Below are 64,320 nucleotides of genomic sequence, written 5' to 3' on the forward strand. Positions count from 1 at the left end.
ATTGAAAATATCCAATCCAAATTTATTAAAGACCTATCGTATCGCTTTAGCGATCATCGGTTTGACCCTACCGCTTTATATAAGCACAGAAAAATTTCTGATGCCCTATTCTTATAAAAAATCGTGAACAGTCTTGTTGATTCATCATATCTGCTAGAAAAGATTGCATTTCGTTGCCCTGAACACAACACCAGATCGAACGACTTATTTAGAACACCACACTGTAAAGCCAAATATGCGCAAAACTATTTAATAGGACGTTTCTGTAAAACTCACAATGCCTCTAGAGATGTAGACATTTTCAAGTGTAACTTGAAAACATATAAAATGCAACTTACTAAACTGTTAACTTAATTTTTTATTTTGTGTAATAATCCTATCATCTTAGTTTATTTTATTGTTTTTATTATAATCATGCGAAAACTGTATTACTAGTAACTGTTTTTAATTGTTTTTATAACATTTTGTCTTTCCTTATAATGTTTATTCTTTATATTTCTTTGTCATTTATAAATAAATTGTACAGGTACAAATATTGAATCAACGACTGGAATTAATGGAAAATTATTGGTCTAATATTATAAATAATTGCTGTTTATGCTAAATATATAAATGAGTGTTTGTTTCCTAAATAAAAAAATTAAAAAGAAATAAATAAATAATCATATCAGTAAGAAATGAAAATAAAATGTGATGAAGTACTCGAAAACTTTTATAATTTTCTATAACAGGAATTCAAGAATACACAGATAGTCTAATGAACTGCTTAAATGGGAATACGCTGTGGAACAACTGTTATTATTAATTTCAACAAGACAAAATGAATTTGACATTCAGAATTTGAAGAAGGTTATTTTAACCTCTTTCTACCTTGTGTTTGCATTATTTATTTTATTGTAATGAACTTTTTTTTTCATCACTTTATATTTATGTAAACAACTTAGGTGTTTCGTAGGCGATGAAATAGGTCATCTTTAATCCCTGAATGAATACTGTAATAATTAATTTAAGTCTTTCGATTACAGACAAAACAATATAAAATTCTGGAGGCAAATAAGCATAAATTACATGATAAGTTGTTTCAACGATGTAGAAGTTCTGCTCTTTGCTGATGACATCAAATTAAATAAATATACATCCAATATTAGCGACTACCTAATTTTACAGTCAAAATATCGAAAAAAATACCCATTTGGTGTATCGCTAACAACTTATCCCTCAACGTCGATAAATGTAAGACACTAATATTTTGTCGAAAAAAGATCTCATTATCATTTCACCACGCAATCGCTGCCTCCATCGTGGAAGTAATTACTTTACTAGATTTTGTACAGAATGTTTTATTGATATGCGAAGTCCTCGTTTACGTATTTTATTAAGTCATTAGGTGACGCCATGAACAAGTATGCGTCCTGTCCGCGAAATATTCTAAAACATTTGAAATTAACATTCAAATTTTTCTTGCTTTTGCAATACTACTTACTGGCTGTCGGAGTAGTCTCAGAATACTGCAAGCATTCCTTCTTTACATCCTGGTGGTCGAAATCTATAACCGTATACGGCATTTCACTTCCATCCTCTTCCTGGGTCCCTGGTTCCACTTTGATGAAAGCGCTCTCTGGGTCGGGAAGATCCATTGTTTCCTGTTAAAGCGTTCTGTTATATAACGGACATTGAACCCAGTTCAATATAAATATGTACTGAAACAACGATTGAAAACATTGAAATTCGTTTTGAGAGAACCTTTTATTTGGAACATAGAGTTATTCTGACGGATATATATATAAAGAATATTAAGGATTACATTTGACAGGATTCGTATGAGCAACCAACAAAAAACTTGTTGACAGCGCTATAAGGTTGCAAATTCACATCAGCCGAGCTGTAAGGGGGTGAGAGCAGATTACGTCATAACTCCATATTGCTCGCCATACAATCCCATACAGGCCTGTCACACATAAGTGTGGACGTAGCGAGGATATACGCCGTGATCTGCTAGCCAGGCTTTATTTTAAAATAATGCGACCCCCTCTCCTACCAACCGCATGAGAAGGGGCCTGAAAAAGTAACGAAGAGCCGTAATTACAAAGTGACAGCTCCCATACATGAAATGACATTCCGCGGCAGTCCCCTAATTGATTTGACATACTTTCCTAAGGAAGATTTTAGCGTAATGTATCAGCACAACATATAATACGTCCATGCCACGCCCAATGTATGCGCACATAATGTGTCTCAGACCTTATGAGCAGCTAAAAACGTGCCATAAGTGTAGAAATGTCAAAATAATGTGGACTTAGTTTACTTGGGTCGAACCAGTTGTGAATAATACAACAACCTCTCGGTGTATTATATTGACATTTGGTAATCGCAACAAAAACTATGCTATAATAATGGAATCATTATATGAATGTAAGTATTTCGTTTCGTGAAATTATTTTAATGAAGTGGAAATATAAATAAAAGATATAAACGTTTAATATGTACCTACTTATTATTTAAAAAACACATTTTTGTTAGTTAGATTATACCAAAAAGTAAGTTTTTCAGTTCCTGGAATTGAATTTTAATAGATATTTGGTTAAAATTAAAATCGGCTGTTCGCTAGGCGGCCATTGATAATGATGTGAAAGTTTTAGGGTTAGTTTTTTACCTCCCTTATTTAAATCAAAATAAATACCTATGATCCTGAAATAGGTTCTTAGTTTGAGTTCTAAAAACTTGGGTAAAAAAGGAATATTAATATGTCAAAAGATGGCTTGAGGAAAAGACGTCAAAGAATTCGTTTTTTACGAAATAGCTAATGAAATGCAGTATTTCATATTTCTGCAAGCTATAACACTTACTCTGATTATTATCTAACTGATACAAAGTAATTTTTAAATCATAAAGTGCATATAAAGCGTATCGCTATATAAATTTACATTATCTACAATGAGCAAACAAAAATGTACTATCGTCCGTAGCGTGTAATCATGATTAGTGTTGATATATCTGTAAATTATTTCTCGAATGTTGTACAAGATTACGGATTAAAAAGTTTAATGTGACATATTCTGACAACAAACTGGCATCTTAAAAGATCTCAGGTCTAATTTAGTTACTTTAACCTACTTACGTAAGACGAAGCGCTGCGGACAGTTCAAATGTGTTGAAGAAACGTCTGTAGAATGTAGAAAAGTAGATGAACCAACTTCAATTTATGATTTAATAAATAAAGTCACAATAATAATATGTTTATTGAAATAACCACCCTAAATGCACCATTACTGAATATTAACCGTCGAACAAAAATATTGTCGTGCGAAAGCACGTGAATCATTAGATTGACTTAACCATAGACAATGCACAACAGACAAGTTTTTTTTAATTAGCCTATTACGGTACCTACTTGCAACTGTGATAATAAAAATGTTCAAAAGGGTTCCATGATAACTCAACACTGTGACAATTCAACACACTTTTAAAAAGTAATATAAAGTCATTAGAAACGATGAAAGAAATAAAATTTTTACCTAACCTTACCTATTCTACTTAAACAAGTAAATAAAGTTTTTGTTTCATCACTTTCCATGACTTGAAATAACTTTTTAAAGATGAGATGAATTATCATCGTGATGATTTATCCGGTCACCGTTCAAAAGATAAAAATCAATGACGTTACAATGTTAATGTTCATGAACAAATCGGTAATATCAAAAATTGTGAATGGAACTTAACTGGTTTATTTTATACTCAACATCTTAAATGCAAAATTAATTCACCTGGATATTTACTAAATATAATTAAAATAAAATAATAATAAACCAATATTTCCAAAACCCTAGGTACAGTAATTTCTAAGTAATAAGAAGGCAAGCCGAAGGTATTTTAGAACTGAGAGGAAAACACCTTATGGGCCGTTTTCGCAAGATTTTGGTCGCTAGAGACGCTATTGTTCTACCGGTCCAATTTTTTGTGTTTAACTGTCATTTTTTAGACCGTTTGACGCAATTTAGTGTTTTTTAAATATTACAATAATGCCTGTTGTAGTGTTCCTATGTGTAGACATAGAGGTGTTTCGCAAAGATAGAGACTTAAAAGGGATTCATTCCATCAGACGTCTAAAATGGGCACCGACTCCTACATCTGTAAAGCTCAGTTCAGATTATGTAGTCAATGATATTAACCATAACACTAAGTACATTTAATTAATATCTTACCATAATTCAATATAATATAAAGGTATAGTATAATGAACAAGTAAAGAAACATTATATTTAGCCTTCTTTCGCAGTTGACATTATTTAACAAACAGTAACCGTAAATATAAGTGTAGTCAATCACAACTAACTTTCATAATTATGGTAGACATAATATCTTATTTCCTTTTTTTAAATTAACCATATTTTTAATTAATGCAATAATTTTATTACACGGTTATCAAACTGTCTGGCACGAGATTTCTGGGCGGCTGATTCTTCATTGTTGGCAATATAATTTACTTTGCATTTCTCGTCCAATGTCTGTGTATCTCGTAATTGTAATTTAATTTTCAGTAGGAGTGTTTTAGGAAAAAAGATCAAATTGTTATTATTTCTTAACCCTTTCCTTACCAGAGTTCTTCTGGAGGAACACGAAGGAAAAAAATATTTCTCTTGATTTTACGAACCAAATAGCCCCGTATTTTGCATATCGCTTGAGGAAGATATTGCTTATAAGGAATAGAACAAATGTCGTACTGGAAACACATAATATTACTGTTATTTCGAATTAAATTTAACGGTTTGACATTTCTCGGATTTCAACATTATTTTAAAGGTAAGATATCGCATATTTCTGTTGAAAATAATTATTATATTGTATATACATATCTAATCTGATATGTAAATATGATTTCCATTCAAAAACATTGGTTTTTTATTTGGTTTTCGGTAATAACATTCATGTTCCTGAGCTGGCACTTTGGTCGTTCGTGGATGTTTTTCATAGAAATCTTTCTTTGGCCTTTAATATTGTTTTACTTGTTTTTATTTGATTCTTTCAAGATATATTAATTTATTTTATTTTTTTCCGGTAGACTTTGACTTATTTTATTCATTTTTATAGATGGAGCATCGTGGTTTGACACATGAGGAGATCACCGTGATGCTGGAAGGAGATATTTCCGACGTGGAGTTGGAGTTGGAAGATGAAGATGAAGAGGGCTAGTCAGTTGAATATTTCCAGGATGCTGCAGAGGAAACCAATGTGGAAGCATTGAGCCAAGCTCTTGGAATGGATGTGGAAGTCCATGTAAGTACTTTTGTCATTATTTATTATTGTTATATTACAGTGATTATTGCGTTTGAAGTAGATTTAAGTATGAACAAATTTGGGTTTTAAATTTTTTTTATTTTTTTTTTTTTATTGTTTAACTTATAACATTGTTACATTGTACATAAAATTAGGTAATAATAAGTAATAGTGTAAAACATATGTTGTTGAATTTCTACTCCAATGAAGAGCTAGCTCTTGAGCTTGGCGTAGGAGTTATTTGACAATTATTTCATGTTTATATCAGTAATTAACATTATTACAGTACAATAAATATAAACTTAAAAGAGGATTGTGACGTTAATTTTGGTTGTAACATGAATTGAAGTTATAACATTTGATAGGTGATATTAATTTTTTTTAAAGATAAATTTGACCTTCTTTTTGAATAAAATAAAATCTGGTATTTTTTTTACTTCTTCGGGAAGACTATTAAAATATTTTATTCCTTTGTAAATGTAGTTATTGTGCATTTGTTGTGTTGAAAATAGAGGAATTTGGATGTTAAAATTATGCATTAAGGATGAGTTAAATTTAAGTTTTTTTACTACAGTTTCTTTATATATTTGTAATATTGCATCTTTTTTATAGAGGTCTTCAATTTTTGGTATTTCGAAAATTTTGAAATGAAATAAATGAAACCATAAAGTATATATTTTTAATTAGAGACTTTGGAAGAGAGGCAGCAGCCAGTGGAAGACGAGCCAGAGTCCTGCACCGTGCCGCAAGGACAGCCCAGTGAATATAATAATATTTTTTAAATATACGTAAATATATCGTAAAATTTATAAATTTTAAATTTTGTTACAATATTTTGTAAATATATCGTATATTTATATTTATAATATAGTAATATTTTTATTACATGGGTGACATTCATATCACTGCAGTGGAAAGAGCTCAACCTTTGGACATCAACTGATTTTAGAGACAAATACCCTAACACGAGTGATTGACGGCACGGAATGTCTAATTAAACGGCCAACACTACCGACTGCCCAGCAAGCAACCTCTTCTACCTATAAAAACAGAAATATTGTTAAAGTACTATTACACTACACTACTCCTAGTGGCCTCATAAATTATGTGTCTCCAAGCTGTGCAGGCTCTGCCAGTGATCGCCAGATCATTGAAAAAAGCAACCTTTTATCCCTGTGTGATGTTGGTGATTCTATTATGGCTGACAAAGGTTTTAATGTCCAGGACACCTTCGCACCATATGGTGTCACCACAAAAACAAACAGAATCACTAGGAGTGTTTTAGAAAAGTTGCTAGCAAAAGGGTGCACATAGAAAGAGTAATAGGACTTTTAAAAACATATAAAATTTTGAAATCCCAACTATACCGAGACAATACTTTCATCGGATATAATATTTATATGTTTCATGTTGTGTAATTTTAGATCAAGTATAATAGATAAAGATGCTTAATAAATTGTATGTAAAAAAATGAGTGTGCTTTAGACCACACGAGTGAAGTAAAACTTCACTAACTTATGCCGGGTACACGCTGTATATAATGCTAAAATACGGTAGTACTCGTTAGCTAGCTCTAGATCCTTCTCCCGCCTCCGATCACTGTTTGCATCGATTAAGACCCTCCTCCGATCACCGTTGGCATGTGATTTTTCGTTACGCTTTTCGTAAGGCACCAGTTTAACCCCCAAGTGTCGAGCGTGCGTAAAGAAGTTTTACTTCAAAAACTGTTAATGTAAATATTTTTCAAATTTTACATTATATATTTTAGATAACTTCCCGAAGAGCTCATCCATCAGCGCGCACGATTTCTAACTTAACCCTTCTTTGAAGTTCCTTTTGTTATATGTATTCAACAAATATACAGGGTGTTAAGGGACGTACTTGACTTACTTTAACCAGTAATTCCTGACATTATTTAGAATAAAAACCGTTTCTTTTAATTTAAAAAATTCTTTTTTTTCTCGAGGTCAATATGAAAAGAACAAGATTACAGACATATAATAAATGTGTCGTAAAACATTTACAAACATTATACACATAGAAGAACATATCAGTACAACAAATAATTAACATTATACATAAATTATTTATTGTTTTGGCATTTATTTTATTTTTTTTACATCCTAATATTATATAGTTGTTGTAGCATTGGTCAACGCGTGAGCAACTTTGTGAACAGTCAACCTGTTAAAATAAAGATAATAAGATTAGCAAATTAAATATGCAACTAGTGCAGAATAAAAACATAAATAAGTAAGTTTGTCAAATCAATGCCTTCAGAAGGCGAAACAGCTGCCATGCATAGTAATAGATACACTTAGTAAAACATTTTAAATCCTATTTTATTTAAAATAATTATATTAAAAATAATACAAGATATTATTTTTCCAATAATAATTTTGGATGACATCTATTTATATGACTACTTATTTACATTCTGTACAGTCATTGGAGGTTGTCCACCACTTACCCGCCCTGGTATAAGTAACATAAGGTAGAACTACAAATACGTGCTTGCAATGTGCATAGCCGGCTGCACACTCACATTGGCATTCCAATATAGTGTTACAATTATAGTGTATATAGACAGCATAAGAAAGATGTTTCCTTTCCTAAAATATAGGTTGTGCCATTTTCATGTGCACTTCGAACACTCGGCAAATATTGTTCAGAATACATACTTAACGCTTTGTCGGTGTTCTTCAAACTGAAACACCTAATTTATGTAGTTCTTCCCGCGTCAGTGCTGGAATATTGGAGGCCATTGAAATTATGAAGTTTATCATAGTCTTCGAGTCTTAAATAAAACGCATTATGATAAAAACTATTGATAAATTAGAAAAGAAATTATCGTAGGCAATATAAATAAGAAATAGTGGTGTATTTACTAACCTTTAACAGTTTTGACATTACGTCCTTTCAATTCTTCCTTCAATTGGAAAATAGTCCACTGACCGTAATTTCTGTGCATTTTACTTACAAATCGAACAAACTAGGTTTGTTCGAGGAAAACAAATAGCTATCGAAATGACAGATCCTTGGAAGACAGAATAGGCGATAGGAGGACCGGTAAACACCATCTCTTGGATATATTTTGAAATCACTCAGAAAACGGCCCATTAGAAACATGGGCCGTGCAGTGTTTTAGAATCGTTTTTCTATGGAATTATTGTATGTCATTAAGCCTGATGCACAGAACGTACTGATACTAACTACTGATTTTCGTTGTAATATGATTTAAATACTGCTTAGCATTGTTTTATTCTCAAATTATGCATTCCAGGAGGTGGCAGTACATCGATATTATATAATAGTTCAATATGCATACAAATCAATTCAAAAGTTTGTCATACAAGATGGCTGCCGGGCAATTTTCTCATCCTCGATTTGGCTTCAATCCCACTCATACAAAATCCCACTAATGCTCTATCAAGGTGTTTTTAGGCCCATTATTTAATTATTAAGGTTTTTACGTGCATTGTTGTTTATCAATTGTATAAAGTTTGGCGGTAAGACATTTCACGATTTGACAAATAGCAACATTTCGATGTTTTGCGTATTTCTATGGCATAACCTCAAATACTTCTACGACTGACGTTTCGACAAGCGACTTATTGACTTTCAATTCATTAGACATTTCATAAGATTATTCAATAAACTTGTCGAATTCCGTTGCTCGCTTATTACTCAAAATAATTAAATGCACTTGTTTCAACTTAATTAATACAACAAATACTTAACTATTTACGTTTTGGGAGATGGTAAAATAAACATTACAGTTCCATTTTTTCACAATCAAAGTTAAGTTTGAAGGTGAGGAAATGTGCATAAATTCATAAAATACCCCAAACTTACAATCTGAAACCTATTTTGTGCATATTTACTTAAACCCCCGACTTAAATAGTTATCTCCTTTCGATATTTAAGTTGAAAGCAAGTGTTGTGTTTCTTAATAGCTTGCAGCATGCATCGGAATTCTACAAGCTTGTAGAATTTCGTGTACAGAAATGTGCTCCGAAAAAATGCCAATGGTAAGTTATCTTTATTTTTAACACGTTGAACTTACGAATGTGACTTATAAACATGAAAACATGATGAATTCATTATTTTTTAACAGTTATCGCAGCACGGAATCCATGAACCAACAATATCTGTGAAAACAGAAGAACTATGCTATAACGAATCAACAGTAAGTCATTTTTTTTTATTTTGGACGCGTTTAAAATACAAACATTGCTTATAAATAAACATGAAACACGGTGAATTAATCAGAATTATTGTTTTTTTATAGTTATTACATCAGCACAAGATCGGTGAACCACTAAAATCTATAAAAACGGAAGAATTTAGCTTTCACGAAACAATGGTACGTTACCTTTATATTGCATCGTTTAACCTTTCCCTTACTTACTGTGCTAAAAAAATCCACGCGTTCCGGTGCTGTGTAGTCAATACACATCTCAAAATAAGCGATTTAATATCGGAAAAATATTAATATTTATAATATATATATATGAAATCAAAATACAACTGCGGACGTGTCGATTTCTCATGTTCCCACTTAGCGAACTAAAGCAGGACATCAATAGCGTGTCACTTCCTCGCACACTCTTCGCGTAGCAGTATCACACGGTTGATTGTATTAGTGTATTTGTTTCCGACTTTCAACAAAAATCTCTGATTTTTAATTGAATTTGAAAACTATGAAAAATATTATTTTTTTAATTCTGTTCATAAATGTATAACGGAGAAATACCTAAAATCTGAACCCAGAATTTATTATATTTATAGAGTTGTTAAAGTTATTAGAAGCAATGTGTAGTAAATACACACCACAGATAAGGAAAGGTTTTAACATAAATTTACTAGAAATCAATTCGTAAAAAAACAAGTGACTAATTTGATAAATAAATGTTTATAAAAATATACATTTTTTTGGTTTGACTGAAAATTGACTCCTGAACTAGGGACTGCCTCTTGTCTTCTTAACAGCTGTTAACATTTAAAATGTCTTTTAAAAATCGTTCATATGAAGCAGATTCTTTGTGAGGTGACTTCTGATAAGGTGTGTGTGCGTTTACCACCAAACTAAAATAAAATGCACTGTCATCGACAACACGTCTAACTGTCAAGTTTCATCTCCATCGGATGTCGGAAAGTGGATTAATTTCCGCCTCCAAGATTTACAATCATGTCCGAAACCAATAGTGATTTTCAAATAGATATATTTAAAAAGACATGAAACACAGTGAATGAATCAAAATTTTTAAATCGTTTGTTTACAGTTATTGCACCGGCATAGGATCGGTGAGCCACCAAAATCCATAAAAACTGAAAAAATATGCTCTCACGAAACAAAGGTATTTTTGCTTTATTTTTGACACATTAAATTCAAACATTACTTGTGGACATTAACACAGTGTTATTTTTTTATAGATATTACACCAGCACTGGATCCGTGAAGAACCAACACTCGAAACCCCAGAAGAAATATACTATGACAAAAAAATGGTACTTTTTCGTTATTTGTTTGATGTTAAATGAACCTTAGTTATGAAAACCTTTTGAATTAATTCAATGAATTAATTTTTTTAATATATTATGTGAGCATGGGATTTGTGAAGATCCAGTACCTAAAACCATAGAAAAAATACATGACAAAACAATGGTATTTTTTCTTTATTTGTAAAAATTTTATATTTATTTTTAATTATATTCCTTTATCTTCGCTGATTAACAATCAAGTTGTGTGGTTAGGTTCATATCTATTCCTTATGAAGCGATGTTTTTCGGTCTCGCTGTTGGCCGATAAATTAAAAATATTTTATATCAAATAGATATTATGTATGAGGGGGCTGATCAATTGTTATTAGATATCGATTATCGTTATGTAATCTTTCTACACAATGGTTCAGTTGTGATTATTTATACATTATATCCATTTATTTTCCCTGGCTGTAGACATTTAAATTAATTCATTTTGTATTGCAGAAATCGGCGAGTAATGATGGAGAATTCAAACGAAACTTTACAACTGTGGGGGACAAAAAAATTAAAGATATATTTGAAGAAAATGTAAATCCATGTGCTTCTACCTCGGAGGAAGTTATAGTTGGGAGGGCTGCTACTCCTCCAGTATTGTCTTTTACAAAACGAGGTACGGAAAGGAAAAAGAAAATTAAAACACTGTCGGCAAGTGATAAAAAATCTCTGGCAAAACAAAAGAAAATTCTTAAACATCCTCTACGTTTACCCTGCACGGTGAAAATTTGCAGAAAGAATTGTATATCGAAAATTGTTGAGACTAGAAGAAAAGCAATTCACAATCAGTTTGTTAACATGTCCTGGTCAGAACAACATTCATTTATGTCGGAGAATACTAAATGTCTTAAAACCAAGAAATCAATCACCTTAGAGGCAAGGAAAGCTCTTACAACAAAATATTTTCTTCCGAACGAAGAAAACATCAAGCAACTAGTTTGCAAATTCTTCTTCCTTACTACTCTGGGGTTCCATGGAAAGAATGACTCCGTTATGTATAAAATACAAAAAAGAAGAAACAAAGATTCCACGGAACCATTTGAAGACAGACGAGGAAAAAAACCATCTGTTAATAAAATTAATACAACATTAATTATTGATCATATTGAATCCTTTCATCCAACTACATCACATTACTACTGGCCGGAACATGCCCCTGTTATTAAATATTTACCCAGTAATGTGACGGTGAGGAAGATGCACAATGATTTAATGGTAAAAAATCCACTATTGAAGTGCTCGTATGAAGCGTACCGGAACATCGTGAAAAATCAAAATATCCGCTTCACAAAAATGTGCTCTAACGAAAGAATGGTACGTCTTCTTTATTTTGGACAGTTTTAAGATTCAAACTTTACTTATGGAAATGAAAACACAGTAAATTAATTCAATGTATTATTTTTTTACATATGTTATACCAGCATGAAGAACCAATACCCAAATCTATGGAAGACTCGTGGTATGAAAATACAATGATGGTAGGTTGTCTGATAAATACACGGGTATCTAATATAGAAAAAAACACTCTGTAGTAGTTAGATCAGGAGCGAGAAACCTTTTTTGCCATCAGTGGCCATTTGGATGTGTTTACTATTAACCGCGGGTTGCACTCAGATTTTAGTATCACATCTGAAAATAATTCTTCGGATAAAAAAAATGGAAAATGCGTGACCAAATGACTATACCTATTAACTGCAAATTTTATAACAGCACTCTGAACGCGAGAATGGTTTCCATTGAATTGCGTATTCAGATGAATCCGCAAATCGCATTCAAAACACAAGACTGGTTTAAGCTTGGTAAAGCCCATCTCTGAGTTATATAATAATAATTAAGTATTTGAAATGGAAAATAATACATTTTAATAGTTTTTTCATTAAAATTAAAATTGATTTGGTGGCATTTGTTACTGATGCGAATGTTTTGAGGTTAGTTTTTTTCTGCTCTTATTTAACCCGAAATTTCAACCTATGATTTCAAAAAAGGTTCTTTGTTTGGGTTTATTTTAGAAATAAAAACTAGATTAAAAAACTGTTTTGATATTATTATGTCAAAACATAGCGTGATGAAAAGACGTCAAATTAGAATTTTTTATCTAACTGATAAATAGTGTTACTATTTTCTGTATATTTACCGGTCATGTTTATTTGTAAATGTTTTGAATTTTATACTTTACTTATGGACATCGTGAATTATTTAAATGTATTAATTTTTGACAGATGTTACACCAGCAAGGGAACATTGAAGAACCAATACCAGAAACCACACAAGAAATGATATTCTATGACAAAACAATGGTTCGTTATTGTAATTGGAAAAAGGTTTAAAATACCAACATTAACACTTATATGAAAACACATTAAAATAATTCAATGTATAATTTTTTACAGATATTACGCGAGCACGCGATTTGTGAAGAACCAATTCCTGAAACTGCGGAAGAAATATACTTTGACAAAACAATGGTATATTTTCTTTATTTGTAAAACATTTAACATGCAATTGTTATTTTTAACGCACCCAATTAAAGTATTGGGGTGGAATTATCGGGCTAGCGCCTTATCGCAGATGCTATGTCAAGTGATTATTAATATCACGGGAGAATAATGCTTACTGCTAAGTATGCATTTTAAATGAAACGATTATATTTTTCATAAGATTAACATTATTCAACACAAAAATATTACAAAGGGTTTTATCAAAAGGTTTCGGCGATCACAAACAAATATACGTGTTGCACTCCAAGACGCTCGAGACAGAATAAAATTCCTATTAGAATTTTCGAGATTCACTGGAAGGTTTGCTGTAACGCGCATGCGTCCACGTGTGGCGATTATAGAAATTGCCAGTGTTTAAAATGAATATTTCCTTCACCGTGTTCTCTGTTAGCTCAAACGATATACTGTTCCGTGTTTTATCAACTAAAAACTTCGAATGCGATTATCTCAGAATCCAATTTTAGCGATTATTCCTTTTTTCTACTCAATGCTTCAATTGTTGTACTTAATTTAGGAACATAATTTTCCTTTATCTTTCCTACTTGTAGAAATTTAAACTTATTAATTTTTTATTGCAGAAATCAGCGAGTAATGATGGAGAATCCAAACGGAACTTCATAACTGCGGAGGACATGAAAATTAAAGAGATATTTGAAGAAAACGTACTTCTATGTGCATCTACCTCGAAGGAAGTTATAGCTGGAAGGGCTGCTACTCCTCCAGTATTGTCTTTTACAAAACGAGGTACGGAAAGGAAACGAAAAATAAAAACACATTCGGCAAGTGATAAAAAATCTCTCGCAAAACAAAAGAAAATTCTTAAACATCCCCTACGTTTACCCTGCACGGTGAAGATTTGCAAAAAGAATTGTGTATCGAAAATTGTTGAGACTAGAAGAAAAACAATTCACGATCAGTTTGTTAACATGTCCTGGTCGGAACAACATACATTTATGTCGGAGAATACTAGATGTCTAAAAACCAAGAAATCAATCACCTTAGAGGCAAGGAAAGCTCTTACAACAAAATATTTTCTTCCGAACGAAGAAAACATCAAGCAACTAGTTTGCAAATTCTTTTTCCTAACTACTCTGGGGTTCCATGGAAAGAATGACTCCGTTATATATAAAATACAAAAAAGAAGAAACAAAAATTCCACGGAACCATTTGAAGACAGACGAGGAAAAAAACCGTCTGTTAATAAAATTAATACAACATTAATTGCTGATCATATTGAATCATTTCAACCAACATCACATTATTTAAGGCGGGAACATGCCCCCCTTGTTAAATATTTACCTATTGATGTGACAGTTAGGTTGATGCACAACGATTTTATGGTAAAAAATCCACTATTTAAGTGTTCATACGAAGCATACCGTAATGCTGTCAAGAATGATAATATCCGCCTCACAAAGTCGGGGCACGAGATATGTGAACAGTGTGAACACTTCAGGCATCACGATCCAGAACACGTTCAAACTAATTCCGAGAACTGCGAAGTATGTGTTGAAAACCAAATACACATTAAAAAGTCGTCTGACTCTCGCGAAGCTTATAAAAAAGACGAGGAAGCCTCACATTCAGATGCACTCTGTGTTTCGGCTGATCTGCAGAAGATCATTATGTTGCCAAGGATTGATGCATTCAAAACGGTGTTGTCCACGCAACGAATCATAGCGTACCATGAGAGCTTTGTTCCCGTGTGGAATAACCAGAAAAAAATCAAGCCATTTGCTGCCATCTGGCATGAAGCAACGTCAGGGAGAAGTGACGAAGAACTCATCAGTACATTCTATGCTTTTCTTTTAGCTAATCGCGATGCTAAACATATCACAATTTGGCTGGACAATTATGCAGCTCAAAATAAGAATTGGACCCTGTTTTCATTCTTAGTATACATAATCAATTCACATCAAATAGCGGCGCAAGTAATCACTTTAAAGTACTTCGAGTCAGGGCATACTTTTATGTCGGCAAACAGCTTTCATCATTCCGTGGAAAAAAAGTTAAAGGAACAAGAAAATACGTACGATTTTAGTGACTTCCAAGAAGCCGTGTCAAAGGCAAATTCAGGAAATGTCTCCACAAAAGAGATGAAATTTGCAGATTTTTACAATTGGAAAGACCTTTTCTCTGGTTGCAAAATTAGCAACAAAAAATTTAACCAACGAATGCCTTGTGTGAAGGACATCGTAAGAATAAAAGCTATTAGAGGGCGTAAATCACTAATTTATAATATTTCTTACGCTAGCGACGCTACAGAATTTGAAATGAATTTCTTAACGAAAGCGTCCCTATTAAATGTGCCGGAGCCTGTTCCTTACGTTGCTCCCTGCGGAATTAGTGAGGACAAGAAAAATTCCATTTTGACCAAACTAGGTAAAGTAATTCCAGCAAATAGATTACTATTTTGGCAAAACTTGCCTACTAACTAATCTATTTAACCACATAGAGAACAGTGTCTGTCTCTGGTGGACATTGGGCGTGGATTCTATGAGGACAGTCACTGTTACACTACCCCATCACCTTTTCCCATTCCTTGGCAAAAAGGCCCACGGGGCTTTAATATAAAGAACATTTTTTTACACAAAGGGTAGTAATAAACAGGGGTTGAATTTACTTTGTAATTGCATTAATCCCCTGCATACCTAATTTTTACCGATTTATAACAAGTTTCTTGTTAACTCTTTAGGTTTTTAAGTTCCAAAAAATATATACGTTATTTTTTAAGATAATATCTAAACATTTGTTACGCCGAAACGTAAATTATATAAAATTCCCTCGGTAGAAAAAAAAATCACAAAGTAAGCTCCGAAAATTATTAAACACACGTTTTGTTCTGTTATTTTATGTTATATTTTATACATGCGGGTTTTTTTTTCAAACGAGGCACACATTGTTTCTTGACATTTTAAATAAATGAAATGAAAATACTTGGTTTTAAGTCACTCTTGATAAATTTTATTGTCTACCGGTTTCGGTACCTCTGTACCATCATCAAGACTGTTATAAAAATTTTGCTATTAAATACAGAAGTACACATATATATTGCGAACTTTGAAGTTCACGGAACATTTAATTAATGAATTATGACCATACATATAACCGTGATATAGGAATTAAAGTCCTACATAAAAATTGAATAGTTTTAAGACTAAACAATTTAGAATCTTTGGAAATAAAAAAATCAATAAATTAAAAGTTTGAAATCATTAATAACCAATTAAATTTACATGTCAGCCCAATTCTAAGTATTTTCCCCATTACTTCGCTTATCCCACGCTCCCCTCCCCCACCTCTCTCAAACAACTGACGCACTCTCCCACTCTGATAGACTGTCTCTTTCTTTATTGATAATATGTGTATATATATGAGTACTTCTGTTTTTAATTGCATAATTTTTATAACTGTCCTGAAGATGTTACGGAGGTACCGAAACAGGAAAGACAATATTTTTTTTCGATAAAGTGACCAAAAAGCAATTAATTTCATTTATTTATATTTACTGCGTATCTTTAAATGCAACTAAAGCATTTCTCGACAGATTCTTGTTCTATTTCACACATTAAATATTATCATTTTTTTATTAGCGCACTCCCTCTAACATTCGTATTTTCAAATCTCCCTTTCAAACCATCTTTGAACGCTTACTACGGGGCCTTAAACAAATATAAACATAATCAAAAACCTTTAGAAACAATATTTTGACTCGAAAAAATCGTTAAGGTACGTTTTAAAATATAGAATTAGCTATGAAAAATGTCGATGTAATTTGTGTATTCGCTAAACTAAGTGGACAAATAAAATTTTCAACATCGCAAGTGAATTGAAATTTTTAATGGTTCCCATCAAAATCCTAAATTTTTAATGCAATGTGCTTTTTTTAATATGCTTATAACTTCCATGAGGTTATATTTGGATGTTTTTTGTATCTCTCGTGGGCCGCACATACATTTTAAAGATGGGTGGGGGTTCAAATTCCCTGATATATAATTATAACCTTTATTTTACCAAGTACTTACCGATTTCTTAAATTTTTCATTTATATCCACACCTGAAAAGAATTTTTCGAAAATCATTATTCACAAATGTGTCAACTAGATATTTATTATTACATTTGGAACGCGAGAATGGTTTCCCTTGAATTGCGTCAACAAGTTCGCAACTATAATTTAAAAGTTACGTTCAGAACACAAGACTGGTTGTAACTTGAGACTGATTCTGCAGGAATCCTCGATGATGGTTACATGCGCAACAAGCAAATGGTTTTCTTAAGAATATTGCAGTATGTGGTGCGTAACTGGAATTTTAAACTTCACTTGGAACATGGGAATGGTTTCCTTCGAAATGCGTCAGAAAATGAATCCACAACTGGTATTTTATTGTTACATTCTGAACGCAAACTGGTTTGAACTTTAAGAGTGTATTTGTAACTAAGTCGCCAGCTTAAGTAAATGTTACACGCGGAACAAGAAAATGTTTTTTGTTCCAAATTTGACAGCATATGGTATGCGACTAAAATTTTATCTATCCACCTCTCCTACCTTCGAAATGCGCAAGAAGACGAATCCGCAACTGGAATTTTATCACTGCCATCGGAACTGGTCTTAACTTGAGAGTGAGTCTGCACAAGAGTCCACAATCTTAAATAATGGTTACACTCGGAATAAACAAACGATTTCCTCCAAATTTTGCAGTAATAAGGTGTGCAATTCGAATTCTAAACTTCAGTCAGAACATAAGAATGGTTTTCTTTGAAATTCGTCCACAGATTTTGTTTTACATTAGCTCCATAGGCCTATGTCATCTTTGGGATGGTTTGTGGGGATTTTCTAAATAAAGGAAGTACTGGGAAGGAAAATGGTATATAAGAAAGGTAGCAATCCGAAGTTCGGTGTGTCAAGGAGTGACGGACGTACGAATCCATCCTTCCCACTACCGTGCAAAGCGAAAGGTCGAGAGAGTCCTGCTGAAGAGGTAAAAAGGTCTCCTTCGATCAGTCTCTCAAGTCATGAATCAATTTCTGGAGTATTATTGTTACTTAAAATTATGTAACGATAATACACCGTTGTATTTAAATTAATTTAATTTGAATGTTAGTATTTGCTGTATAGTTGTTTTTTCCAATCACAGGAAAGCAGATTTCCCATTGTATCCCTCTACCAAAGCAATTTCGGAAGAATAACGATGCTATTGACTTTATGGTTATTTAGGACATTTTTGATTTAATGCTTTAGGCCTGCAAACAATGAGATATGTAATTTCATGATGTGTCCTATTTACAAGAGTGAAACATGAAACCATGGAGACACTGGAAGAAGATTATCGCACTCATGAGAATATTCATTCAAATCTCACACCATAAACATCACACTCAAACTCTTTACAATCTAAGAAAAGCCTAATTATGCCGCCACTGCAGCTATTCTTGTTAATTTAATTCACATTTAAAGGGACACTTTCTTGATCATACTGAAGAAAAACCACTTACATGTTTGGAATGCGGTTTTTCGTGTTCACGAAAGTCATCCTTACGGGTTCATTTTTTAACTCACAGTCAAGATAAACCATTAACATGTTTGAAATGTACCTATTCGTGTTCCCCGAAAACACAATTATGTAACCATGTTATGACTCAAACTGGTGCTAAACCATTTGTTTGTTCCAAGTGCAACTACTCATCTTTATACAAGCCAGATTTAAGACGACTCCTTCTGGCTCATTCTGGAATAAAACCATTTTCCTGCTATGAATAACTATTCATGTACTATGAAACCATCTTTACGAACTCACTCGCGGATTCACAGTAAAGAGAAACCCTTCTCATGTTCAGATTGCAACTTTTTATGTGTGAGGAAATTAACATGAAAAGTTTTACAATAACACAATATCACTCATTCTAGAATAAAACCATTTTCCTGTGCCTAATGTATCTATTCGTGTTTATTAAAGTCTTGAAATATCACCTATACACTCATTTTAGAATAAAGCTGTTCTCCTGTGCCCCTGCAATTATTCAGGTTCATTGGGATCTAATCAAGGCATTTATTGACTCATAATGTACCAAAGTAAACGCAATTCAACCCGTAACTTTAATTAGCTGTAGTATTATTACCGCCCTATTATTAAATTTGGACAAGTCAAATCAATCATAAGAATTACCCGACTTATTTTATAATAAATTTAATTAATTAATAATTTCAGACGTTAGATTCTGACTAATGATGGTGGTAAACCATAATTTTAACGTAATTTGTTTGTTTAGAGTGGTTAAGATATCGGTCGGTAGTTAATTAAATTAATTATAATGTAAAATATTTTTTTGCTAAGTTAGTTCCGATATTGGAGAATAATTTTTTGAAATGGTCCGATATTTTTTCAGGGTCAGAGTTGTCGTGTATTGTTTGACCTTCGATATTAATCTTAACAATGGGTGAGTTGGTTTTTATTAATATTGGCAAAATCTTTAATGATATTCCAATGTTTTTGTAATAAGAAGCTTCACTGATTTGTTTTTGGTTGCATTTCATTTTAACGCTGTCAATTATTTTTTTTTATAGTTGTTTCTATGGCGTTTGTAGAATAATAGAGATGCATAATCGTTGGGAGTTTTTCTACAGACGCTGTGAATCTTATCACGCTTTCTGATACAGTGAAGAATATCAGCAGTGACCCTTGTTTTCAGTTTAGCGTTGGATCGTTTTTATTAGTTTTGATGTAGGATTTGGCATCGGCCAAGTGGTCATGTAAAATATTAATAAAAGCATCACATGCAGAGGTCGCATCGGTATAAGAATATGTAAGTTCCCAGTTTTCTTTAGAGACATTGTTTAGGAGAGCGTTGTAGGAGATCTTTTTTTGGGTGAGGGTATTTTGTGGCGATTTGTAGATTGTTTGGGTGAGGAAAGTTATGATTACATAGTGATCTGTGACACATTTTAATGTTGACATTAACGCCATCGCTTTTAGTTTAGTTATATAGTGTATTGTAGTGATTGTAATTTTCTTATAGTTTTAGGGATGACATTTTTTTAAATTCACCATTCGCTCAAAACAATTACATTGAAATCTGCGCCTAGGTCAGTGAGAAGAATTAAGAGTTCATCAAAACTTCTTATGTTCATAGGGAATATCTTAAGGGTAGAATTCGGAAGAAACAGTTGACGTACTATTACGGAATCATTAGTAGATGTCCATGAGATTGGTATTTTGTTATCTATTAAGTCTGTTTTGTCTTCCTTTTTTGGTTTTTTGATATTCATTAATTATAGCCAAGGTAATAAGATTTTTTCCTCGTGTCCCAGTACTGTTTACTGTAATGGTATGTCGTTTGCATCCTTAATTCGTATTATAGGGGAGTCGTCGCCCTTTCTTAAAAAAAATTGTCCGTCCTTCGTCCATACATATTTGTATCCCAAAGCTTTTGTCGTCTTTGCCAACCACATGAGCTGCTTATTTTGTGGGGTTAGTTTGTCATTGATGAAGGTTTTCTGAGTTGACTCCGAGTATCTTTATTTCCTTAGGGGTGAGAATTCCTTAATTTTTTTTGTGTATTATTCTTTTCCTTTGCTTCTTTTGAATTGAATTAGATTGAAATAATTTGCTTGGCCGGATTGTTGTAGAAAGTTATGAAAGAATTATTATTTAGTAGGTCGTTGCAGTCTAGGGCTGACTTCAGTATTTAAATTAATTTTCGTACTTTATCATTTTGCTTCACTTGGATTTCTTGATTTTCGGTAGAATTTTCAAGTACGCTTTGTTGGATATGATTAACAGATTGTTTGATTTTGATGTTTCGCCTCGTTTTTTTTTGGGTGGTCGTTTGTTTTTTAAATTTCTTTTTAAATCATCAATTTACTTAATCAGAATTTAGTTTTTAAATCAGAATTCTACGCTCTTTAATAGGTCTTGTTTATCGTTTTAAATATCTTAAAATAGTTTATGCCTTTTTTTTAATATTGCAGTTGGAGATCAATTCTATCAGTCATTTTTTGTAATAATTGTTCTTTGAAACTTTCAAATTTATGAACCATATTACTTTTTGGGACTATTTTTAAAGATGGTTTGATTTTGATATTCATAATTTATAACTATTAAATTATATATTTGTATTAAATTTGCACTGTTGTAAAATCTATAATAAACTGTTAAAGTTCATTTTCTTAGTCAGATGAACCTTGCCCTCGGAAAAAAATTCGACATTTTTCTGCTTCAAGGACATTTTTATTTTTATAATAGTTTTTTTAGGTTAGTGAATGAATAGAGTAGGCTGAGAGCAATCATGTTGGTTATGGTCGCATCTTTTTTAAATGGCCTTGAGTTTCTTCTACCTTGTCTACTGCTCTGCTCCGCACGGTAGGTACTGTTTGTATATCTGTGGTTAAGTACTGTATAATTCCGTTACATACAAAAAGCCCGAAGATATCAATCTTGAGAGTGGTATATTTATAGTTGACATAAACCATTGTCATATCGCGTATTGAATAAATCAGTTGTCGTGTACGGAAGACAAATAACATTGCCACATTCAGTATTTGTAAATACGTCGCAGAATAATATTGGTGGGTTACGATTTTTAAATTGCATTCATTACAGTACAAAAATTATAAAAATATGGATTTCCGATTTTCTGTTAAAAGCGGAGTGACGGATCCAATAAAATGTATTACCGGATATTATCTTTGGAGATAGATATTGTATGAATTGAGTTATCTGCGATATATGACGATTTTCACGACCGTTTGAAAATGTCGAGATACTGCCACAATAATATACTTATTCCCAATAATTATAAGTTATGTATAAGAATTCAATGTTATCCCAAGCGACAACAAATATTCAAAGTTCATTCGAATAAGAGTTCCGTATCAACTTTGTGATGTTTCAGGAATATTTGTTTGAGCTTGAACAAATCACCAATCGCTACCACAAAGCAGTGCCATGGATCTACTTAATCTAGAAACTGTTTCCATCAAGACGGAACCAGGTCCCCAGGAGGAAGGCGGAGGTGAAATGCCGTATATGGATATAGATTTCGACCTCCAAGATGTGAAGAAAGAATGTTTGGAATATGCGGATAGTACTCGTACAGCCAGTTAGTTTTATTTATACTTTTTTGGTTTATTAGATAATCTCAGTGTTAACTAGACAGAAGGTAAAAATAAGAAATTACAAAGTAATAACAAGGTCATAGCAAAAAAATACCAACTTTCCAATAACGGTGTATAACAATTTGTTATTTGAAACTATCCGCATAAGGGTAAATAGATGTTCCGTAATGTAACCAAATGAGAATAACTCGTCTTTAGGGAGGGAATATTAAGTCTGTAAAACTGGTTGGATGTTGAATTCGGATGTTCGGAATTCATGTCCGTTTTTAAATGTCGTGGAAACACGACATATGCATATTCATTACATCCTCTCTTGCCGTACATAAGTATATTTGGTTGTTGTCTGTTGTAGCGTCTGCCTAAAACTAGCTCATTACCGAACTTTATATTTATTTTAAATTGCTTACTATAAGGTTCTTGATTTCTCAAGTTTTCATCTCATGTTATACGGATATGATATAAGTCACACGTATTGATTTAAAAAACATGAATAATGCGGATTGAAGAAAACATCATTCCATAGACTAAAAATAACCAAACCCCATACTAAAAGTGCTCGGGAGATGGGTTTTTCGTTTATGGATCGGTCCCTGAAGCGGACATCTTGGATCCAATCTTATCCAAATTTCCGCTTATACATGTTAAATCAGTGGTATCTTTCGTAAATATTTTAGATTACAGTTATTTAATAAAAATTTTTACTTATTTGAAAAAAAAATTAATAGATAAAAAAACACATAACAATAAATTACATATTAAGATATTTCGATACTGTTTGCGAAGAAATAATATTTTTTTAACGAAACTTCAACTCAATTGTGATATTATCTCTCGTGTTTGAATTGGGTAGGGTTTTGTTTTATATCACAGTTCAACGTACATATTGTCGTTTTATTTTTCAAGGTAGCATTAATATGGAGACAGTTAAGGCCCGTTTATAATAGGAATAAGCGGTAAGAATAAGCCGTAAGGCCCTAGGCCGTAGAAGTTGGAAGATAGGAAACCTGTGTATCCGTTTATAATAGATGGCAATAATCTCTTATTTTTTTCCATAACCGAAAAGATGGTCCAACTTTAACTTTTGCGGTTACGGATTACAGAAAGCTGAGATATATACCGAGATTTATGTATTTTCGATCGATACTCTATGGATCTACTATTTGACAAGAGTGGTTAAATTCAGGTTTATTCATGTATTTGACAATCGAATCGAACAATAATTTTGTTAACAAGTATTTACGCGGAGTTAGATATTTTACCGAATTTTATATATAAATTTGCTGAAGACGAAAGTGATAAAAATAATGGATATAAATGACGCAGAATTGATTTCTTGGGTCGAGCAATTTCGTCATTTATATGACAAGAAAGAAAAAGATTATAAAGACCGAAATGTCGTTGAAAACTCCTGGTTATTTATTGGTAACAAATTGAAAGCATCAAGTGAGTGTAATACAATATGTTTGATAAATATTAATACTTCTATATATTATTACTAACATCAGAGATTTACACATTTTTTATCGTTTTGTATGCGCACATAAAAAGTTAGGTTATTTTGTTAGGGAAGGCTCTCTAGCTCCTTATCTTTTTAAATGTGAATCAATTGATACTTTAACGTATAAGTTTCAATTAGTTTAAGTGCGCTGAATACACGTCACATACAATTTTATATAAAATAATCTGGATGGAATACAGTTGTACAAACAATTATAATTATTGCTTCTAGGTTCTGAATGTAGATTGCGATGGATTGCCTTGCGGAGTCGATTTGCAAAAGAACGATGCAAATTTGAACGATCTGGATCAGGAGCATCAGGTCACAAAGAATGGCCACTAATGAAAAATTTATCATTTTTATACGAATATGTAAAACGACGGAAAACATTTGGTAACGTCGAGTTACCAAACAATGATACTGAAAATGATTCTCCAGATTTTTGTGATGAATCACTTACATACGATGACATTCAGTTCCTTGATGGAACATCAAAAGAATATGTGGAAAATCTGGACGAACAAACTGGTTTGTGATTTTATTTAAAAATTTTATAATATGGCTTTATAGATACTATCATCAGACACTTTCGGTTGTAGCAATTATGTTTATGTTTGAATGTATAAAGTAAAATTGAGAATGATTTTATACAGCTGATGAGTGATTCTTCCATCTATAATGATTTGTCTCGATTATAAACATAGTAATAATACTAATTAAATTTTCAGTTACGCTTGAGGGTTTTGGTGTCATACCAATGGACGAGACCATAGAATCTGTAGGCTGCACTCCGAGAGCAACAAAACGCCCGCGCTCCAGATCCACACCATTAAATGAACAAAATCCCAACATAGCATCCGTCCAAGCCAAAATGGATGAAGCCGTAGAAGTTTTCAAAAAATTTGTAACGGACAAAAACACTTTGAGTGTAGAAGAAAATTCATTGCAAAACTTTTGCAATTCACTATATGCTGATATGAAAAATATAGAAAAAACTAATTTGATAAAGTGCAAAATAGAAATTATGCAAGTAATTTCCAAATATTCTGAGTAATACATATTGCATAATATGTATTACTCAGAATAATTGGAAATTTATATATATATAATTTTACATAAATTGTATTTTTTTTCTAAACACGATCTGTACAATTTTTCTTCAAGTGAAAAAAAAATAAAATAAAATAAAAGACAATAAAAATTGCTATTTTTTTTTAATTAACATTTATTATTAAAAAAAAAATAATAATTACAAAGGCGATGTCTGATCTGTCTTACATTAAGGATACATTGAGTTTTCATTTATTGAGACTTCAGTTTACTAGAGTGTAAACGCATTAAAAACTTACTAAATCTCGATATCACTCTGGTCTGGATCCTCTTGAAATATGTGCCCACTGCCAAGGAACTGCCCCTTCATGCAAAAGATAATGTGCCATGCTGTCACGTAGAGCGATCATTGATCTTGATGGATTATTCGCACCCATGCGTCCTATCCTTTGAAAACCACTATCACTTTGTTCTTCTCGAAATAAGCCTTCTGAAATTTGACCATTATCTCTAACAGTGTCACAAAAATTTGAAGGGCAATACACTAGTTGTTCGGCATTTTTTTCAGAGATTCGCAGAAAATTGTGTAAACATATTGTGGCAGCGGTAATCCTTTCTACATTATCAACTTCGGCAATGATACTATTTCTCAAGATTCTCCACCTAGATGCTAAAATGCCAAAAGAATTTTCTATTGTTCTCCTTGCTCTTGATAATCGGTAATTAAAGATTCGTTTTTCTTGATTTAAATTCCTTCCCGGAAAAGGTCTTAAAATGTATGGTTTTAGAGGAAAAGCCTCGTCTCCAACAAAGTAATACGGAAAATCAATATTTGTGTTCGGTAATGGTGTACCTGCTGGTAATTTTATTTTACCGGAGTCCAAACCTCGGCCGAAGGCTGACTCCGAGAATACTCCACCATCACTTTGCGAGCCATATGCTCCGATGTCTAAAAGTGTGAATATGTAGTCAGCATCACAAACAGCCAAGAGGACTATGCTGAATGTTTTTTTATAATTAAAAAAAGCAGTTCCTGAATTTTTAGGTGCCTGAATTGTAATATGTTTACCATCGATTGCACCGCAGCAGTTAGGGAGATTCCATTGCTTATAAAATTCGTTGGCTTTTTCTCTCCATTCTTCGACTGTCGGTTGTTTGCAATATATGGGACTAAGAACATCCCATATTGCCTCGCAAGTTTCCTTTATTATTACATGTGCAGTGGTTTTTCCAATCATAAAGGACCATGCAACTACTTGCAGACTGCAGCCTTGGGACAAATGGCTAAAATAATATAAGTACATTATTTTTTACATCAAAATGAATAAATATAATTCTCAACATTATAAATATTAAAAGATATTATCACTTACAATAATGTGATAACTAGTCTATGTTCCGGACTTAAAGGCTCACGTCTGCTTCGCTTTACTAATTTGTGTTGTAGAAGTCCTAACAATTTATAGAAATTGGTCTGCGACATTCTTGTATATTTCTTAAATTGATCGTTGTCTACTGTCGCCATGTCTTTAAACAAATTATGGAAATGTCCTGTTTTCTTCCTTTTATGATTAATGGGACGCACACTCCAACGCCGTTTTTTCCTTATTTTTTTCGTCAACTGTGTGTCTCCTATTGCAGCGTATGCTAGTCCCAGAATTGACAAAAACATTCCGCATGCAACAATATCTGATGAATCCATCGTTTCAATATTTATTTATATAAAACAATATTACTTTTATAAGATGGAGGAAGAATATACTCTCGGTTGACAGTTGACATAGACAAGTGACAGCGGCATAGTCACTTCTATGGACGTATTCTATTCTATTCCTATTTCAATTATAAACGACGATCTTAAATATTACGGATTACGGATTACGGCACCGGCTTATTCTTACCGCTTATTCCTATTATAAACGGGCCTTTACTATCAAGGCGGAACTTGGACCCCGAAAAGAAGACGAAGGGGGATTTCCTTGTATGGTAATTAACATTGATCAGTCGAATATACAAAAGGAATGCTTACCACGCATCGAAATATTTAACCGGACATCAGGTAAAACCGGCTTTCCGTGTATGATTTAACTATTAGTCGTATTATATGTTTTTTAGAATTTAATGTGCTTATCTTACTATCTGCGGGTAATTTAACTTGTAAGGCCTTACATGAAACACTTTGTATACACCACTTTTAATTAATAATAATCTAATAATTGTTGCAAAGCCAATGGCTTCTTTGTCAAGATAATGAAAATTAACCCAAACTAAGACCTTTCTAAACCATCATTATCCGTATTATTTTTCTACAGATCTGATGACGCATCCTGTGAAAAAACAATTTTCTTGTACCCATTGTAACCACTCCTATCGTGGTATGTCAAATTTGGAACGTCACATATGCACTCATACTGGAGAAAATCCATTTTCATGTTCCAAGTGCAACTATTCATTTTCTCAAAATAGTAGTCTGACGAACCACATCCCTACTCATACTCCAGAAAAACCTTTTAGTTGTTCCGAGTGCAACTATTCAAGTTCTCAAAAAGGAAGTTTGAAGAAACACACGCTGATTCACACTAAAGAAAAACCTTTTTCATCTTCTTTCTGCACCAATTCATTTTCTGAAAAAAGCAATTTGACGAGACATATGCTGACTCATACTGGAGAAAAACCTTTTTCATGTTCTTGGTGCAACAATTCATTTTCTCGAAAGAGCTATTTGACGAGTCATATGCTGACTCACACTGCAGAAAAACCTTATTCATGTTCTGAGTTCAACTATTTATGTTCTCGAAAAGGCCAGCTGACTGAACATATGCGCACTCATAGTGGCGAAAATCCTTTTTCACGTTCTTGGTGCACTAATTCATTTTCTCAAAAGAGCAGAATGACGAGCCATATGCTGACTAACACTGGAAAAAAACCTTTTTCATGTTCTTTGTGCAACTATTCATGTTTGAAAAAAGGAAACCTGACTAAACATATACGCACTCATAGTGAAGAAAAACCTTTTTCATGTTCTTGGTGCAACAATTCATTTTCTCAAAAGAGCAATTTGACGAGTCATATGCTGACTCACACTGGAGAAAAACCTTTTTCATGTTCCGAGTGCAACTATTCATGTTCTCTAAAAGGAAACCTGACTAAACATATGCGCACTCATAGTGGAAAAAAACCTTTTTCATGTTCTGAGTGCAACTATTCATGTTCTGAAAAAGGAAACCTGACTAAACATATGCGCACTCATAGTGGAGAAAAACCTTTTTCATGTTCCAAGTGCAACTATTCATGTTCTCAAAAGAGCAGTATGACGAGTCATATGCTGACTCACACTGGAGAAAATCCTTATTCGTGTTCCGAGTGCAACAATTCATTTTCTCGAAAGAGCAATTTGACGAGTCACATGCTGACTCACACTGGAGAAAAACCTTTTTCATGTTCTGAGTGCAACTATTCATGTTCTCACAAAGGAAACCTGACTGAACATATGCACACTCATAGTGGAAAAAAACCTTTTTCATGTTCTTGGTGCAACAATTCATTTTCTCAAAAGAGCAATTTGACGAGTCATATGCTGACTCATACTGGAGAAAAACCTTTTTCATGTTCCGAGTGCAACTATTCATGTTCTCAAAAAGGAAACCTGACTAAACATATGCGCACTCATAGTGGAGAAAAAACTTTTTCATGTTCCGAGTGCAACTATTCTTATTCTCGAAGAGACAGTCTGAAGAGACACATACTTAATCATAGTGGAGAAAAACCCTTTACATGTTCTTTGTGCAACAAATCATTTTCTCGGATGGACAGTCTGACGAGCCACATGCTGACTCACACAGGATAGAAACCTTTTTTAATTTTCCGAGTGGAACTATTCATTTTCCCAAAAATTATATTTCAAGAAACACAAGCTGATTCACAGTGGACAAAAACCTTTTTCGTGTTCTTTTTTCAAAAATTTATTTTCTCCAAAGGACCGTCTCACGATCCACATGCTGACTCACAAGAGAAAAACCTTTTTCTTGTTCCGAGGACCACTATTCATGTTATTGAATGTGGCACCTGACGAGACACATGCTGACTCACTCTGGAGAAAAACCTTTTTTATGTTCAGAGTGCAATTATTCATGTTGAAAATGTCGAAAGAAAAATGCGAAAATGAATGTTGCACCTGATGAGACACATGCTAAAACAAAGCGGTTTAAAACCTTTTTCGTGTTCTGAGTGCAACTGTTAATCTTCTATCTCGTCTATTTACATAATGATTTCCTTCTATTGAATGAGAGTGTTATTATTTTATACAATTTAGTACCATTGAATGCGAAGCTAATGCTAGTTCTTACGGGTACTTCCAGAATAATTTTTATAGTGGCTTTTTCGTTTTAATAAGTTGTCATTAAGATTTTGTCATTTGCACTGCCCCATCTGCAAATTCCGTATTTTAAGAGCGATTGGCAAAGGGCTGTGTAGATTTTTAAAAGTCTTTTTTACTGCGGTCATTCTTATGGTTTTGAAGAAATAACTTAGTTTTTAAATTTTTAATTTAAATAGTTTTACTCCTAGATAAGTTCAATTATAAAAAAACGATTTTAACGCTGCATTAACATCCGCTGCTCACGATTGACCCGTCGATTTCTTTCGCTCGTTAAAATCTGCCGACACAAAAATAGATGAATTAAAAAAAGAACTATTCAAAAAAATGAACTTTGAAGCAGCAGAAAGACAAAAAAACCATAGAATTTCTTTGTAATAAATATGATGAATTAATTGGAAAAAAAGACCAATCCATTCTCTCGGAAAAAACAATGATGACAGAAATCGAAACATTAAAAAAAACATTAATCGAAAAAAGTGTTCTACTAAAGAATCTGGAATTACGGGCTGACGAAAGCGACCATAGAATGCTGGCAGACTCGTTAGAAATATCCGGAGTACCTCTTAAAGCGGATGAATCTATATTTGAAATAGTGAGGTCAATAGCCAAAACAGCGGACATTCTGATCCTTCCGGAAGACATTCTACAGGCCGTCAGACTACATCCAACTACTGCCAAGGCTCAGCCAGGGGGACCGTCTGCAGCGTCAACGTCAACAAAACAAAGGGACCATCCGAAAATCAAAATTAGATTCAATACTCCTAAATTACGTGAGCTTTTGCTCTCTAAGAAAAGAGAAGTCAAATACAAAACATCCCCAGGGCTAAACTCAAAAATCTACATCAGTGAAATCCTGTCACCATATCTAAAGGAACTACTATGGAAAACAAAACAACAAGCCATCACAAAGGGATATGCATTTGTATGGACCAAAGATGGAAAGGTTATGGCGCGGAAAGCCGAAAAAGATACAATTATTTACATTAAACACTCCGACGATATAATAAAGATGATCTGAATTACTATCCCATAATCGTACACACCCATCCGATAATTTTTAATCTTACCATGACTAAACAATTAAAAATATTACACCAAAACATACGCAGTATCTCAAAAAATTTTGCCAATTTCACTGTCGTACTTCAACAATTGGAGACAGAATTTGACGTGATAATCCTCACAGAATGTTGGCTTGATAAAATCTTCACACCAATACAATTACCTAATTACACGGTCACTCACTCAAAAAATATTAAAAATCAAAATGACGGTATTGTAATTTACTGCAAAAAAACATCTATATTCAACTATAACGGAGCTAGATATCACAGACGCAAACGGCTTTGAAATAATCATAAATAATGACATATGTATTTTAGCTATGTATCGATCACCTTCTATAAAAAACATATTTCCCTTTCTGAGGTCCCTAGACAGTCAACTTCTCAAAATGAAAAAACAAAAAAATATCTGCTTAGTAGGAGATATGAATATAAACATTTTAGAAAATAAAAAACATCCACAAAGTGAAGATTACTTAAACCTTTTGTATTTCCATGGACTCTTTAGCACCATAAATGAACCCACAAGAGTCAACTTTAAACAAAATAACCTATTACCCACCCAAACTTGTATTGACCACATTATGTTAAAAACAAAAAGATCATACAAATCCACAATCCATCACTCGACAATTACAGACCACTATACACTTATCCTGAAAATAAACACTACAAACAATTCACAAGAAATACACTTCAAAACCACAAAAACCCACAATACAACTGATATTTTAAAACTAAATGACATACTACTTAATAAAAAATGGGAAGAACTCGTAGAAAATAATAAAATTTATGAAGCATGGTCACTTTTTATAGAATGTATTCAAGACGAATTTAAAAAAAATACGTCCCGTCCGAAAAAAGTTCTCCAACTAAACATCAACTTCTAAAACCGTGGATATCAAAAGGACTCATAACAAGTTTCAGTAAAAGAGACAAACTCCACAAACAATGCAAATCTAACCCATATGACATCTATCTCATAAATTTCTATAAACGATATCGAAACTTATGCACACGACTTGCACGTATATCGAAAGAAATATATTATAAAAATAAATTAGATAAATGCAACAAGGACCCCAAAAAATTTTTCAAATTCTAAAAGAAATATCCCACACATCTTCAAAGAAAAGCGATTCCATAACCGAGATCAAAATAGATAACGAGATTATTATAACATCAGAACAACCACTAAAAGTATGTAATTTTGTGAATAACTATTTCGCTAACGTCGGCAAGGTATTAGCAAACAGAATCACTACAAGTGACGATATCCCAGAATTCTCAACCCACTATACACACACTAGTGTTTCTTCCTTTAAAATTCCATACATTACCCAAATACAAACACTAAAACTTATAAACGAACTAAAAAATACAAACTCTCAGGGTAGCGACAAAATATCACCGATGACACTAAAAATAATAAAGTCAGCACTTCTTATCCCACTTACCATACTTCTAAATCGGTCCATTAAAGAAGGAGTGTTCCCAACTATTTTGAAAACGGGCAAAGTAATTCCAATCCACAAAAAAAAAACAAGGAAGAAATTAATAATTACAGATCAATTACAATTCTAAACACGCTTTCAAAAATTCTCGAGAAACATATCAAAAACCACCTTTTAATTTTTCTTAACAAAAACAATATACTATCACCAAATCAATTTGGATTCAGGGAAAATATGAGTACCTCACATGCCATAGCCTCAGTAACAGACTTCCTCAAAACAAATATAGATCAGGGTAAAAAATGCCTTGGAATATTCCTAGACCTGGCAAAAGCGTTTGACACAATTCACCACCAAAACCTGTTCAATAAACTTAAATATTTCGGAATCACGGGAACAGAACTCAAATTAATTGAAAGCTACATGGAAAATTGCACCCAATATACCTCAATAGAAAACACATGTAGTGACAAGGAACAAGTATCCTACGGAGTACCACAAGGCAGCGTACTTGGCCCAATCCTATTCCTTATTTATATTAACGATCCAAATAGACGGGGAAATTATAAGCTTTGCTGATGACACTGTGTTACTTTTTAAGGCCACTGACTGGAACACATTAATCACAAAAGCTGAAGTTGGCCTAAATATTACAAAAAAATGGTTTGACTCTAACTTATTAACTTTAAATATAGATAAGACTAAATTCATAACCGTTAGCATAAACTCGAGAGGCCAACCCTCCAAAAACTTCTACCTTAAAATACATTCCTGTCACTCAGCGAGCACCCCATGCAATTGTCCTCACACAAACCGAAAATATCAAATATCTTGGTATATACTTCGACCGTTATTTAAAATGGGACAGACATATTGAGTCGGTTAAAGTAAAGATAAACAAGTTGATTTACTTTTTCAAAAACGTGAGAAATATACTAAACATATTTGATATTAAGAATATATACCTCGCAATAGCACAATCTATAATGGAATACGGCATTATTGCCTGGGGCTATGCCAGTAAAAAATACATAGAAACACTGTATAAAGCTCAGAAAACCTCAATAAAAGTAATACTTAAAGTACCAATACTAACACCCACTTCAACCATATTTAAAAAATTCCCAGTGTTGAAGATTCAAAAATTATATTCTAAACAAATACTTACTTTCCTTTATAAGAACCTAAACACATTTAAAACTTCACAAACTTCTCGCAATACCAGAACAAGACATGCACACCAACTACTAATACCAAAAACCAACACATCCTTTGGACAAAAACACTACAGATTCCAGGCTATAAAACTTTACAATTCACTTCCAACACAATATAAAACATCTAATCTTACAGAATACAAAAAACACATATGGAACGGGCTACAATCGTTTTAATATTTAATTTTTTATATTTCACTTTTTTTGGAATAACTATGGAAAAACTATTGTTATAACTATGGAAAAATCGATTTTATATTTTAATTTTTAATGTTTCTCTGTGTAACCAACTCCACTGTATTGTTTTAGAAATATATAACTTTACAATTGAAAAAGTCCTCCACAACACAGGTGAACTCCTAGCGTGGAGGACAATATACTATACCATTGTATAACAAATATATTAAAGAATAAATTTAAAAAAAAAAAAAAAAAAAATGTTTAATCGCCAAGCGATATATAAGCTAGGGTGTTACAGAAAACGAGGTCCAAAATGAATCCATATTTGATAGGTAACTGGTTAAATTGAGCAAAAGATATGAAGTTAAGACGACTGAACGTCGGTCTCTGTTAGTTGACATTTGTAGATTATTCCATTCAATTTTGGACATGTTATAGTCACAAATGATTAAAAACTTGTGAATGGGAAAACGGGTCGTCAAACCAAATAGTATTGGTATGACTGGTAAATTTTGATAACTTTTATATGATGTTCTTACCAAAGCAACTACGACAAATTCTTTACACTTCAATACCAACATTTCAGATTACAGATATTGTAACAAATCAATCGCGTCAAAGTAATTTTTAAACCAAGTACGCGTTCGATGAGACGATGTATGAATGTGAATGAGGCAAGAAGTGTGTGCCAAGACCGAGTTGTTTGGCGGTCCGTCCTCTCTACCTACCCCTGCGGGGAAACGGCGTGATGGTTAGTTAGTTAGTTAGTTAAGTACGCGTTCCCTGCCCGGCGGCATGATGCTGGGCGGTGGATGAAGAATTTTCAGTTGAGTTCGAGATATGTTTCTCCGTTCGGCGACGTAAAGCTGGGCATGAGCCGAAGAAGTGCGGTGACCTGACACGGCCAATGGCCAAAGTGCAAAGTACAAAGGCGATGGCGCTGGTGGGAGACTTTGCTGGAGTCTCGGCTAGGAGGCCCTGAGCTGCTGAACTGAACTTCGGCCTTACTAAGGCCACGCAGAGAACTCAATAACAACACTGTGAACAATATTGAAATTGAAGTGGTTTTGCACAAAAACTGCGCTGTATAAATCATACAAATATAATAATTATATTTTTATTTATTAATAATAACATGTGTTAAATTGACAATGACGATGTGAACAATGTAGAAGCAACCCGAACCAAATGACAACTTGTTGAGATTTAGAAATAAGTAGATCTAAGGACGGGTTGTTTCGGAGAATTTGAACAATTCATCAAATTTCAACGTTCATTTTCCAGTTATGCCAAAGAATTTTCAAGTTCTGTTTTTATTTCAGTTATGTTAAGCAAATAGCCTATAATGATTTATTAACAGAACTTGAATAGGACTTTCACAGAACCCGGAAATTAATGATGAAATTGGATGAATTGTTCAAATTCTCCGAAACAACCCGTCCTAAGTATAATTAAGAGTAGGTATGTGTTAAAACTTGGCCAAACCGAATTAAAACCCTATTGCTACATTTTCCACCCTCGTCCCAACTTAAGTGACCCGATTTGGTGAGAATGCAGAGTGGAGAAAGAACACAACCGAAGAGGTAATGTATATAACAGAAATTTATTTAAAAATTCAATATTATTCTTTGCTAGTTACTGGAGTCATATACGGATTTGTTTCAATTCTCCCTGCAGCTATCTGTTTGTCCCTAGATCATTCCTAATAACTTAAATTACAGAATTAAAAAAATAATAATTAGTCAATCGTTTGCAAGGACTTTAACTTAAGTTTTTTTAAATTATAAATTGATCTCAAAATCAGTGAATCAGTGAACACCTTTAGTCGGAGGGCCTATTTACTATCAATTTTTTCGCGTGTCACGGGGGGTGTGCGTGCATACAGCTTGACATTGTTACCTTTGTAGTCGGTGGTATCGCGAATGTGGTTTTTGCATTTTCTATAACTTAGTAGTTTTAACAAATTATTATAAGCGATATATTATAGTCGCCTAAAATATCAATACAAATTGAAAATATCTCCCGAGTAAAAATAAATGCCGCCGACGGGAATTGAACCCGCACCTTCAGTTGTCCGGTCAGGTGCTTTGTACCACTGAGCCACGTCGGCTTATTTCCAATAATTCGATATTTACTAGTAACTCAATCAATAGGTACTGCTTATTATGTTTTGTTTCACCTGTAAAAAACCTTACTTTTGTAGGAAAGGCTTTGTTAGTGCTAAATTTCCCACTAGATGGCGTCGAGACATAATATATCTACATTTGTTGGTGAGAAATGTTTTCTTGTCAAATATTTTTATTTTTTAATGTTAAACTAATGTTTATAAGACAAGTTTTTTATAGGTAGCACAAAGGATAACAAATTATTATAAGCAATAATTAGTTATATTTCATTTGTTTATTTCATGCGACTAATTATTGCTTATAATAATTTGTTATCCTTTGTGCTATGCATAAAAACCTTGTCTTAAAAACATTAGTTTATCATTAAAGAAATACATATATATAATAGTAGTTGAATCAGGACCCCAACGAGAAACAGGCTGGGTTCTCATTGCCTCGCAAAACCTGGTCCGCCATCAATAGGTTAAGGTGCTCCCATAGCCGCTGTGCCCACATGTTGCACAGATGGGGCCTTAAAGAGTCAGCGATGTGTGAATGTGGTGCGGTGCAGACCACCGAACATGTGGTCAACGACTGCACACTCCATTCATTCCCCGGCGGGATTGATGAGGTTCACATGGTGACGCCTGAGGCCCTGGACTGGCTCGCAGACCTCAATGTCCCCCTCTGACGCCCCCACCATACGAAAGAAGAAGAAGTAATAATAGATCTTAAATAAGAGATCTTCAACAAAAAGTAATCTCCAAACTCGAAAAAAATAATGAACCAATATCGTACGCAATGGTACTAAAATAACGAACGGTACAAATCGAAGAACCCAAATATGCAGTTATGATTACTGCTGAAGGCAAATAAACATCTGAGGACATAAAGAAAATTATTACTAAAACTATCAAAGCACCTAACCTACGAATTGGTATAAATGGGATCAAAAAAACATCAAAAAATAAAATAATTATGACTTGTTCGTAAAAAGAAGACGCAGACAAACTAAAAACGGAAATAAATAAAAATAAAAACGGAATATCTGCTACAGAATTAAAAAAGAAGAGACCGTGCATGATCAATAAAGGTGTGGGAGGGGAGTATAGTGAAGATAACGACCTTTTGTTGCAAAACAATGAACTAAGTGATGCCCCAAATGATTCAATTAAAGTAACTAAAATATTAAAAAACAAGAAAAGTGACCAACTGCGCAATGTAATAATAGAAACAACATGCCAAATCCGAGAGATATTATTTGATAAACAAAGGGTCAATATTGGTTTTGTCCGAGCTGAATTATTTCGATTAATTGAAGATCTGTCCGTAGCTCCGAAAAATTTATTCACGATCTCTGCGAATCATATATGACATTATACTACCGAGATTGAATTTTTGTCTAATATTCACCCGCACTTCAATATCTTGGGCACCTCTGCCGTCAATATAGCCAACGGTCCCCTACTAGGTAGGCCGTACGGCGGAGTGGGGATAATTTACAAGCAAAATTTAAGGGTTACCACAATCCCGATGGACAATTGTCGTACGGCCGAAATCGAGGTGAGTCTGAATACTGAAAACTTAACCATCTTCACGATCCATATGCCGACTTGCCTAACTGACAACTTTGAGGAGTTTACCAACTGCCTGGCCTCCTTACAAACGATCATTGACGACAAAGATTATATCAATTCAATTATTATCGGAGACTTCAACGCTAATCCCGACTCACTCTTTGGAATAGAGCTAAAATCTTTTTGTCAAGAATTCGAATACATTTGTGCCGACACCGAAAGAGAAATCTTACACATACGTCAGTGACGCGTATATAGTATATGGTTTAGTACTACCAGGTGGTTAGACCACTGTCTAGTTACGAAAAATATTTACAAACAAATTATCGAGATGAAAATACATTACAATGTTGATTGGACTGACCACCAACCCCTCGAACTAACTTTAAATACGAATGGAATAGTAACAGCGGAAGTATTTTCATCTATATTTAGGGATCCAGCATTATGGAATCCGAAAAATATACGTGATATTGGAATTTATAACTCATGTTCGCAAACTTATCTAGCTAAAATCAAGCCAAAAAATACATTTCGTGAGGACGGTGGCAACCCTGAACGTGCCAAAATAAAACACCTCTACAGATATATAGTACAAGCATTACGATACAGTGCCGCTCCTATATTTAGAAATACTACTACACCAAAATATAAGCAAATTTGTAGTTGGAATGAATTTGTTGCAGACAAATACGAAAAATCAAGACAAGAGATGATCACCTGGATTGATGATGGGAGACCGCACAATGGTCCCATCGCGGAGGATATAAGGACAAAGCGTGCCGCCTTCAAAACAGCTCTAAAACAATGCCAAAAGAATTCGACACAACTCCAGATGGATAAAATAGCAGCGGACTTAGTTAATCGGAACTTCAAATCATTTTGGAATAAGTCTAATAAAATGTTGAACTTGCGTTTCAAAGTCTCGTGCAACGTAAACGGAGAAAAAAATCCTGAAGTACCTACCTAATTGCCAATATTTTCAAAAAACATTTCGCGACTACCACGCCGACCATCTCCTCAAACGTAACGCATTTGAACGCCTATGATGACATTGACCCTATAGTTACTGCAAACATGGTGAAAACCGCCATCAAAAACATGAAATCCGGAACATCAGCAGGACATGACGGCTTAAGTACCGAACACGTCAAACATGTAGGGGTAGCGATTCTAAAACTACTGGCAACATTGTTCACCGATATCATAAAGAGCGATTATCTACCCAAAGACATGACAAAGTTAATCATAATACCGATAGTAAAATCTAAACTGACAGACATAACTTTACAGGAAAATTACAGACCGATATCCATCGCCACCACCACCGCCAGAATATTTGAACGAGTTCTCTTAGATCAAGTCGGACCCCAATTGAAAACGAAAGACAATCAGATGGGTTTCAAAACAGAATGATCAACGGACTCAGCCATATTCTGCGTAAAACGGACGCTGGAATACTACAGGAAGAGAAAAACAACAACTAACGCATGCTTTCTGGACCTTAGTAAGGCCTTCGACAGAATCTACAATCCATTATTATGGACCAAACTAAAAGAAAGAGGTCTACCATGGAAAGTAGTACGAATTCTCGACACATGGTACCGTCAACAAGAAAACCTCGTTAAATGGAAAGATTGTTTCTCAGAAACCTTTTTCTAAAAGAGTGGGGTCAGACAAGGAGGTTGTTTGTCCCCAGTACTGTTCAACATATATATGGATGAATTAACTCACAGGTTAAATAACGCTGGGGTAGGCTGCCATATTGGAGGACAATGCATCAACAACGTGAGCTACGCAGACGATATGGTGCTGATGGCACCGTCAATAAGGAGACTAAGAATTCTCTCGAAGATCTGCGAAGAATATGCACTCGAAACAAACATGTTATACAAATCGAAAAAAACAGCACTGCTGGTCATCAAATACAGAGAAGGACCAAAAAATATTCCCCCAGCATTTTTGAATGGAGCGCCTCTCATAATAGTAGAAACAACGAAATATTTAGTACATATCATCACCATTAACTTAACGGATGACATCGACAGGCAGAGGCGAGCACTGAGCATAAAAAGTAACATGCTTAGTAGAAGATTCCGAGTCTGCAGCCCGCAGGTGAAAAGGACGCTATTCTCAGCTTTCTGCACTACCTTGTATACTTGCGAGCTGTGGGCAAACTTCAAAAAGCGATTCAAGAAATGTACTAGTGTCCCGAGCACCGTCCCATACAACACAAAAAAAGAAGCACCATAGTTTGTCATATTTGTCAAAAATCTGTACGCACAAGCCACAGAAAAGAAAAAATATATATTTCCTGCCAATTTAATATATTTGGTTTAAGATTTTTATTATTTTTAATTTCGCTGTATTGTTTTGTTCTTACATAATTTTGCTGTTATATTTAAATATAATGCATGTGGAATTTTTTATGTTTAATTTTGTTTCTCAATATAATATTTCTTTTTACACATTTGTTTATTTCATTTTAAACAATAAAAATTAAGTTTGAAACCCCTGCAAGACTGGCAGCGTAAACACGCATAGCTGTGTGCGTGTAGTCCAGCGCCCATCCGCCGCCATCTGGTCGCGGACCGTCGTTAGATAAGGACTCCCCGCACGTTTTTCTAGCATCTGCCGATGGTTTTTTCATGTTTTCAGCTATTAAATTACAATTATTATCACTTTTGACATAAAATATAATAAACATAAGCGATTGGCTATGAATATTCATATTTTTCCGATTTTAAATCGCTTATTTTAAGATGTGTATTGACTACACAGCACTGGAACGCGTGTATTTTTTTAGGACAATAAGGGAAAGGTCGTAACTACCCAATTCAATAGAGGAAAAACGTTTCTCGTGTTTGATTTGGGGAGTAGTGCCATTACAATATATTATATTGGGTAAAGAAAAGAAAGAAAGTTTTTATTTACAAAGAAAGAAATAAACAAAATGTATAAAGCATGATAACAAAAGTATAGATAATTAAAATAGACAACAATAGCTGTTACTAAATTAGATACATAGTAAATAATACATTAAATACATTGAACATTAATTTAAGAAAAAAAATATATTATTACATTTCGATTAATAAGTAGGTAGTAGCTGGTATAAGTACATGGAGTTATTTTATTCATTTGGAGTAAACAGAGCTGATAATATTGCAAGCGAAGGTACATAATAAATTGCGACAATAATCTGTTGGTGGCTTAAGGAAAGATATGGTAAAAGAACAAAAATTTATAATATTTTTTGTTAATTGATTTTATGAAATTAAATAGTTCATTATATACTGAGTATGTACCATTAAAATTTGAATTTGATCAATTACTACTAATATGTACCTTTAATCAGAAGATATGTAAAAAATTTAAATAAAACTTATAATTATTATTTGGTTGATCAAGAAGTTTTTTTCAGATTTCTTTTTATATGGGAGTGCATTAAACAAAAATTATACCTTGATAAGTATAATGGTGTTGAGAAGCGCTCATTTTAAATTTAGGGATTTCTAAGTTGCCACATGATCTCGATCGGTTACTTATTTTTGGAAATGTTATTGTAGGATTGAAATGATCTTTATGAGTTTGTAACAATGAGTTCTTTTTGAATATATTATTTAGACTGAGAACCCTAAAAGGTTTAAATAACTGTGTTGTTGGAAATATAGATGGTTTACGTAGGATTACTTTTAGAATCAACCTCTGTGCCTTTTCTACAGGTTATACCCACCCAATTATACCATATTGGAGAATAGATTGGGCAAGAGAGAAATAAATAGTTTAATCATATTATGTGATAGGATGTTTCTCAATCTAATGAATAAGTAAATAAGTTTTCTTACTCTGGTTGCCGTATTTTGGACTTGTTCGTTCCATTTTAAGTGTCTATCTACTATGATACCCAGATACTTTATACTATGTTTGCATGTTATTGGTAAACAATTTTCATTACCGCATTATTTTTTTATTTTCACACTGTGATGAATGGATTTTAATGGTAATATTGTTTTCGAAATTTTTTTCCTGCAAAGAGAATGGGGATGAAATATGTTTTCTCGGTATTTAGTGAGAGACAATTTAGGTCGAACCATGTTTTTTTTATTTTTATTTATTTTATTTTTTATTCCAGATCTCGGGGAGGGTAGGGTGGTGCAATCCCACGAGCTCCATATTATACATAGAATATATAGAAAGTAAATATAAACAATATTGTAAGATAATACATACAAAATAAACGAAAACAAAAGACAATAATAATAATACATAAAACATAATGATTAAAGTTTTTTTAAAAGAAAATACATTTAAAACTAAAAATATATATATGCATATGAATATATATAAATATATACATACATATATATATATAAATATATATATATATTTTTTTTTTATCTATGACATCAGGATTTGGCTCCATCGCTTGCAAATAGGTCCCTGCCAGAAGTGCAGTGCTGCCATCACAATACCGTTTTCGCTCGTGGCTAGTCGTGTTAGAAAGCTGGTGATCCGTTTTTTCATTAGTGCTTGGAATCCGGGAGCACGCCCTTCTACAAACATCTCAGTGGCACTGCAGTACCAGGACAGCCCAAAAAGTATTCGGTAGGAATGGTTGTACTGTACTTCCATTCTTTTTAGAGATGCTTTGTTGAAGTTGGTCCACAGCTCCGAGGTTTATAGGCTCGTGCAGTATGTGTTAAAAAGTTGCCTTTTTGCTTTTGGGCTACACTTGTTAAATCGTCGAGAAATCATATTTGCTCTGATGCACAGTGATTTTCTCTGTCGCTCAATATCCATATCATCATTGAGCTCCGCTGTTACAATGTGTCCTAAGTATTTGACCTCCGGTTTTTCACTTATTTTTATGCCGTTTAGGCTGACGGGTAGTACTTTTGTAGGGCCTGCGCCCGTTTTAAATACTAGTAACACAGATTTAGTTGGGTTGTAGACCATGTTATGTTCAGCGGCATATTCTTCGCATATCTTTAATAGCTTTCTTAATGCTTTAATGCTTGGAGACAAAATAACCATGTCATCCGCGTACGCAATGTTATTTACGCAAATGTTTCCCAGGTAACAACCTACATTCGCGAGTTTATTGCTTAAATCATTCATATAGACGTTAAATAAAATTGGTGATAAGCTTCTCCCTTGTCTGACGCCGCATTCCGTATTCACTGGTACTGACATTTTATTTTTCCAGATAACTTGGTTCTCTTGTTGATGATGCCAGATCGCCAGAATGTTAATTATTGAACTGGGTACATTCCTTTCTTTTAGTTTTTTCCAAAACAGTGCATGAGATACTCGGTCAAAAGCTTTACTTAGGTCTAGAAAACAAGCATACACTGTTGTTTTTCTTGCCTTATAATATTTGATGCTTTGTTTCAAACTGAATATTGCCATATCTGTCGACAAATTAGATTTAAAACCAAAAAGGTTGTCGGACGTAAATAGTTTGGCTTCTATGTGGATTTGTAAAACCCTTTCAAATATTCTGGAATATATTGTGGCTAGAAATATCGGCCTATAGTTGGAAGCACTGGATATGTCTTCTTGTCTGGATTTAACTAACGGTACTATAATTGTACGTGAGAAGTTTCTTGGCATATGCATATGTTGAAGTATCTGTGTGAATAGCGTTGCTAGAAGAGTGTATATTTTTCCACCTGCATTTCTAACGTGTTCAATACTCAGGCTATCATAACCGGGCGATTTTCCACCTTTCATTCGTTTTACAGCTGTTTTGACCATATCTTTCGTAACGATTATGTTTTCGTCCTCATCTTCGCATGGTTTTTCTAAGATGGTGGATTCGTTTCTTTCCGATATTTTTGAAAAGTTGGTTATGAAAATATTAGCAATCTTTTCTGCGTCGGATTCTCTTTCAATATGAGTGGATATCTGTGCTTTAGCTTTTAAAACGTTACCTGTTTTTTGCCAAAATTCTTTAAAGTGTTTGTTCTCAATTGCATCTGATATTTTGTCCATTATTATTTGTTCCGCTGTTTTTTGACATTTTCTAAATTCATTTTTAAATATTCTTCTCAGTATTTTTCTATTTTCTGTCAAGGGACCCGACCGGGGTTTTCCATTTCCAATCCATTTCATAAGTGCATTTCGTGATGCTTCATAATGAATCGATACATTATCGTTCCATCCAGAAATATGTTTGGATATGGTTCTGTTATGTTTGCGCCCACTTTCAAAGACGTTTTTAGCGGCAGTACTTAGTGACTCTACAATCTTATCATATAGTTCGTCTATGGCATCTTTATGGAAGTTATTTTTGCATCCTGACATTTTACAGAGTTCGACCCCGCTGCTGCATTTAATGCGGTTTGTTAAAAATGATGCAGTTGCAAAATAGGAAATGATCTGCGAAGTAAATTAGTGCTCTCCATTTTACTGGATCCAAAGCCATCGGGGATATTTCCTCCGTTGCGGTTATACTTGTTGTTTCTAAACAAATTGACATGGGCCGGTGATCTGTCCAGTCAACATCGTACTTTACCGAAATATTTTTTGTCATCTTTTGAATTGCGGCCGTCCCTATGCAGTGATCTAACCAGCTCGTTGTATGTGCATCACTAACATATGTGTAGGAATTTTCTGGCAGTTTTTCGATATCGATGCAGTGATATTTGTTTTCTTTGCAGAATGATAATAAATCTTTCCCAAATAATGTTTTTGGATCGGCATTAAAATCACCCATAATAAGGCAGTTCGTATATTGTTTATCTTCAATAAGTGAATTCAAGTTTGCCAGACATCTTGAAAATTCGGGTATGTTATCATTGCAGAAAGTTGGCATGTAAACTGTGAGAATACACAAAATCCTTTATCCAGCTTTATTTCTATTCCCGATAACCTATTGTCATTGCAGTCGATAGCCTTGGCCCTTATTGCGCTCCGCCACAATACGCCCGTCCCACCGTAAGGACGCCCTCTAAGTATGCCGGTAGATGTATCTATGGCAGATGTGCCCAAGCTTGAAAATTTTGGGTGTATTTCTGAAAGATAATTTATGCCAGTGGGTAATAGCCATGTTTCTTGTAATAAAATGACATCATATTCTTCACATATTTCGTGAATAAATTTCACTGTCCTAAAAATAAAATAAATTAAAATTTGCTTTGTCGGTTTTGAGTATGTTTATATTGATATTGGCTATCCTCATTGTTTCCTCCCATGATTTTCCTTTTGTGATAACTACAGTGTCGCCTGCGTAAGATATAATATCTCCAACAATGGGAAGAGTGAACATTTGATTTACATATATAATAAAAAGGATTGGACCGATGACAGTTCCTCGCGGTATGCCAAAAGATGAGGTTTTGGGTTCACTAAGGGTATTATTGATTTTGACATATTTAAATCTCTCTTATAGGTAACTTTGGAACCATGATAGCACAATTCCGTCCAATCCAATTTGTTTTAGTTTCTCAGTGAGTTTTGAGTGTGATATGCTATCAAATGCTTTGCGGAGATCAATAAAGATTCCAAGACACTTTTCTCCATTATCTAATTTTTGCATTATTGTTGATGTCTATTTAGCAATCGCATCCTGTGTGCTGAGATTGTCCCTAAATCCAAACTGGTTTGGGCTCATTATCTTCGTATCTTTTATGTAGTTGTTGAGTTGTTTTTTAACAATTTTTCATAGATTTTTGCTATATTTGATGTGAGTGCTATCGGACGATAGTTAGGAGTGTTTTTTTCGTCACCAGATTTAAAAACAGGGGTCACAATAGTCTTCTTATAGTTGTTCGGGAATATGCCCTTCTTCAGACTTACATTTTTTATTATATGAGCAATTGGTTTGCTGATTATCTCACGTACAGTTTTTAATATTTTGACAGTTATGTTGTCATAGCCAGGGCTTGCTGATCCTCGTAAACTTATTATAGCGTTTTCTACTTCTTCATCAGTTACTGAAGCAAATGTGTGGAAACCTTCTTCAAAAGTTGGGTTTAGCTCTGGTTATTGAGTTTGTTTTTTTGTCTAGGATAATATTAATAATAACAATAACCTTTATTATATTAACAATAACCTTTGACACTAAATTAACATTCATGAAACATATTAATAATATAACCAGTAAAGCAATGCAAATGTTAGGATTTGTCTTACGGATTTCAAAGGATTTTAAAAATTTAAAAACTGTCAAATTACTTTACACTTCACTTGTTAGAAGCCAACTAGAATTTAACACCACCATTTGGAGTCCTTGCTACAGTGTACATGTGAATTCCCTTGAGCGAGTCCAACATAAATTTTTACGTTATATTAATTTTAAATTGGGAATATTCATCGAAAACATTAATTACCCCTCTCTGTTACAATTATTGGGACTCGATACATTAAAAGAAAGAAGAATTTGTTTTGACCTATTTTATTTATTTAAAATTTTTACCAACCTGTTGAACTCCCCTGAACTTCTTTCGTTAATATGTTTCCGTGTACCTAGTCGATCAGTTCGTTTCAAATTACCCTATCATTGCAACAATACAGGATCTAACGCTGAACTCAATTCCATAATGAATCGCCTACATGTACTTGGTAATAAATATGTTTTGGATGAATCTATAAACATTGCTAGTTTATCCTCATACAAACACCACTTAATTAAAACTGTATGTCAGCGCTTCTCTGATTGAATATAACCAAATACAGTTTTAAAGTATTAGTTTATCCGGGTTTTATTGTAAATTAATTATTTATATATTTATATATATATATTGTTGTATTGTATTTATAATAACCATTTCTATTGTTCTCTTTTATGTATTTTATATTTATATTTTTTTATCTATGTATATTCTGTATTTATAATAAGTAAAACAATTGTTATTCTTTTGTAAAAGCCGCTATAATCGGCGTTAATAAATAAATAAATAAATAAATATTACTAGCAAGATTAGCGCCGACATTAACAAAATAATCGTTAAAGATATCACCACTTGATTCCTTGATGAGTAACTTATTTTGGAAATTTTTGTTTTGTGGTTTTGTTGGTTATTGTTTTGATAATTTTCCAGAACTCTATGCTGTCTTGACCAGCATTTTTTAATTTATCACGAAAATACTTTTCTTTAGTCAGTCTAATTAAAAGAGTAAATTTTTTTCGGTATTTCTTGTAGAAATTAGCAATTTTTTCGTCGTTTTTTAGACTGTCGATAGTATTTTTCCTTATTTCTGATTGAGATCACTAATCCATGGGTTATCCATGGCTTTATTAATCTGTGTTTAGATTTTGTTTTAGAAATTAGTAATTGTGTAGAAAGGTTTATGTGATTTAGGAAAACAGTTTCGAAATTCTCCGCACAAGTATTTGGATTTTCCGATTCAATTATTGATGCCCAGGTTTCCAGCTTAAGATTTGTTTCTAAAGTTTTCATATTTAAATTTTTTTTCTTGTTTTTTTTGTCAGTTTTGTTGGGGTTGGTACTTTTTTGTCTATGTTGTTAACGAATATATAGGTTTAGTGGTCAGTTATGCTGGTTTTCCATAATATCGACAAGTTTTTTTCAGTGTTATTTGAGTTGCACCATATGTGATCGATACAGGAAGGGATTTGGACTTGTTACTTAGTGTTCTAACAATGGTTTAAATTCAACATATTGAAATGGCGGTCCACCATCTGATACTAATGACATAGTTATACCATGACGTGAAAAAATAGATTTTAAGTTTTTTATTACATTTTTGGATGTGGAATCCTTATTCAATAAAGCAATTTCTATACACTTTGAATAACAGTCTGTAACAATGAGATAAGTTAAATGATTAAAATACATTAAATCAATACCGACTTTTTGCCATTTATTTCATAGTTTATTAATGGCTCTTTCTGATTAAACTTTAAATTTATTACATACTTGATTTTTTTTATATATCTTCAGCCATATTAGACCAATATAAAATATCTTAGCCAATCTTAGGCATTTGTTTATTTCTTTTCGCACAGATTGTGGTATACTATTAGTTTATTACTTACCCTTAAAAATAAAAACATTAATGACATTAATTTCGTCTTGAAAATTATAATATGATTTTAACATACCGTGTACTTCATCTTTGCTATTTGGCCAACCTTCATTATAATATTTTTTCAATGTTTGCATAACTTCATCCAATGCAGTAGCATTACTTAATTTTTTACGATATTCTTCACTGATAGCTAAGTACGTATGACTGACTATGGCCAGTAATTCCTTCCTTTCAATAGGTCAGATCAACCTGCAGAGATCCAGGGCTGCCACAACTGAGGTGCTGCAGGTCATGTCTGACCTTAAAATTGACATTATGCTTATTCAGGAGCAGTATATACGGTTAGGAAGAACGCCCATTAGTTATCCAGGGGAGAAGTCGGCAGTGCACCCATGGCGGGTGTCCTGGTCAACGTTACAATGGTCAGTCCCCTCCTTCTGGTTGGGCTGTCAAACGAGTACCAAGCCTGCGTGGTTATTAATTTCGGTAAAATTGAGATTGTTCTGATCTCAATTTACTTTAAATATGGGAATCTTGTTGTGCCACACATATTGAGCTTGACGCGCGCTCTAAACGCGCTTAAAGGACGTAACATAGTTATTGGAGGAGACTTTAATGCTCGCTCGCCAATGGGGTTCGATTATTACGAAATAAGAACGGAACGTGCAGACGCCGTTGTTGACCTCATTGCGGCGCAAGGTCTAGTAATTCTCAATAAACCCAACCATAGCTTCACCTTTTCAAATATACATGGCGAGAGTAACATCGATCTAACTCTATGCTCTGGATCTGTTGCAGGCTTAATATCGAAGTGGCAAGTTCACGAATCCGCGATAAATTCTGATCGTAGGCTCATAACCTATACAGTGGGTATTAAGAAGACCGAGACTCCGAAATCTTCCTGGAACTTCAAAACCACTAAGGCGAATTGGGATAACTTTGGGGAGGCACTACGCGATACTTTAAGGGGCTTTTAAGATGTAGCATGCAGAGATCCAATTTGGGGAACTTTTTCAACGCAGCCGTGGTATCAGCTGCCGAATCCTCTTTGGGAAGATCAAACCCGAAGAGGACCATCAGGACGCCGTGGTGGTCGAGTGAGCTGACTTTGCGTAAGATCGCCTTTAAGAAGGCTACCAGAACCGTAGGTCGTGCCAGAAGGGACGGGCGGTTGCCCGATCAGCGGAAAACTGCTGAAACTGCTGAAACTGCTAAACCTTAGGCATGCTCGTGGAGCCTTCAGATCGGCAATCTTAATAGCAAAACGAGCTGCTTGGCATAACTGGGTTAAAGAAGTGGGTAACGCCGACCCGTGGACTCTCCACAGCGCCATTGATTAAACCGGGAAAGGCTCTGATTAATAATCTTCGTCTGTATTATATTTTAGTTTATATTTGTACTGTCCTGATGAAGGTTGAGTTCAACCGAAACCGGTCGATGTATATAAATTTAATGAAGTGGTTTAAAACAAAGATATTCTTTCATTTGTGTATAATCTATAATGTAAACTAAAATAATGCATACATTTAGTTTTCACGGCTTTTGATTTTTTTAATGTTCCTCTTCTATAGAAGCTGGCGCTTGTGTCTAGAGAATTTACTCCAGATACCGTATTGGGTTATCTATCATATGTATTATTTTATTAAAAATTATTATTTCTTATCCAAAAGTATCATTAAATCGCTGACAGCCCTGAAATACTTAAGCCGAATTGCGATACCTGCCCAGCTATACCAACAAGAATTAATTTTGAAGGTTACAATAAACTCACTACTAATTACTCTTTTATAATATTTTGCTTACAAGTCACTTTTTTATGCATATTAATATTCTGTTTAAATAAAATAAACAAGTTATTATAATACCCTATACCTAAATAGAATTAATTTTATATTAATTAATATCTATTATCATAAACACCTCATATCTCGATTTATGTCAAGTCATATACAAACCTAGTAATCATTCAACTATTATTACACTAGTAGATATGTCTTTAAATTATGTATTCTCTCACTGCACTTCTATTAACAATTATATCACTTGCAATACTAATTTTGTATACACATTACATGTTCTGTAATTTATGACTCATATTCTCCTGTGTACCACATTATGGTTATAATCCGATGAATCTTTCTATTGAAAAAAAAAAAAATTATTGCGTTAAATAAATAATTCTCCTTTCCGTGAACATGAATAATTGAAGTAGGAACTTGCATAAGGTTATCGGCCCGTATGATCATGCGTGTGTTTCTTCAAATAATTAGTTCATCGACATGAAAAGGGTTTTTCCGTGTGTCAGCTTGTGTCTCGTCAAATTTCCCTTTTGAGAACATGAATAACTGCATTCAGGACATGAAAAAGGTTTTTCTCCACTGTGAGTCACCATGTGACGCTTTAAACTTCCCTTTTGATTACATGAATAACTGCAGTCAGGACATGAAAAAGGTTTTTCTCCACTGTGAGTCACCATGTGACTCTTCAAACTTCCCTTTCGAGAACATGAATAACTGCACTCGGGACATGAAAAAGGTATTTCTCCACTGTGAGTGACCATGTGACTCTTCAAACTTCCCTTTTGAAAACATGAATAACTGCAGTTGGAACATGAAAAAGGTTTTTCTCCACTGTGAGTCACCATGTGACTCTTCAAACTTCCCTTTCGAGAACATGAATAACTGCAGTTGGAACATGAAAACGGTTTTTCTCCACTGCTAGTCACCATGTGACTCGTCAAACTACCCTTTAGAAAACATGAATAACTGCAGTCGGGACATGAAAAAGGTTTTTCTCCACTGTGAGTCACCATATGTCTCGTCAAACTACCCTTTAGAAAACATGAATAACTGCAGTCGGGACATGAAAAAGGTTTTTCTCCACTGTGAGTCACCATGTGTCTCGTCAAAATACCCTTTAGAAAACATGAATAACTGCAGTTGGAACATGAAAAAGGTTTTTCTTCACTGTGAGTCACCATGTGACTTTTCAAACATTCCTTTAGAGAACATGAATAACTGCAGTTGGAACATGAAAAAGGTTTTTCTCCACTGTGAGTCAGCATGTGTCTCGACAAACTTCCCTTTCGTGAAAATGAATAACTGCAGTTGGAACATGAAAAGGGTTTATGTCCACTGTGAGTCACTATGTGTCTTTTCAAATCTCCCTTTCGAGAACTTGAATAATTGCAATGAGAACATGAAAAAGGTTTTTCTTCACTGTGAGTCAGCATGTGTGTCGTCAAATCTCTCTTCCGAGAACATGAATAACTGCAGTCGGAACATGAAAAAGATTTTTCTCCAGTATGGATACGCAAGTGATGTTCTAACTTTGACTTATAAAAGCAGGAGTAGTTACAATAGGAACAAGATAATCGTTTTTCCACATGATGCGTCTTGAAATCTGTCGATAAGTCTGAAAAAAAGTACGAATCAAACTTAACAAGTGCAACAGATTCATAGAACTATTAAAAGAATATTAAATAAAAGAGTATGAATTATTTATTTCTAACGGACAACATTAATTTTACCTGTTGTCTGGGAACTTCTTTGAAAGCGATCTAAGCATTCCTTTTTGACATCCGGAAGGTCAATGTCAATTTCCGTATAAGTAATTATCCCTTCTTCTTCTTCTAGGGATCCTGGTTCTGCGTTGATCGGTACAGTTTCCACATTAATGTTACCTGGAGAAAAGAAAAACTGCACATTTTGTTTACAGTATGATATAAGTTGATATGCTTAGACGAACGTGAGGTTCGAGTATCTGAATACTCGCAGGAAGGTTTACCACATTAAATGAACAACCAAGAGCATATTATAATCAAAAATAATGTTTTTGCGGAGGTATGAAAAATTCTAAGAGACCAGGCGTGAATCGATTTTGTGTGACTGATTTTTGAAAACATGCGAAACTATTTAGCCCTGTATTTGCACAATTCATAAACTAATCATTGATTCAAGCCACATTTCTGAAGAACTAAAATACAGTGTTGTGAGATTTATTTTAAAAACAGAGAATTACTCCATAAGGGCTTAAAATGTTGGGATTTATAACTAGGCTCACCAGAAATTCAAACAATATATCGTGTATTAAACTGTTATATTTTGCCTACGTAAGAAGACAACTTGAGTACAATTCTGGAACCCACATTATAATATAAATGTACAAGCTGTTGAAAGAATACAAAACAAAGTCTTACGTTTTTTAAATTTTAAAATGGGTAGTTTAGCAATTATGTTGAACTACAACACTCTATTAAATTATATGAATATGCTCAAATTGTCAGACAGAACAATTTTCACTGACTTGGTATTTCTATATAAAATTCGAAGTGATTTATTTGATAGTCCGGTATTGCTAGAATTGATGAGCTTTCGGATTCCACAACGTAATACTAGAAGTCAGGATTTAATTCAGTTACCATATGTATTCCTCTTTGTCCAGAATACTAATGGAGGGAAACAATCATACCAAGTCAGTGGACATCTTCAATTTATCTTTAAACAAATATAAAATGTTATTAATGAAGCAATTCAGTTATGTACAATAAAAAATGTACATTTCTTAAAATTCTCATGTAAAAGCCCCGAAAAAGGGAGTTAATAAATAAATAAACAATAAAAAAGCAGAGGCCAATTTCCAATATACATGAACCAATAAATTAAGATAAATAAATATAAATAATTAAGGTATTATCGATGACATCGGTGAGAATTGAAAATAAAATGTGATAAACTACTCGAAAATTTATATAATTTTCTATAATAGGTATTCAAGAATACAAAGATAGTCTAACGAACTGCTTAAGGTGAAGCTAAAAGTGAAAGCACTATTAAGATTAATCTTTACTACGAATCGGTATAGGTTATCAATATCAAAAATATACGATGGATACATTTAAGCGTGTTCTATCGCTTGGCTTGATCGGAATTAAAATAAAATTACTAATTACGTAATGAAAAATATAAGCGCAAACTACTAAATAGATTTCTTTTTCAAGAGTTTTCTATGAACTCGTATAAGAAACAACTTAAAAAAAATATTTTTTATGGCTAGGTTTATTTGCTACCACTTGACATGATTTACTTTTTTCCGTTTTCATTAAATTATTCACAAAAAATTAAAATCCATTTTGGCGCTTACGTAATATTTTTTTTAGTGAAACATATTGAATTCTATGATTTCTTCAGAAGCCCGCGAAGAGCGGCACTGAACAGACGTCAGATATGTGCCAGTATTTTTAACGGTTTCTTTTCTGGTGACATAATTTTAGCTAGGGGAATTTTTAGTTCTCAAACCGTGATGGAAATTTTGTGTTTTTTTCAGATTTTATTATTTTTCGTGACCAAAATATTATACCTTTTCAATACATCTATTTGAAATTCACTTTCGTTTTCTTGAAAGTATGTATGAACTACCTGACATCCAATCGAGCTGAAACTCGGCAGATACACTCGTTGTCGATGATAATGCATTGAAGTGGACATATACGCATTTATCTGAAATTGCAACTGTTAATATACTCAATAAATGTTGGTCATACCAAATTGGAATTCGGCTCATTTATTAGCATGGTTGACTCCAGTCCCTGGAGAGTAAGATTTATTATTTAGTAAAATCAAGATGTATATTTATTAATAAAAACAGATGTTTTTATAGCAAAAAACTTGGTTTTTTAGAGATTCATTTTTTAAATCTCGTAATACTACTTGTTAATCGATGTTTTTATTCCGTGTTTACCAGAGTTAATGATTTATTTCTCATGGAAAAATGCTTTCCGTTTGCATTAATAATTACTAATGATGAGTTTTTATATGTCCATAATTGAAAATGGTGGGTAAAAACAAAAATAAATATCCAAATGTAAGCAAAGACTCCTCGCCTTCACCATTGAAGGTACACCCACCCTGTCTCACCCCGGTATAGGTGACTTATGGTCACCCCTTCGGAGCTCTCGCATGAACCTTTTTTTTTGTATAAACGGCTCTACAATTTATATAAATGAAGCTAGGCCTTCAATGTCCCCGCATACGGTATTATGAAGCGGTATGCAAGCGCTTACAAGTACTAAACCAAGGACAACACAGAAAAATAAGCAACAAAACAATCAAGTTCAAGTGTCAGGCAGAGAGTTGGTGGAGGGGACCCACACTCCAGTACCTGTAAACACATAGAAGTAAAGTAAAACAATAGAGTGACGGGGGAGTTTCGCCGAACCACGACTGGCAGTCCTGTTGAGAAATTGGTGGTGGTTGGGGTAACTGGTGCAGGTCAGGACTTCCACACCCCTTAGCCGACCACCCGGTGGTGCCCTCCCTCGCCTTCACCAGTGCTGAATAAGCCCACGAGTCCGATCTCTATCAACGCGGTGTCGACCCACTGACCCGCATCTCGACCATTCTACCGCAGTCATCGCCGTCTCTGCCTGGTGTCATGATCATCATCGATCCAGAGCCATCTCCCAACTGCGTAACTCAACTGATTTGTTATAAGGACGCACAATAAACGCTGTGACAACAACAAAATAATATTTTACTGTCTCACTACCAATTCCCATATATGTAAACAACCTACGTGCTTCGTAGGCGATTTAATAGGTCATCTTTAATCTCTGAATGCTTACTGAAATAATTCATTTAAACCTCCAGTTTACAGACAAAATATTATAAAATTTTGGAGGTAAATAATCATAAATTATATTGTAAGTTGTTTCGACGATATAGAAGTTCTGCTATTTGCTGGTGATATCAAATTAAACTAATAAACATCCAAAATTAGCGACTACCTAACAGTTAGTCGTTAATTTTACAGTAAAAATATGGACAATTTACCAAATTGTTGTATCGCTAACAACTTATCCCTCAGCGTCGATAAATATAAGATACTAATATTTTGTCGGGTCAAGACCCCATTATCACCTCACCACGTAATCGCTGTCGCCACCTCGGCAGCAATTTTTGAACAAATGTTTTTACAGAATATTTTATTGGTATGCAAAGTCCTTGTTTACGTATTTTATTTAGTCATTGGGTGACGCCATGAACAAGTAAGCGTCCTGTCCGCGAAACATGCTAAAATATTTGAAATTAACATTCAACATTTTCTTGCTTCTACAACTTACTGGCTATCGAAGTATACTGCAAGCATTCCCTCTTTACATCCTGGTGGTCGAAATCTATAACCGTATACGACATTTCACTTCCATCCTCTTCCTGGGTCCCTGGTTCCACTTTGATGGAAGCGATCTCTGAGTTGGGAAGATCCATGGTCTTCTGTGATAACGTTCTGTTATATAACAGATATTGAACCCAGTTCAATATACATATGTACTGAAACATTTGAAAAATTTATCAGTTTACTTCGTTTTGAGGGAACCTTTTATTTGTAACATAATATTTAAAGTCTTGACGTTTTTTTATTACCTTGTTACTTTATTAGGATAACCCAGTTCAATAAACTGTAGCAAGTAAATAACTAGTATTATTTGTGATTGGTTAAAAATATTAATTAGAATTACACTCACAATTTAATTGCTTAGTAGTAAGATACTCACAAATTTAAAATTTAATATATGAGGGATATTGTATCGCCTTTTTATTCATGTTTAAACTGCTTTTTAGTAACCTAGGTGCATACCTGTAGTAAAAATTTATCTGAAACAGCGTGAAAGAAAACCGTTCTCGCGTTCAAAAAGTGTCGCAGGGTCCACAGAAATAATCTAACTAATACCAAGTATATTATATATTATGCGTGTCCTTATGTTCTGTATATTTACAAATGAACTTTCTTACTCCCTTGATTAATAAGTGACAGGGGCTGAAAGTCTACAATGAAGAAACAAAAATGTTCTATCGTCCGTCGCGTTGAAAAAACATCTGTAGAATGTAGAAAAGTAGAAGAACCAGCTCCAATTAAACATGTATATAAAAACGTCGCAATAAAAAAATTAGGTTTAATGAAATAACCACCCTTTATACGACATTACTATATAAAAGAAGCGAAACAAAAACTTTTATGTGGCCGTAGGCAAGTGAAACGTCAGATTGATACTGCATATAACTATAGACAATATTCTTTTTTTATGTGAGTCAATGACAGTACTTATTTACAATTGCATGAAAACAAAAATGTTAAATTTTTAATTCAAACGTTGCTCTTGTATGACAAAGATAAACATTTAAAAATTATTTGACGGTGCGTCGTTTTTGTATTCAAAAGTTGCGTTTTATACAATCTCAAGGCCTACTAAAGTGATAAGATTTGGCGCTTGACGATTTTTGAGGTGTCAAGTGATCAAATCAGTGCCGTTCCATTATAGAGCAATGACAGTTTGCAAATCGCGGCGACTGTTTTTGATACTCGCTGTCACTGCTGATTTGTATGTTTTTTACCGCAAGCGCTTTCGTAAAGAGAGTGATTAGTATTTAGGAAATAGAATTGGTCCTAATACACTGCCTTGAGGCACACTGTAGGAAATTGATATATTTTTTTGTTGTTTGTTTTTGGGGTGTTATGCCGTGTTGCGCTAACTCCTTCTTTAGCCGACGTTTCGTTTTCACATCTTCGGATCTACCGGATCTGCCCTGATGATGGACACTGCAACGCTGTCCGAAACGTCGGCTAAAGAAGGAGTTAGCGCAACACGGCATAACACCCCAAAAACAAACAACAAAAATGCTTTTGGCCGTGAAAATCTAAAAACTTACCTGATATTTTTTTGCTTATATGTATTTTGTCAGATTAGATAAGAGTTTGTTGAGTTCGGTTTGTTAGATAGTTTTCGAACCATGTGTAAGGTACCCCTGTTATTTCGATCTGTTGAAGTTTTTTAAGCAGTAAGGGGTGGAATACCGTATAGAACGCTTTTGCGAGATCGTAAAAAAAACAGCTAGTGGTTTGCGACCGATGTCAAGATTATTTGAGGGCGGCTTTTGCTTGTGAAGTACTCCTGACTTTGCGAAAGCCATATTGCTTATCCGATAGTATTTTGTTATCTTCAAGAAAATCACCGCTTTTTCTATGATTTTAGATACTGTGCTATGTTAAGATATCGGTCGGAAGTTAATTAAATTAATTATAATGTAAAATATTTTTTTGCTAAGTTAGTTCCGATATTGGAGAATAATTTATTGAAATGGTCCGATATTTTTTCAGGGTCAGAGTTGTCGTGTATTGTTTGACCTTCGATATTAATCTTAACAATGGGTGAGTTGCTTTTATTAATATTGGCAAAATCTTGTAATGTTTTTGTAATTGGTAGCTTCACTGATTTGTTTTTGGTTGCATTCCATTTTAACGCTGTCAATTATTTTTTTTTATAGTTGTTTCTATGGCGTTTGTAGAATAATAGAGATGCATAATCGTTGGGATTTTTTTCTACAGACGCTGTGAATCTTATCACGCTTTCTGATACAGTGAAGAATATCAGCAGTGACCCTTGTTTTCAGTTTAGCGTTGGACCGTTTTTATTAGTTTTGATGTTGGATTTGGCATCGGCCAAGTGGTCATGTAAAATATTAATAAACGCATCACATGCAGAGGTCGCATCGGTATAAGAATAAGTAAGTTCCCAGTTTTCTTTAGGGACTTTGTTTAGGAGAGCGTTGTAGGAGATCTTTTTTTGGGTGAGGGTATTTTGTGGCGATTTGTAGATTGTTTGGGTGAGGGAAGTTATGATAACATAGTGATCTGTGACACATTTTAATGTTGACATTAACGCCATCGCTTTTAGTTTAGTTATGTAGTGTATTGTAGTGATTATAATTTCTTATAATTTGAGGGATGACATTTTTTTAAATTCACCATTCGCTCAAAACAATTACATTGAAATCTGCGGCTAGGTCAGTGAGAAGAATTAAGAATTCATAAAAACTTCTTATGTTCATAGGGAATATCTTAAGGGTAGAATTCGGAAGTAACAGTTGACGTACTATTACGGAATCATTAGTAGATGTCCATGGGCTTATTTTGTTATCTATTAAGTCTGCTTTGTCTTCCTTTTTTGGTTTTTTGATATTCATTAATTATAGCCAAGGTAATAAGATTTCTTCCTCATGTCCCAGTTTGTCGTTTGCATCCTTAATTCGTATTATAGGGGAGTCGTCGCCCTTTCTTCGTAAAATTTGTCCGTCCTTCGTCCATACATATTTGTATCCCAAAGCTTTTGTCGTCTTTGCCAACCACAGGAGCTGCTTATTTTGTGGGGATAGTTTGTCATTGATGAAGGTTTTCTGAGTTGACTCCGAGTATCTTTATTTCCTAAGGGGTGAGAATTCCTTAACTTTTTTATGTATTATTCTTCTCCTTTGCTTTTTTTTAATTGAATTGGATTGAAATAATTTGCTTGGCCGGATTGTTGTAGAAAGTTATGAAAGAATTATTATTTAGTAGGTCGATGCAGTCTAGGGCCAACTTCAGTATTTAAATGAATTTTCGTACGTTATCAATTTGCTTCACTTGGACTTCTTGTATTTCGGTAGAATTTTCAAGTGCGCTTTGTTGGATATGATTAACAGATAGTTTGATTTTGATGTTTCGCCACGTTTTTTTTGGGTGGTCGTTTGTTTTTTTTTACTTTCTTTTTCAAAATCATCAATTTTGTTCGAGCAGAATTCTACGCTCTTTAATAGCTCTTGTATATCGTTTTAAATATCTTTAAATAGTTTATGCCTTTTTTTAAATATTGCAGTTGGAGATCAATTCTATCAGTCATTTTTTGTAATAATTGTTCTTTGAAGCTTTCAAATTTATGAACCATATTACTTTTTGGGACTATTTTTAAAGATGGTTTGATTTTGATATTCATAATTTATAACTGTTAAATTATAGATTTGTATTAAATTTACACTGTTGTAAAATCTATAATAAACTGTAAAAGTTCATTTTCTTAGTCAGATGAACCTTGCCCTCGGAAAAAATTTCGACATTTTTCTGCTTCAAGGACATTTTTATTTTTATAATAGTTTTTTTAGGCTAGTGAATGAATAGAGTAGGCTGAGAGCAATCATGTTGTCTATGGTCGCATCTTTTTTAAATGGCCTTGAGTTTCTTCTACCTTGTCTACTGCTCTGCTCCGCACGGTAGGTACTGCTTGTATATCTGTGGTTAAGTACTGTATAATTCCGTAACATACAAAAAGCCCGAAGATATCAATCTTGAGAGTGGTATATTTATAGTTGAAATAAACCATTGTCCAGGGGCATTTAACTAAGCTTTGGCCTTGAAACTCGTTTAAAACCGCCACGCCCACCTCAAAAATCTTATAGAAAACGAATAATATGGCTAAAAGCTCAGATCTCATTGGTTAGAGCAGAAAGATTGGTTTGATCTCTCGCTCTCTACCATAATGACTTGTGTAACAAAAAGAGATGACGGAATTTTGCCGTTTGACAGTTTTCAAAACATTCCAACAAAATGAGAGTGGTTTATTTATACACGCGGGTTGTCATTTGCTGCCGAAATACTAAAATTTCGCGTCGAAAATATTGCGTGTTAAAATTGTTCGTGATAAAAATTCAATATAAGCCAGTATAATGTTAGCGAGTTACAAACATATATTCAACCTACCCACGTGTTCAAGTTTAAAGTGAATTGACAGTTTTTAGGTTATAACGTAACATAATTGGCATATGTCTTCCTCCACAACGAATGAATGTTATTTATTATATCGACCAACTTATCCTGTATTGACTTATTGTTTTGGTGAAATTAAAGTTTTGAAACATATGTAACAATGAGGTCAAAATAGGCAGAAAAATGTCGGAATTCATCGTCGTACTGTCGGACAATCATGTTTTGGAATTTTTCTTGTAATTTTGGGTTTATTCTTCTCAGATTAACACGTTTCATCTTAAAGAAATAAACTGTAAAAGTTCATTTTCTTAGTCAGATGAACCTTGCCCTCAGAAAAAAATTCGACATTTTTCTGCTTCAAGGACATTTTTATTTTTATCATAGTTTTTTTAGGCGAGTGAATCAATAGAGTAGGCTGAGAGCAATCATGTTGTATATGGTCGCATCTTTTTTAAATGGCCTTGAGTTTCTTCTACCTTGTCTACTGCTCTGCTCCGCACGGTAGGTAGTGCTTGTATATCTGTGGTTAAGTACTGTATAATTCCGTTACATACAAAAAGCCCGAAGATATCGATCTAGAGAGTGGTATATTTATGCCATTGTCATATCGCGTATTGAATAAATCAGTTGTCGTGTACGGAAGACAAATAACATTACCGCATTCAGTATTTGTAAATACGTCGCAGAATAATATTGGTGGGTTACGATTTTTTAATTGCATTCATTACAGTACAAACATTTTAAAGATATGGATTTCCGATTTTCTGTTAAAAGCGGAATGACGGATCCAATAAAATGTATTACCGGATATTATCTTTGGAGATAGATATTGTATGAATTGAGTTATCTGCGATTTGTGACGATGTTCACGACCGTTTGCAAATGTCGAGATACTGCCACAATAATATACTTATTCCCAATAATTATTAGTTATGTATAAGAATTCAATGTTATTCCAAGCGACAACAAATATTCAAAGCTCATTCGAATAAGAGTTCCGTATCAACTTTGTGATGTTTCAGGTATATTTGTTTGAGCTTGAACAAATCACCAATCGCTACCACAAAGCAGTGCCATGGATCTACTTAATCTAGAAACTGTTTCCATCAAGACGGAACCAGGGCCCCAGGAGGAAGGCGGAGGTGAAATGCCGTATATGGATATAGATTTGGACCTCCAAGATGTGAAGAAAGAATGTTTGGAATATGCGGATAGTACTCGTACAGCCAGTTAGTTTAATTTATACTTTTTTGGTTTATTAGATAATCTCAGTGTTAACTAGACAGAAGGTAAAAATAAGAAATTACAAAGTAATAACAAGGTCATAGCAAAATAATACCAAAATACTAACTTTCCAATAACGGTGTATAATAATTTGTTATTTGAAACTATCCGCATAAGGGTAAATAGATGTTCCGTAATGTAAATTAATGAGAATTAATGTTCCGTAATGTAACCAAATGAGAATAACTCGTCTTTAGGGAGGGAATATTAAATCTGTAAGACTGGTTGGATGTTGAATTCGGATGTTCGGAATTCATGTCCGTTTTTAAATGTCGTGGAAACAGGACATATGCATATTCATTACATCCTCTCTTGCCGTACATAAGTATATTTGGTTGTCGTCTGTTGTAGCGTCTGCCTAAAACTACCATATTACCGAATTTTTTATTTATTTTAATTGCTCACTATAAGTTCTTGATTTCTCAAGTTTTCATCTCATGTTATACGGATATGATATAAGTTACACGAATTTATTTAAAAAAACATGAATAATGCGGATTGAAGAAAACATCATTCCATGGACTAAGAATAACCAAACCCCGTACTAAAAGTGCTCGGGAGATGGGTTTTTCGTTTAAGGATCGGTCCCTGAAGCGGACATCTTGGATCCAATCTTATCCAAATTTCCGCTTATACATGTTAAATCAATGGTATCTTTCGTAAATATTTTAGATTACAGTTATTTAATAAATTTTTTTACTTATTTGATAACATAATTACCTAATAGATAAAAAAACACATAACAATAAATTACATATTAAGATATTTCGATACTGTTACCGAAGAAATAATATTTTTTTAACGAAACTTCAACTCAATTGTGATATTATCTCGCGTGTTTGAATTGGGTAGGGTTTTGTTTTATATCACTGTTCAACAAAAATATTGTCGTTTTATTTTTCAAGGTAGCATTAATATGGAGACAGTTACTATCAAGGCGGAACTTGGACCCCGAAAAGAAGACGAAGGGGGATTTCCTTGTATGGTAATTAACATTGATCAGTCGAATATACAAAAGGAATGCTTACCACGCTTCGAAATATTTAACCAGACATCAGGTAAAACCGGTTTTCCTTGTATGATTTAACTATTAGTCGTATTATATCTTTTTTAGAATTTAATGTGCTTATCTTAATAACCGCGGGTAATTTAACTTGTAAGGCCTTACATGAAACACTTTGTATACACCACTTTTATTTAATAATAATCTAATAATTGTTTCAAAGCCAATGGCTTCTTTGTCAAGATAATGAAAATTAACCCAAACTAAGACCTTTCTAAACCATCATTATCCGTATTATTTTTCTACAGATCTGATGACGCATCCTGTGAAAAAACCATTTCCTTGTACCCATTGTAACCACTCCTATCGTGGTATGTCAAATTTGGATCGTCACATATGCACTCATACTGGAGAAAATCCATTTTCAAGTTCCAAGTTCAACAATTCATTTTCTCAAAAAAGTAGTCTGACGAACCACATTCCTACTCATACTCCAGAAAAACCTTATTCGTGTTCTGAGTGCAACTATTTATGTTCTCAAAAAGGCCAGCTGACTAAACATATGCGCACTCATAGTGGAGAAAAACCTTTTTCATGTTCTTGGTGCAATAAATCATTTTCTCAAAAGAGCAGTATGACGAGTCATATGCTGACTCACACTGGAGAAAAACCTTTTTCATGTTCCGAGTGCAACTATTCATGTTCTCTAAAAGGATACCTGACTAAACATATGCGCACTCATAGTGGAAAAAAACCTTTTTCATGTTCTGAGTGCAACTATTCATGTTCTGAAAAAGGAAACCTGACTAAACATATGCGCACTCATAGTGGAGAAAAACCTTTTTCATGTTCCGAGTGCAATAAATCATATTCTGAAAAAGTAAACCTGACTAACCATATGCGCACTCATAGTGGAGAAAAACCTTTTTCATGTTCCGAGTGCAACTATTCATCTTCTCGAAAGAGCAATATGACGAGTCATATGCTGACTCACACTGGAGAAAATCCTTATTCGTGTTCCGAGTGCAACTATTCAAGTTCTCAAAAAGGAAATTTAAAGAAACACACGCTGATTCACACAAAAGAAAAACCTTTTTCATGTTCTTTCTGCACCAATTCATTTTCTAGAAAAAGCAATTTGACGAGACATATGCTGACTCATACTGGAGAAAAACCTTTTTCATGTTCTTGGTGCAACAATTTATTTTCTCGAAAGAGCAATTTGACGACTCATATGCTGACTCACACTGGATAAGAACCTTTTTCATGTTCTTTGTGAGACTATTCATGTTTTAAAAAAGGAAACCTGACTAAACATATGCGCACTCATAGTGAAGAAAAACCTTTTTCATGTTCTTGGTGCAACAATTCATTTTCTTAAAAGAGCAATTTGACGAGTCATATGCTGACTCACACTGAAGAAAAACCTTTTTCCTGTTCCGAGTGCAACTATTCATGTTCTCTAAATGGAAACCTGACTAAACATATATGCGCACTCATAGTGGAAAAAAACCTTTTTCATGTTCTGAGTGCAACTATTCATGTTCTGAAAAAGGAAACCTGACTAAACATATGCGCACTCATAGTGGAGAAAAACCTTTTTCATGTTCTTGGTGCAACAAATAATATTCTCAAAAGAGCAGTATGACGAGACATATGCTGACTCCCACTGGATAAGAACCTTTTTCATATTCCGAGGGCAACTATTCATGTTCTGAAAAAGGAAACCTGACTAAACATATGCGCACTCATAGTGGAGAAAAACCTTTTTCATGTTCTTGGTGCAACAATTCATTTTCTCGAAAGAGCAATTTGACGAGTCATATGCTGACTCACACTGGAGAAAAACCTTATTCGTGTTCTGAGTGCAACTATTTATGTTCTCGAAAAGGCCAGCTGACTGAACATATGCGCACTCATAGTGGCGAAAATCCTTTTTCATGTTCTTGGTGCAACAATTCATTTTCTCAAAAAAGCAGAATGACGAGTCATATGCCGACTCACACTGGATAAGAACGTTTTTCATGTTCTTTGTGAGACTATTCATGTTTTAAAAAAGGAAACCTGACTAAACATATGCGCACTCATAGTGAAAAAAAACCTTTTTCATGTTCTTGGTGCAACAATTCATTTTCTCAAAAGAGCAATTTGACGAGTCATGTGCTGACTAACACTGGAGAAAAACCTTTTTCATGTTCCAAGTGCAACTATTCATGTTCTCTAAATGGAAACCTGACTAAACATATATGTGCACTCATAGTGGAAAAAAACCTTTTTCATGTTCTGAGTGCAACTATTCATGTTCTGAAAAAGGAAACCTGACTACACATATGCGCGTTCATAGTGGAGAAAAACCTTTTTCATGTTCCGAGTTCAACTATTCATGTTCTGAAAAAGGAAACCTGACTACACATATGCGCACTCATAGTGGAGAAAAACCCTTTACATGTTCTTTGTGCAACAAATCATTTTCTCGGAAGGACAGTCTGACGAGCCACATGCTGAATCACACAGGATAGAAACCTTTTTTAATTTTCCGAGTGGAACTATTCATTTTCCCAAAAATAATATTTCAAGAAACACAAGCTGATTCATAGTGGACAAAAACCTTTTTCGTGTTCTTTTTTCAAAAATTTGTTTTCTCCAAAGGACCGTCTCACCAGCCACATGCTGACTCACAAGAGAAAAACCTTTTTCGTGTTCCGAGTACAACTATTCATGTTATTGAATGTGGCACCTGACGAGACACATGCTGACTCACTCTGGAGAAAAACCTTTTTTTATGTTCAGAGTGCAATTATTCATGTTGAAAATGTGGAAAGAAAAATGCGAAAATGAATGTGGCACCTGATGAGACACATGCTAAAACAAAGCGGTAAAAAACCTTTTTCATGTTCTGAGTGCAACTGTTAATCTTCTATCTCGTGTATTTACATTATGATTTCCTTCTATTGAATGAGAGTGTTATTATTTTATACAATTTAGTAACATTGAATGTGAAGCTAATGATAGTTCTTACAGGAACTTCCAGAATAATTTTTATAGTGGCTTTTTCTTTTTAATAAGTTGTCTTTAAGATATTGTCATTTGCACTGCCCCATCTGAAAATTCCGTATTTTAAGAGCGATTGGCAAAGAGCTTTGTCGATTTTTTTAAAGTCTTTTTTTACTGCGGTCATTCTTATGGTTTTGAAGAAATAACTTATTTTTTAAATTTTTAATTTAAATAGTTTTACTCCTAGATAAGTTCAATTATTAAAAAAAAACCGATTTTAACGCTGCATTAACATCCGCTGCTCACGATTGACCCGTCGATTTCTTTCGCTCGTTAAAATCTGCGTATTCTGCTGAAACAATTTTATTGTTCAAGAAGGTGCATTATTAGAAATTCTAGTTTTTGGACTAAATGTTTAATCGCCAAGCGATATATAAGCTAGGGTGTTACAGAAAACGAGGTCCAAAATGAATCCATATTTGTTAGGTAACTGGTTAAATTGAGCAAAGGATATGAA

General features: G+C 33.7%; 1 protein-coding gene and 1 long non-coding RNA gene across 2 annotated transcripts; both read left to right on the plus strand.

The window, feature by feature from the left end:
• The first annotated feature begins 9,039 nt into the window (after positions 1-9,039).
• On the plus strand, positions 9,040-22,415 carry LOC149416402 (uncharacterized). The gene is made up of 12 exons (XM_089641992.1): positions 9,040-9,087; positions 9,231-9,305; positions 9,392-9,463; positions 9,566-9,640; positions 10,560-10,634; positions 10,711-10,785; positions 11,266-12,129; positions 12,237-12,293; positions 13,035-13,112; positions 13,206-13,280; positions 13,892-15,379; positions 22,293-22,415. The coding sequence occupies exons 2-12, from the start codon at positions 9,282-9,284 to the stop codon at positions 22,413-22,415; spliced, it is 3,006 nt and encodes a 1,001-aa protein (XP_089498118.1). The 5' UTR covers positions 9,040-9,087; positions 9,231-9,281.
• Positions 22,416-23,671: 1,256 nt separating this feature from the next.
• LOC149416403 (uncharacterized) lies at positions 23,672-26,203 on the plus strand. Its single transcript, XR_016303700.1, has 3 exons — positions 23,672-23,869; positions 24,156-24,452; positions 24,653-26,203. It is a non-coding gene; the product is annotated as an uncharacterized LOC149416403 (long non-coding RNA).
• Positions 26,204-64,320: the final 38,117 nt, after the last annotated feature.

The sequence above is a fragment of the Hesperophylax consimilis genome, chromosome 17 (assembly GCF_061612785.1).
Source record: "Hesperophylax consimilis isolate HC1 chromosome 17, BYU_Hcon_1.0, whole genome shotgun sequence".
Classification (NCBI taxonomy): domain Eukaryota; kingdom Metazoa; phylum Arthropoda; class Insecta; order Trichoptera; family Limnephilidae; genus Hesperophylax; species Hesperophylax consimilis.

Bases quoted from the DNA above. Each gene is read 5' to 3' on its own strand.
- LOC149416402 (XM_089641992.1), top strand. From the start codon at position 9,282: ATGTGCTCCGAAAAAATGCCAATG. The intron at 9,306-9,391 runs GTAAGTTATCTT...ATTTTTTAACAG, and splicing joins GCTCCGAAAAAATGCCAATG to TTATCGCAGCACGGAATCCA. The intron at 13,113-13,205 runs GTTCGTTATTGT...AATTTTTTACAG, and splicing joins TATTCTATGACAAAACAATG to ATATTACGCGAGCACGCGAT.